We start from the raw sequence: 63,924 nt of genomic DNA, 5'->3' as shown, positions 1-63,924 counted from the left end.
AGAGGATCAGGCTTAGGGCCAGCCCCAGACATGGAGCAGACTGGTGGGCGTGAGTACCATTCCCGTGAGTGGGATTTTACTGGGGACATGGGTATAGACAGGGCAGCTAGGGGCGCAGGCCAGGCCTGCCCCCAGAGAGCCTAAGAGGGTGTCCTCTCCCCAGAGGGGACTCTGGATGCCTCAGGTACATCTGAGAAGGCACATCCTCCCTCTTCCTTCTGCCAGAACAAAGACCTGCAAACCCCAGGGTCTCAGGGTCGGCCTCCAAGAGACCATGTTCTGCAAGCAGGAAGCAGGTCAGGCCTATCTGGACCCCAGCTTCCAGGAGGATGAAGTGAGACGGTGCACTGCACACGAGGCCCACACAGCTTCACCTTTCCTGGGTGCCTCTGCGGTCCCTCCCCACAGCCTGGCTTGTCTTAGTGAAGGTCAATGCATCTGGTCATAGATGCCCTGGGAAGGCAGAAACTGCCCCTCCAGAGGCACCGAAGGGCTGTTCTGGGGGTCCCCTTCTGCTCTGTATTCCCACTCTCTTCCTTCCCTTCCTGGGCTCTCCCCTGTCCTCTGACTGCTCATGGCTGACGGCAAAGACTCAGGCATTTTCGAGTCAAGTACCCAGGGAAATAAGTTCTCTCAGAATGGCTTCCAGGACCTCCTTCCTGTGTTGTGACAAGTGTGGAGTCACCACTGGCCAGGCCCGGCTACGTCATCTGCAAAATGAGAACGTGGGGCCCCTTGTGCAAAATCGTGGGAATTTCAAGACCTCAAGCATAAGTCAAATCTCCAAAATTTACAAGCAGCCCGTGCAGCTCAATATCAAAAAAACAAACAACCCAATCCAAAAATGGGCAGAAGACCTAAATAGACATTTCTCCAAAGAAGATATACAGATTGCCAACAAACACATGAAAGAATGCTCAACATCATTAATCATTAGAGAAATGCAAATCAAAACTACAACGAGATATCATCTCACACCGGTCAGAATGGCCATCATCAAAAAATCTACAAACGATAAATGCTGGAGAGGGTGTAGAGAAAAGGGAACCCTCTTGCACTGTTGGTGGGAATGTAAATTGATACAGCCACTATGGAGAACAGTATGGACGTTCCTTAAAATATGAAAAATAGAACTACCATATGACCCGGCAATCCCACTCCTGGGCCTATACCCTGAGAAAACCATAATTCAAAAAGAGTCATGTACCACAATGTTCATTGAAGCTCTATTTACAATAGCCAGGACATGGAAGCAACCTAAGCGTCCATCAGCGGATGAACGGATAAGGAAGATGTGGCACATATATACAATGGAATATTGCTCAGCCATAAAAAGAAACAAAATTGAGTTATTTGTAGTGAGATGGATGGACCTAGAGTCTGTCATACAGAGTGAAGTAAGTCAGAAAGAGAAAAACAAATACCGTATGCTAACACATATATATGGAATCTAAAAAAAAAAAAATTGTCATGAAGAACCTAGGGACAAGACGGGAATAAAGACGCAGACCTACTAGAGAATGGACTTGAGGATATGGGGAGGAGGAAGGGTAAGCGGCGACAAAGTGAGAGAGTGGCATGGACATATATACACTACCAAATGTAAAATAGCTAGCTAGTGGGAAGCAGCCGCAGAGCACAGGGAGATCAACTCAGTGCTTCGTGACCACCGAGAGGGGTGGGATAGGGAGGGTGGGAGGGAGGGAGACGCAAGAGGGAAGAGATATGGGGATATATGTATATGTATAGCTGATTCACTTTGTTATAAAGCAGAAACTAACACACCGTTGTAAAGCAGTTATACTCCAATAACGATGTTAAAAAAAAGAATAAGTCATTACCAGGTACCAAGCCCTTCTGAGCACAGGGGCCTGTGTGACTGCACTGGTGACACACTCGTGACGCTGGCCCTGCCCCCAGCCCCCAAAATACAGTCATGGCAGGAAGAGCTCCAAGTACCTGCTTCAGGAGTTCCTCAGATGGCGGAAATTTTAATTCCCTGGGAAATACATGTACTTATCACTTTGATTTACTGGTTCTCTGAAGTCGTCTTTAAGAAATAAAGAAGGGCTCTAAACACACACAAACATACACAAGTGTAGCAGCGCTGACTATACCAACTCCCATTGCTTAGAAGGGCAACCAGGCCCCAGGAAAGCAAGGGACAAGGGGGCTCAGCAAGGCTGTGGGTGGGGGCACGTGGCAGGGCTGGGACTGGACTCACGGGCCAATGCTCTTTCCACCGCCCACAGCACCCACAGCCGTCCAACTCTGGGGGCATCTGGAGCTCGTGACAGGGCCCATGGCCTCCTCTCCAGCCCAGCACCCCCCTGCCCCCAGCCTGCTCAGGCCCAGTGGGGCCCACACAGCAGGCTGCTTCCTGGGCTGGAACAGCCTCCTGCAGCTGCCCAGCCCAGCCGGCCTGATCTCCAGAGTCCTTGCTCCTCAGGACAAGCTCCCCTGTGCTCGGAGACACCGAGCGTGGGGTGGAGAGCTGGGTACCCGGCCCTGTGAGCTGAAGAAGGGAGGCTCAGGGGACTTCCCTGGTAGTCCAGTGGTTAAGACTCTGAGCTTCCACTGCAGGGGGCGCAGGGTTGATCCCTGGTCGGGGAACTAAGATCCTGCATGCTACGCAGTGCAGCCCCCCCCAAAAAAAAAGAATAAGGAAGGGAAGCTCAGGATCGTCCCAGGCCCTCCCACAGAACGGGCACCAGAAGCTGAGCCAGGGAAGACAGGAGCACCCGGGCTCCAAAAGTGCCCTTCTCAGCTGTTCTACAAGGAACAGGAGATCTGGACAGTGTCCTCTGAAGACAAATGGGAACTCCTCCAGAAAGTGGATCTTCTGCTCTCCTGGGGTCAGGACAGATGGGACAGGTCCTGGGGAAGTTGGTTCTGATGACTGACATGACATAAAATGGTCCAGGGCACAGATCCTGAAGCCAGAGTCCATCAGGTCCTAGCTCTGCCCCTCACTTGCTGTTTACTTTTGGGGAAGAAGTTCTCAGTCTCTTTGTGCCTCCATTTTTCTCTCAGTAAATTTGTCCTTGGAAAGCACACACCTCGGGTGGCTGATCAAGGATGAGGGCTGATAAAGGAGTCAACCCTGGGAAAGAACTTAGGGCACTGGTGCTGGAGGGTGGACAGAGAATAACTGGGAGAGATAATGGGCCAAAGTGTTAGAGGGGCCACAGGCCAAGAAGGAGATTCTTGTACAGTTTTCTGGAGGAATGACCATGTGGTTGTGAGGCCTGGGGTAGCTCCTGTACTCAGCCGGCCTGCGGGACTCTTGGGGGCATGGCCAGGGCACCTCGGAAGGTAGCAACCGGGAAGGATGGCGCTGGTTGCGCACTCAGCCTTGGAGAAGGAAGGAGAGGTGGGCTTCTGTGCAACCTGGTTTCACAGTCCAGGTGTTGCCCCAGTGACCTCTTGGTCAAGCTGTGTCCTTTCCCCAAGTCAAGGGAGGAAAAGAAGGTGATTACTGTAGAAAATAATTAGCAATACACATGGTTACTGGGTGTCTGTAATCCTCCCTTTGCTTTCCTGCCTCTGCACCATTGCATTTCCTAAACCTTAGGACTGAGGTGTCTAATGGTCAAAGAGCAGACCCTCTTACCAGTCAATCACTTTTGAAGGCACTGACAAGGCCTGCAGACCTCCCAGCAGGGGCCAATTACATCTCCCGTCTCAAGGGCTGAGATGAAAAATATTCAATTAAAAAAAAACAACATTGTAAATTAACTATACTTCAATAAAATTTTTTAAAATAAAAATATACCTATATTCAATTTTTTTTGTTGTCAGTGTTCATTTAGGCATGTTCATGGCCTGGTCCATGGCATGGGAGGGACCTGAGAATGGAGACGATGTCCTGGACCTCTTGGCCCTGCTGCCTCACAACATGCCCTTCTGGAAAAAACAACCAGTCCTCTATTTTGCATGTGCAATCACGTACGTACACAGAAAAACACACACTCTCACAGACAGACACACATACACACACACACACACAGGCACATATAGGAGGCCTCCCGTAGTTAAGGATTTGGTCCCAGTAAGTGGGAGGAGACGAGACAAGTGAAATTAAATAATGGAGGAATTTGCTTTCAGAATATTTTATTTTTCAGAGTCCGGAAGCTTGAGCCAAGGCAGACACCTGTAGGATTCTTCCATGGGCCCACAATTTACCCCAAAATCCTGATTAGTGGGCCAACTATCCGACCAACTTTCGACAAAACTCTTCCGATCCTGTGACGCAGCCGCCTAAATCTCCCAACACTCTGCAGCTGTGAACCAGGAAGAACCAGGTTACTTGTGGAGAATGGACCCAGGGGTAACACAAGACCGCTCCCCACCTGGACACCCCTTTCCAGGACCACACCAGGAGACTTGGACCCCAGTTCTCCCTCTAGCTATGACTTTTGGAGCACAAGGTTGAATCCCTACACCCACAGACAGATGAGGAAACTGGGGTCCACAGATGGCAAGGGGATTCCCAGGGTCACAAGCCTATCCCAGCAAAGCTGGACGGGAGTAGGGGCTGAAAGCACATTACTCTAGTCAGTGCCTCTCAGAATTCAGCATAGTCGGAATCCCCTGGAGGCCTTGTGAAAATACAAATGGCTGGGCCCCAGCCCAGAGTCTGATTCAGGAGGTCTGAGTGGGGCCTGGGAATCTGCCTTTCTGTCAAGTTCCCGGGTGGGACCCCACTTAGAGAACCACTGCTCTAAGGGATGGCAGAGCCAGTCCTGGAGGCCTGGGGCTCGGGTGAGGGAGGGGCCAGGTAAGAGGGCCTTTCTCTGCCCTGGAAGGGGCAGCGGGTAATTGGTCCAAAGGGTGTTACACAGTCCAACCCCCCCAGAAACCCCTGCAGCTCAGAAGGGGCCACTCACCTCCTCACAGGTGATGTTCATTTGGCCCTTGACCTGGTCCAGAGTGACTGTCCCCACACACTGTTTTACCAGCTGGAAGGGGAGGCTCGGGTCAAACTGGAGCCAGCAGACCATAACCTCCCAGCCTCACACCAGGGGCTGGAAATGGTCCCCAAGGCCCTGTTCAGCTCCCAGGGAGCACCCAGCCCCCAGCCTCACCCCATTCTCCTTAAAGTCACAATTCTCCTGGGGCTGCTGCGATGTCCTGGGGCACACGGTCTCCTTCACTGTGAAGCTTACAGGCTTTGGGGTGTCCGGGTCAACATCCTGGTCAAGGATCAAAGTAAGGAGACTGGGCTCGGGCTCATGCTTCCTTCTCTGATCTGTCTCCCTGCCCCCACCTAGATGGCAGCCTCTCCAGCCCCTCCTGTGTGCCTGGCCCCTGGCATGGTGCTGGGTTCACAAGGGAAGGGGACAGAGCCCACTCCTGGCCTCGTGGGCACACAGAGAGCAGGAGGGGACGTCAGACCAGCTCTGATGAGAACACCTTCCCCATGGAGGGGCTGAGGCAAGTCAGGGACCACCTGCAGGGAAAGACCTTGTCACTGGAACCTCCAGGCTGAGCAGAGCCCTCCCTGGTAGAGAGAGAACGAGGAGCAGGGGGACTTTAGCAGGGAGGCCACATGGCAGAGCCAGTGACCCCCCTCTATCCCTGGAGCTCCCAGAAGGCCCTTAAGCCTGAACAGGGTGTACAGGGCGCCTGTTTCCACAGTAGAGATGCTAAGGCAGGAAGCTCTCATTGCTGGGAGGGGACCCAGCTCTGGGAAGGTTTCCTGGAAGAGGTGGGAGCCCACCTAGAGGGAGAAGTCCCTTCCTGACAGGAGGTACAGCCTGAGCAGAGGCGGTGACAGTGTGGCCATGGCTGGCGGGAGACAGCCCCCTCCCCAGGGTCCTCCTGACTCACGGCCTTGGGAGGCGGGTCCAGCTCCAGGAGGCGGTAGAGATTAGCTTCTGAGGACCGCTCGTTGAGACGATCCACAGCATGAAGCACAGCTTCCCTGTAGCTGAGGGTCTGGGCGCTGGCCGAGGGCACCACTAGTCCCAGCAGCAGTAGCCACAGTGACCACCGCCCCAGGGCGAGGCTGGCCCTCTGAGTCTCCATGGTCTCCAAGTCGGCCTCCTCCCAGCACGCAGGACCCTCCTTTATGCCCCTCCTGGGCCTGATGCAATGGCCCAACCACGCGTCTTCCTGACCTGCCCCATCCCTGATCTCCTCCCCGGCTGTGAGCTGGACTTGCCTCAGCCCCTGCTGTTGCCTCACGGGGATTGCTGGGCAGTGGGAGCAGGGAAGCCTCCTGTGGAAGGTGAAGAAATGGTTTCTCCATCTCCTTGACAACGTCTTGGCCTCTCCTGGGGCCCATGGGGAGTGTCATAGGCAGGGTTGCTCAAGAGCATTGAGTCCTCCAGGAGAGGGAAGACCAGGCTCTGTCTTACGTCCCCTCTGCCTCCACACTCTGGTCTCCTCAGGAATAGGGTAAAGGAGTGTATTCAGCACTCAATCTCCTCCTCTAGGCACTGTCTGGCACAGAGTAGTCATCAGTTAATGTTGATGAGTGGATGACTGTACCAGCTCCTTCTAGAGCCTTACACACCTAGCCCAAACCCTAGACAGACAGTCAACCCCACACCATCTTGTCTTTTGGGCCCAGCCCTCAGCCAGTCAGGGGCTTGGCTCCCTCTGTCTCCTGTCCTGGATTCATCCTCACTGTTTTCTTGGTTAAATAGTTCTCCACGGGTCCCCACCAGACATGGCCTGTCCCCCTGACCCCTCCTCAACCAAGCATGGGAGGGGTCATCTGCACTGGGACCCCAATTCAGTGCCGCCTCTCACACTCAAGGCCACTGCAGACTGGCCAGTCCTCACTGGATCCAAATTCACACTCAAGCCTTGTCTTCAACTATACAGACTCTAGAGACACGTCTGTCCTCCTGAAATGGCCCTTGACCGATTGTCCCCTGCTGCCACTCTCCTGGGTGCCCTCCTGCCTCCCCCGTGGCTCCTGCTCGGTCTCCTCCAAGGACCCTACTCCTAAGAGGCAGGGCTGGCACAGGTGCATCCGGGCTGCTTCTCCTCCCAGTCCTCACACATTCCTGGGGACACCCCTTCTCAAGATACCAGTTATCAGGGACACACATCACTGGTCTGTATCTCTGAGCTCAAGGACTCCCATGAGTGCCCCTGGTTGTCCACACTGAGCTGTTGGCTGCTGTTGGCTGGGTGCCGCCGCAGGAGCCCTGAGCTGAAAGCCTGGGAGCCCCACCTGCTCCTTCTTCCTCCTGAGGACACTCCCTCTGGCCTCCCACCAGCCCAGCCCAGCTCCTACCACCGTCTTCTCTCAAGTGTAGCCACAGCCTCCACACTCCACCTTCTCTGGTTCCAGGCTCTCCCCAGACCACTGTCCGTCCTCCACACCATTGTCTAGGGGCTCAGGCCAAGCACTGATTGGGCCATTTCCCCCGCTGCCTTGAGGCAGGGGCACCGGGGTCTGGGTCTGGATGCTCCCTGCTGTCCTCAGCCCCTGCCCTGCAGGCCTCAGGTGTCAGGCTGCCTCATCCACCACAGCCACCCAGAAAGCGCTGAGCCCCTGCTCTTCCCCATCTCTGCGCCTGGTCCCTCTGCTTGCCCTGCCCTTCCGCCTGGGGAAGGCTTTCCTGACCTCCATCCAGAAATGGCACCTCCTCCTCTTGGCTCCCACAGCCTCAGGAAGTCTCTTCTGATTTGACCCCAGGTGGCTCCCTGTCCAGTGCTGTGGATGAGACACCAGGCTGGGGGGTCAGTGTGGGAGTTGGTGAGAACACAGCCGGAAAGGTCATGGGCCAAAGCAATAGAGGGGCCACAGGCCAAGAAGGAGATTCTTGTACAGTTTTCTGGAGGAATGACCATGTGGTTGTGAGGCCTGGGGTAGCTCCTGGACTCAGCCGGCCTGTGGGACACATGGGGGCATGGCCAGGGCACCTCAGAAGGTGGCAACCGGGAAGGATGGCGCTGGTTGCGCACTCAGCCTTGGAGAAGGAAGGAGAGGTGGGCTTCTGTGCAACCTGGTTTCACAGTCCAGGTGTTGCCCCAGTGGCCTCTTGGTCAAGCTGTGTCCTTTCCCCAAGTCAAGGGAGGAAAAGAAGGTGATTACAGTAGCAAATAATTAGCAATACACATGGTTACTTGGTATTATGAAACCCTCCCTGTGCATTCCTGTCTCTGGGCCTTTCCATTTGCTCATCCTTCAGACTGAAGTCCCCTTCCCCATCCTCCCTGGATCCCGTGTAGGGTCCTCTGCCAGGTCCTCACACTGCACTTCCTGTAATGGGGGGCCTGCCTTTCATGCCTCCAGCATCTGGCTTTCCTGGTTTAGGAAAGCCTCATAGCCTATCAGAGCGGAGGTCTTCTCAGGAAAGACACCACAGCCCTTGTCCCCAGGCAGGTTGCCCCTGACTCCACATCTGGTCCTTGAGAAATCCTCATGTACCCTTCACCCCAACAAAGTCAGGTATGAGCCCTGACCCTACATCACCCACTCCTTTGCTCCTCTCAGCCATCCTTCCTGTCCAGACACTTTATGGGAAAGAGAACTGGACCTTAGGCTGCTGTGTCCCCAACTGTGGGGACACCCACTAGCTCTCTGATTTGACCAGCTGATGAGTAAAATGAGACCTACAGGCAATATCTTTCCAACAAGGCCCTCCCACCCTCTGAAAAAGGACAGACCTGGACGTGGATCAACGGCCCCGACTCAACCCACCACGCTCGCCCTTCTACAGGGACAAGGGGCTGGAATTCAGACCCCCCTCCTGCCCTCTGCAGTGAGCAGGGAAGGCAGCCATGGCTGCTGTGAGGGTGGGAATTTGGGTCAGGGATGAAGGTCAGGACCCTCTGCTCAGGGTCAGCTTCCTCCTTTCCCTTGTACCACTTCATGTGAAGCAAAGAGCTGGGGAGATTATGTCCTCCTGGAAAGCCCTCAGCTAGGCTGGGATTTCCCAGGCACGGGCCTTGGAGAAGGAGAGCAGCTAGCAGGAGGGCAGCACTACCCCACCTCAATCAAACGCCTAACCAGCTCCTCTCCGCAGCATCTGGGGCTGTGTGACAAGGTGAGCTGGGCCCAGGTGGAGGCTGAGTGCGAGGGTGCCTGAGCTTTGCAGAAGAGGATCAGGCTTAGGGCCAGCCCCAGACATGGAGCAGACTGGTGGGCGTGAGTACCATTCCCGTGAGTGGGATTTTACTGGGGACATGGGTATAGACAGGGCAGCTAGGGGCGCAGGCCAGGCCTGCCCCCAGAGAGCCTAAGAGGGTGTCCTCTCCCCAGAGGGGACTCTGGATGCCTCAGGTACATCTGAGAAGGCACATCCTCCCTCTTCCTTCTGCCAGAACAAAGACCTGCAAACCCCAGGGTCTCAGGGTCGGCCTCCAAGAGACCATGTTCTGCAAGCAGGAAGCAGGTCAGGCCTATCTGGACCCCAGCTTCCAGGAGGATGAAGTGAGACGGTGCACTGCACACGAGGCCCACACAGCTTCACCTTTCCTGGGTGCCTCTGCGGTCCCTCCCCACAGCCTGGCTTGTCTTAGTGAAGGTCAATGCATCTGGTCATAGATGCCCTGGGAAGGCAGAAACTGCCCCTCCAGAGGCACCGAAGGGCTGTTCTGGGGGTCCCCTTCTGCTCTGTATTCCCACTCTCTTCCTTCCCTTCCTGGGCTCTCCCCTGTCCTCTGACTGCTCATGGCTGACGGCAAAGACTCAGGCATTTTCGAGTCAAGTACCCAGGGAAATAAGTTCTCTCAGAATGGCTTCCAGGACCTCCTTCCTGTGTTGTGACAAGTGTGGAGTCACCACTGGCCAGGCCCGGCTACGTCATCTGCAAAATGAGAACGTGGGGCCCCTTGTGCAAAATCGTGGGAATTTCAAGACCTCAAGCATAAGTCAAATCTCCAAAATTTACAAGCAGCCCGTGCAGCTCAATATCAAAAAAACAAACAACCCAATCCAAAAATGGGCAGAAGACCTAAATAGACATTTCTCCAAAGAAGATATACAGATTGCCAACAAACACATGAAAGAATGCTCAACATCATTAATCATTAGAGAAATGCAAATCAAAACTACAACGAGATATCATCTCACACCGGTCAGAATGGCCATCATCAAAAAATCTACAAACGATAAATGCTGGAGAGGGTGTAGAGAAAAGGGAACCCTCTTGCACTGTTGGTGGGAATGTAAATTGATACAGCCACTATGGAGAACAGTATGGACGTTCCTTAAAATATGAAAAATAGAACTACCATATGACCCGGCAATCCCACTCCTGGGCCTATACCCTGAGAAAACCATAATTCAAAAAGAGTCATGTACCACAATGTTCATTGAAGCTCTATTTACAATAGCCAGGACATGGAAGCAACCTAAGCGTCCATCAGCGGATGAACGGATAAGGAAGATGTGGCACATATATACAATGGAATATTGCTCAGCCATAAAAAGAAACAAAATTGAGTTATTTGTAGTGAGATGGATGGACCTAGAGTCTGTCATACAGAGTGAAGTAAGTCAGAAAGAGAAAAACAAATACCGTATGCTAACACATATATATGGAATCTAAAAAAAAAAAAAATTGTCATGAAGAACCTAGGGACAAGACGGGAATAAAGACGCAGACCTACTAGAGAATGGACTTGAGGATATGGGGAGGAGGAAGGGTAAGCGGCGACAAAGTGAGAGAGTGGCATGGACATATATACACTACCAAATGTAAAATAGATAGCTAGTGGGAAGCAGCCGCAGAGCACAGGGAGATCAACTCAGTGCTTTGTGACCACCGAGAGGGGTGGGATAGGGAGGGTGGGAGGGAGGGAGACGCAAGAGGGAGGGGATATGGGGATATATGTATATGTATAGCTGATTCACTTTGTTATAAAGCAGAAACTAACACACCGTTGTAAAGCAGTTATACTCCAATAACGATGTTAAAAAAAAGAATAAGTCATTACCAGGTACCAAGCCCTTCTGAGCACAGGGGCCTGTGTGACTGCACTGGTGACACACTCGTGACGCTGGCCCTGCCCCCAGCCCCCAAAATACAGTCATGGCAGGAAGAGCTCCAAGTACCTGCTTCAGGAGTTCCTCAGATGGCGGAAATTTTAATTCCCTGGGAAATACATGTACTTATCACTTTGATTTACTGGTTCTCTGAAGTCGTCTTTAAGAAATAAAGAAGGGCTCTAAACACACGCAAACATACACAAGTGTAGCAGCGCTGACTATACCAACTCCCATTGCTTAGAAGGGCAACCAGGCCCCAGGAAAGCAAGGGACAAGGGGGCTCAGCAAGGCTGTGGGTGGGGGCACGTGGCAGGGCTGGGACTGGACTCACGGGCCAATGCTCTTTCCACCGCCCACAGCACCCACAGCCGTCCAACTCTGGGGGCATCTGGAGCTCGTGACAGGGCCCATGGCCTCCTCTCCAGCCCAGCACCCCCCTGCCCCCAGCCTGCTCAGGCCCAGTGGGGCCCACACAGCAGGCTGCTTCCTGGGCTGGAACAGCCTCCTGCAGCTGCCCAGCCCAGCCGGCCTGATCTCCAGAGTCCTTGCTCCTCAGGACAAGCTCCCCTGTGCTCGGAGACACCGAGCGTGGGGTGGAGAGCTGGGTACCCGGCCCTGTGAGCTGAAGAAGGGAGGCTCAGGGGACTTCCCTGGTAGTCCAGTGGTTAAGACTCTGAGCTTCCACTGCAGGGGGCGCAGGTTTGATCCCTGGTCGGGGAACTAAGATCCTGCATGCTACGCAGTGCAGCCCCCCCAAAAAAAAAAAAAGAATAAGGAAGGGAAGCTCAGGATCGTCCCAGGCCCTCCCACAGAACGGGCACCAGAAGCTGAGCCAGGGAAGACAGGAGCACCCGGGCTCCAAAAGTGCCCTTCTCAGCTGTTCTACAAGGAACAGGAGATCTGGACAGTGTCCTCTGAAGACAAATGGGAACTCCTCCAGAAAGTGGATCTTCTGCTCTCCTGGGGTCAGGACAGATGGGACAGGTCCTGGGGAAGTTGATTCTGATGACTGACATGCCATAAAATGGTCCAGGGCACAGATCCTGAAGCCAGAGTCCATCAGGTCCTAGCTCTGCCCCTCACTTGCTGTTTACTTTTGGGGAAGAAGTTCTCAGTCTCTTTGTGCCTCCATTTTTCTCTCAGTAAATTTGTCCTTGGAAAGCACACACCTCGGGTGGCTGATCAAGGATGAGGGCTGATAAAGGAGTCAACCCTGGGAAAGAACTTAGGGCACTGGTGCTGGAGGGTGGACAGAGAATAACTGGGAGAGATAATGGGCCAAAGTGTTAGAGGGGCCACAGGCCAAGAAGGAGATTCTTGTACAGTTTTCTGGAGGAATGACCATGTGGTTATGAGGCCTGGGGTAACTCCTGTACTCAGCCGGCCTGCGGGACTCTTGGGGGCATGGCCAGGGCACCTCGGAAGGTAGCAACCGGGAAGGATGGCGCTGGTTGCGCACTCAGCCTTGGAGAAGGAAGGAGAGGTGGGCTTCTGTGCAACCTGGTTTCACAGTCCAGGTGTTGCCCCAGTGACCTCTTGGTCAAGCTGTGTCCTTTCCCCAAGTCAAGGGAGGAAAAGAAGGTGATTACAGTAGCAAATAATTAGCAATACACATGGTTACTGGGTGTCTGTAATCCTCCCTTTGCTTTCCTGCCTCTGCACCATTGCATTTCCTAAACCTTAGGACTGAGGTGTCTAATGGTCAAAGAGCAGACCCTCTTACCAGTCAATCACTTTTGAAGGCACTGACAAGGCCTGCAGACCTCCCAGCAGGGGCCAATTACATCTCCCGTCTCAAGGGCTGAGATGAAAAATATTCAATTAAAAAAAAACAACATTGTAAATTAACTATACTTCAATAAAATTTTTTAAAATAAAAATATACCTATATTCAATTTTTTTTGTTGTCAGTGTTCATTTAGGCATGTTCATGGCCTGGTCCATGGCATGGGAGGGACCTGAGAATGGAGACGATGTCCTGGACCTCTTGGCCCTGCTGCCTCACAACATGCCCTTCTGGAAAAAACAACCAGTCCTCTATTTTGCATGTGCAATCACGTACGTACACAGAAAAACACACACTCTCACAGACAGACACACATACACACACACACACACAGGCACATATAGGAGGCCTGCCGTAGTTAAGGATTTGGTCCCAGTAAGTGGGAGGAGACGAGACAAGTGAAATTAAATAATGGAGGAATTTGCTTTCAGAATATTTTATTTTTCAGAGTCCGGAAGCTTGAGCCAAGGCAGACACCTGTAGGATTCTTCCATGGGCCCACAATTTACCCCCAAATCCCGATTAGTGGGCCAACTATCCGACCAACTTTCGGCAAAACTCTTCCGATCTGTGACGCAGCCACCTAAATATCCCAACACTCTGCAGCTGTGAACCAGGAAGAACCAGGTTACTTGTGGAGAATGGACCCAGGGGTAACACAAGACCGCTCCCCACCTGGACACCCCTTTCCAGGACCACACCAGGAGACTTGGACCCCAGTTTTCCCTCTAGCTATGACATTTGGAGCACAAGGTTGAATCCCTACACCCACAGACAGATGAGGAAACTGGGGTCCACAGATGGCAAGGGGATTCCCAGGGTCACAAGCCTATCCCAGCAAAGCTGGACGGGAGTAGGGGCTGAAAGCACATTACTCTAGTCAGTGCCTCTCAGAATTCAGCACAGTCGGAATCCCCTGGAGGCCTTGTGAAAATACAAATGGCTGGGCCCCAGCCCAGAGTCTGATTCAGGAGGTCTGAGTGGGGCCTGGGAATCTGCCTTTCTGTCAAGTTCCCGGGTGGGACCCCACTTAGAGAACCACTGCTCTAAGGGATGGCAGAGCCAGTCCTGGAGGCCTGGGGCTCGGGTGAGGGAGGGGCCAGGTAAGAGGGCCTTTCTCTGCCCTGGAAGGGGCAGCGGGTAATTGGTCCAAAGGGTGTTACACAGTCCAACCCCCCCAGAAACCCCTGCAGCTCAGAAGGGGCCACTCACCTCATCACAGGTGATGTTCATTTGGCCCTTGACCTGGTCCAGAGTGACTGTCCCCACACACTGTTTCACCAGCTGGAAGGGGAGGCTCGGGTCAAACTGGAGCCAGCAGACCATAACCTCCCAGCCTCACACCAGGGGCTGGAAATGGTCCCCAAGGCCCTGTTCAGCTCCCAGGGAGCACCCAGCCCCCAGCCTCACCCCATTCTCCTTAAAGTCACAATTCTCCTGGGGCTGCTGCGATGTCCTGGGGCACACGGTCTCCTTCACTCTGAAGCTTACAGGCTTTGGCGTGTCCGGGTCACCATCCTGGTCAAGAATAAAAGTAAGGAGACTGGGCTCGGGCTCATGCTTCCTTCTCTGATCTGTCTCCCTGCCCCCACCTAGATGGCAGCCTCTCCAGCCCCTCCTGTGTGCCTGGCCCCTGGCATGGTGCTGGGTGCACAAGGGAAGGGGACAGAGCCCACTCCTGGCCTCGTGGGCACACAGAGAGCAGGAGGGGACCTCAGACCAGCTCTGATGAGAACACCTTCCCCATGGAGGGGCTGAGGCAAGTCAGGGACCACCTGCAGGGAAAGACCTTGTCACTGGAACCTCCAGGCTGAGCAGAGCCCTCCCTGGTAGAGAGAGAACGAGGAGCAGGGGGACTTTAGCAGGGAGGCCACATGGCAGAGCCAGTGACCACCCTCTATCCCTGGAGCTCCCAGAAGGCCCTTAAGCCTGAACAGGGTGTACAGGGCGCCTGTTTCCACAGTAGAGATGCTAAGGCAGGAAGCTCTCACTGCTGGGAGGGGACCCAGCTCTGGGAAGGTTTCCTGGAAGAGGTGGGAGCCCACCTAGAGGGAGAAGTCCCTTCCTGACAGGAGGTACAGCCTGAGCAGAGGGGGTGACAGTGTGGCCAGGGCTGGCGGGAGACAGCCCCCTCCCCAGGGTCCTCCTGACTCACGGCCTTGGGAGGTGGGTCCAGCTCCAGGAGGCGGTAGAGATTAGCTTCTGAGGACCGCTCGTTGAGACGATCCACAGCATGAAGCACAGCTTCCCTGTAGCTGAGGGTCTGGGCGCTGGCCGAGGGCACCACTAGTCCCAGCAGCAGTAGCCACAGTGACCACCGCCCCAGGGCGAGGCTGGCCCTCTGAGTCTCCATGGTCCCCAAGTCGGCCTCCTCCCAGCATGCAGGACCCTCCTTTATGCCCCTCCTGGGCCTGATGCAATGGCCCAACCACGCGTCTTCCTGACCTGCCCCATCCCTGATCTCCTCCCCGGCTGTGAGCTGGACTTGCCTCAGCCCCTGCTGTTGCCTCACGGGATTGCTGGGCAGTGGGAGCGGGAGGCCTCCTGTGGAAGGTGAAGAAATGGTTTCTCCATCTCCCTGACAACGTCTTGGCCTCTCCTGGGGCCCATGGGGAGTGTCATAGGCAGGGTTGCTCAAGAGCATTGAGTCCTCCAGGAGAGGGAAGACCAGGCTCTGTCTTACGTCCCCTCTGCCTCCACACTCTGGTCTCCTCAGGAATAGGGTAAAGGAGTGTATTCAGCACTCAATCTCCTCCTCTAGGCACTGTCTGGCACAGAGTAGTCATCGGTTAATGTTGATGAGTGGATGACTGTACCAGCTCCTTCTAGAGCCTTACACACCTAGCCAAACCCTAGACAGACAGTCAACCCCACACCATCTTGTCTTTTGGGCCCAGCCCTCAGCCAGTCAGGGGCTTGGCTCCCTCTGTCTCCTGTCCTGGATTCATCCTCACTGTTTTCTCGGTTAAATAGTTCTCCACGGGTCCCCACCAGACATGGCCTGCCCCCCTGACCCCTCCTCAACCAAGCATGGGAGGGGTCATCTGCACTGGGACCCCAATTCAGTGCCGCCTCTCACACTCAAGGCCACTGCAGACTGGCCAGTCCTTACTGGATCGAAATTCACACTCAAGCCTTGTCTTCAACTATACAGACTCTAGAGACACGTCTGTCCTCCTGAAATGGCCCTTGACCGATTGTCCCCTGCTGCCACTCTCCTGGGTGCCCTCCTGCCTCCCCCGTGGCTCCTGCTCGGTCTCCTCCAAGGACCCTACTCCTAAGAGGCAGGGCTGGCACAGGTGCATCCGGGCTGCTTCTCCTCCCAGTCCTCACACATTCCTGGGGACACCCCTTCTCAAGATACCAGTTATCAGGGACACACATCACTGGTCTGTATCTCTGAGCTCAAGACTCCCATGAGTGCCCCTGGTTGTCCGCACTGAGCTGTTGGCTGCTGTTGGCTGGGTGCCGCCGCAGGAGCCCTGAGCTGAAAGCCTGGGAGCCCCACCTGCTCCTTCTTCCTCCTGAGGACACTCCCTCTGGCCTCCCACCAGCCCAGCCCAGCTCCTACCACCGTCTTCTCTCAAGTGTAGCCACAGCCTCCACACTCCACCTTCTCTGGTTCCAGGCTCTCCCCAGACCACTGTCCGCCCTCCACACCATTGTCTAGGGGCTCAGGCCAAGCACTGATTGGGCCATTTCCCCCGCTGCCTTGAGGCAGGGGCATCGGGGTCTGGGTCTGGATGCTCCCTGCTGTCCTCAGCCCCTGCCCTGCAGGCCTCAGGTGTCAGGCTGCCCCATCCACCGCAGCCACTCAGACAGCGCTGAGCCCCTGCTCTTCCCTATCTCTGCGCCTGGTCCCTCTGCTTGCCCTGCCCTTCCGCCTGGGGAAGGCTTTCCTGACCTCCATCCAGAAATGGCACCTCCTCCTCTTGGCTCCCACAGCCTCAGGAAGTCTCTTCTGATTTGACCCCAGGTGGCTCCCTGTCCAGTGCTGTGGATGAGACACCAGGCTGGGGGGTCAGTGTGGGAGTTGGTGAGAACACAGCCGGAAAGGTCATGGGCCAATGCAATAGAGGGGCCACAGGCCAAGAAGGAGATTCTTGTACAGTTTTCTGGAGGAATAACCATGTGGTTGTGAGGCCTGGGGTAGCTCCTGGACTCAGCCGGCCTGTGGGACTCTTGGGGCCATGGCCAAGGCACCTCAGAAGGTGGCAACCGGGAAGGATGGCGCTGGTTGCGCACTCAGCCTTGGAGAAGGAAGGAGAGGTGGGCTTCTGTGCAACCTGGTTTCACAGTCCAGGTGTTGCCCCAGTGGCCTCTTGGTCAAGCTGTGTCCTTTCCCCAAGTCAAGGGAGGAAAAGAAGGTGATTACAGTAGCAAATAATTAGCAATACACATGGTTACTGGGTGTCTGTAATCCTCCCTTTGCTTTCCTGCCTCTGCACCATTGCATTTCCTAAACCTTAGGACTGAGGTCCCCTTCCCCATCCTTCCATGGGTACAGGCAACCGGTTGTTCAAGGACAAGGTCTGATAAAGGAGTCAACCCTCGGAAAGACCTTGGGAGCAACTGGCCTATAACTGATGCTCCATTAAGAGCAGCTGTTAGTATCAAGAGGCCAAAAAGCCGTCCCCAGGGCTACCCAGGTCCTTAGACTCTGGAGTCAGGCCGATATGTGTTTGAATTCTTGGTTTGCCTCTCACTAGCTGTGACTTCCTTGCAAATACTCTGCTCTGGTGGAACTCTCAGCAGCAAGGGAGAGTGAATCCAGCTACAATGACCTAGAGAAACCCACGTGGCTCCATTTTCCTGCAGTTCTCTCTCCAGGCTCTTGCTTAGAGAGAGAGAGAGAGAAGCAGGGGGAGAGGGAAGCATGGGGTGGGGGGGTGGATAAAGGAGCAGCATTAAGAGTGGGAGGATCTCTGAGGCCACAGTAGCTGTGCCTTGAGATGGTCAGGCTGGGCCCTGGGCACTCTCCCCACGCCCCTTCCTAACCCAACAGAGGACACACCAGCCAAGAGATGGGAGCAGAGGCTCCTGCAGAGGCTGCTGCAAGAGTGTTGTCACCACCTTGTCCCCAATCTGGGGCTCCCACCTTTCCCAGCTCCCCTCTATTTCCCTGCCCAGTCTGGTTGAGCCAGCCATCCTTTCCCATCATGCTCTGCACTTAAAACCCCCAATTGGACAAAGCACAGCCTCACCTGTGTTTAGACACATCCTCATCCCAGCCCCAGAGCCCAGGACTTCCAGGCAAACAGAGCAGAGCGGTTAAGAGAAGGAGCGGGGCCAGGGCTGAGTGCCCTGGCTTCTGGTCCCCCGGTTGCGGCCTCTGCCCAACCTGTTGACCACCTATGTCAACTTAAACCAGACTTTCACCAGCTGCCCCTCCTTCTCTTTGTCTGTAAAATGGAAGATTTCTTACAGTTGCACAGAAGGCCCTCCTCTCCCCCATGGAGAAATTCCTCCCATCCGAAATTGGAGGTGAGGGTCAGAGACTCTGAACAGCAGGCCCTTGTTCATGCACAGGTGTAAACAGATGTCTCTGAGGCTGAGCAGCTGCAGTGGCACAGCCCACACATTTGTCTTTAACTTAGCTGATTCAGCCTTGAAGGATCAGGCATCTTCAGGAACCTGGGTGGACCAAAGTCCCCAGGAAGCTCTGACACAGACCCCACATCTGAGAGAGCCACATCTGGAACGTGACCAGCCACGTTTCCGTCTAGATGTTTACAACCTAAAAAAGACAGCCTGAAGCACCACCCTTGCCTGGAGAGAAGTGTTCAAAGATCTCATTAGGAGTGCATAGGGTCAGAGCCCCGTGGAGTGTGGCTTTTTCTACTACAAGACCAAAAAGGGCTAGGTTTTAATAGGCATTTCAAGTTTGGCACAGGGGTAGTCCTAGTACCAGGAGCATTAAGTTCGTTACTTTGCAAAAGGCAGCAATTTCACTTTGCTGGAGGGATTCAGTTTTGTGGATTCACCCTCATGGTGTCAAGAAACTTGAAAGTTGAAACTAGCCTCTGAGTATTGTTATTTTTCAGTCACTCCTGCACTGTTGATAACACACAAGGCAGAGGCATCAGATGGAAACCTTTGGCTTCCCAACCAACAAAACATCACCTACACATGAAAACACTGGACAATGTTGTCAGTGCATTGTGGGAAGCTCCTTCCACTCCATGTTGAAGTGATATATTATTGAATACAGATGCAATTAATTACAGATGTATTCTGTAAACCTTAGGCCAATCACATAAAAGTATTTAAACAGAAGTATAAATAGTAGGCCAAAAGCAGACATAAAGAAAAATCATTGGGCTTCCCTGGTGGTGCAGTGGTTGAGAATCTGCCTGCCAATGCGGGGGACACGGGTTCGAGCCCTGGTCTGGGAAGATCCCACATGCCGCGGAGCAACTGGGCCCGTGAGCCACAATTACTGAGCCTGCGCGTCTGGAGCCTGTGCTCTGCAACAAGAGAGGCTGCGATAGTGAGAGGTCCGCGCACCGCGATGAAGAGTGGCCCCCGCTTGCCACAACTAGAGAAAGCCCTTGCACAGAAACGAAGACCCAACACAGCCATAAATAAATAAATAAATTTTAAAAATAAAATAAAAAAAAGAATCATGAAAACAATTCAAAAGGGGAATTCCCTGGCAGTCTGATGGTTAGGGCCCCGGGTTTGATCCCTGGTCAGGGAACTAAAATCCCACAAAAAGAATCTTAAAAAATAAATAAATAATGTTTTTTTTTAAATCAAAAAAAGGCAGAAAAAGAGGGAAAAATAAGGTACTAATTTAATGTATAAGAGAGCTTTGAGATATGAGGTTATAATCCAGATGTGTCAGTGATTACATTATGTAAGTAGCCCTGTGTTAACCAGGTTTTCTACTTTCTGTTTCTGATGTTTTCACATCCCACATAGCCACAAACACCCCACACATCCCAGGGTTAGCAGATGCCTAGAGACAGCAGACTCTCTCCCTCAGCTCGCTTTTCACATGCAAACTGACCAGCACCCCACCCCACCCTCTCTGCTGCTGAGACTCTAACCCCCTGTCCTAATAGCCCCAGGGTCAGGCATCAACAACTTGGGCAGCCCCTACACCCCAGCCCCAGCTCACTGAAATTACTCAAGCTAGCCGATCCTAAACCTGGTCAGCCTCACCCTCAAGCCTCGTCCATTCCTTCCCTGGAGAACATCACACGGGCTTCCCTGCAGTGCCCCGCCCTGGCTCTCTGCTTGTCACTGTCCTCTCCTGTGGGCCAGCATGACCCGCTCCTCCCCCCCACCCCCACCCTGGGAACTGTGAGCAACAAACTCGCTCTGCACTGGCGATGGGCTCCCGATCTGGTGATCTGACCACAGCTGAATAAAACCCAAACCCTGGGGACATAGGAACCCCTGAGAGAGACAGAGACAGAGAGGGAGGAAGAGAGAAGGAGGGAAAGAGAAAGAGAGAAACAATTTAGGCAAAATGTCGGTGACCCTGGGAATAGAGAATATGAAAGTTTTAAGTACTATTTTTGATATTTTCCATAAGTTCGAAATTATTGCCAAATAAAATGTCTTTTTAAATTTTAAAGACACAACATTGAGGGAATTCTCTAGCGGTCCAGTGGTTAGGACTCCACGTTTCCACTGCAGGGGGCATGGGTTAGATCCCTTTCTGGGAACTAAGATCCAGCAAGCCGCTTGGTGCAGCCAAAAAAAAAAAAAAAAGATACAACATTGAGTAATAGGATAAGCATTATATTCTATTTGTAACTTGCTTCTACTCTTCAATCAAATTCTTCCCCCATACCTGCCCCCTCCCCTTGGGAATAATGAGTCAATAAAACACTATTTCTGTTTATGCTGCTTAAAGTATATTTTAATGAGTATAAATATAACTTTTGGAGATTAAAGTGAATACCTAAAATTTTCATTTACATAAATTACACACAAACACACTGCCACAAATGCCCATAGAACCACGCTGACACATACACCCCTACAATCACATATAAGCCTGTACACCCACACTCACAACACCCCTGCACAACCATATATACACATACACACTCCTGAACTACACACACACACACACACACACTTTATACACTCCTCTTACACACACATCCACACACATGCAAACTCAGTCCACCCTCATAAACTTCACACATACCCACACACACCCAGACACATCCCCCGAACACATTTCAGACACCTGGACACCTACACACAAACCCACAAACTCACACCCACACTTCTCCTATACAACCTCACATCACAAAAATTACACTCAAATACATAGCCACAAACACCCCACACATACCATATATATTACACATACACAAGCAAACACACCTGTGCCCACACCAACACCCTCATAAATACACTTCACAACACCTCACACATGACACACACCTTGACACCTTAACAACCAACAACCTCTTTCCACATACACACAAACACACACACAAACACACACACAAACTTTTTTAGAAAAAAAAATTCAGAAAGCTGTGGAAATGTTCCAGATTAAAGGAGGCTAATAGGAAGTCACAAATTCCTGATACACCTGACCCTAGGCTGAATCCTATACCGGAGGTGACAAAATGCTGTAAACTAAAGCACATTATTTTATCAACTGACACAATGGAACTGGGCCAGCATATAGGAAAAAATGTTGTATCCATGTAAATATACATAGTTGATAACTGCTCTGTAGTTATATAGGAGGCTACCCTTAGTCTCAAGAAATACAAATGGAGTTATCTAAGGGTAAACAGCCAGCTCTATCACCTCAGCTTTAAATAACTTCTCTGTGTCTCCATTTCCTTGTCTAACACAAAACAATTCTATGTAAAAGCTAGTTCTCAGCTAGGACAATTCCTTTGTCCTAGCACAAAACAATTCTATGTAATAGCTAGTTCTCAGTTTTACTGACAAAAATTTATGGCGCCAGTGTTCTGGAGAGGTGTGATTTTAGTCTTAACAAAATCTCACTCAACAGAGATGAAATCCAGTCGAAACAGGAGGTACCCCAGGGGAACCCCAGCTCCTAGTCCTCTGCCTGACAAGACACCAGGGCAGGGAAATCCCCAGGCACTGCCTTCAAAGTCACATGAGGCCTCCCACTTACCCTGCAATACCCACAGATGGCCAGCGGGGGTGGTCTCAGAGCAGCTCCAGCAAGTGCCCACTGTCCCCAGACAGAAGCAGCATTTATTTCCCTGCCAGGGTGGCTGCCCTGATACCAGGAAAACCACTTTCCCAGGACCGACTTATCCATTAGGCACAGTAGGCACACTGCCTAGGGACCATGATACTTTTGGGGCCCACAAAATATTTTTAAATAATTTTTTTTTACAATGAGAAGAACGAATATATAATGAATATATAATACAGAGCGCAGGAGGTCGCATGTCTTGTCCGGTTCACTGGCCCATTAACTCTCATGTACCTTCTGTTGCTCTGTGTTCTGCACTGGTCCTTGGAGTCATTAGGAGGGACTCAGACAGACCCAGGAAACCTCAAAATGGACTCAATGGCCTTTGAGGATGTGGCTGTGAACTTCACCCTGGAGGAGTGGGTTTTACTGGATTCCTCACAGAGGAAACTCTACAGAGATGTGATGCGGGAAAAATTCCGGAACCTGGTCTCAGTAGAAAGAAAACAGGAAGATCATGATATTGAAGATCAGTACAAAAACCAGGGGAGAAAATTAAGAAGTCCTATGGTAAAGAGACTCTCTGAAAGTAAAGACAGTAGTTCCTGTGGAGAAAACTTCACCCTTATTCCAACTCTCAATCTGAAGAAGAAAACTCCTGGTTTAAAACCATGGGAATGCAGTGCATCTGCAAAAGTCTTCATGCATCATTCATCCTTTAATAGACACATGAAATGTCACATTGAAGACAAACCAAGAGAGTATCAAAAGTACCGTGAGAAGGTATATAAATGTAAAGAATGTGGAAAAGCATTCATTTCTCCTAGTTCTCTTAGAACACATGAAAGAAGTCACACTGGGGAGAAACGCTATGAATGTGAACCATGTGGAAAAGTCTTTCAATATCAAAAATCCTTCCAACTACACAAAAGAACTCACACAGGGGAGAAACCCTATGAATGTAAGGAATGTGGGAAAGCCTTCACGTGGGAAACAACTTTTTGAAAACACATGGTAACACACACTGGAGATTTACCTTATAAATGTCAGAAATGTGAGAAAGCATTCATTTATCCCAGTTGTCTTCAAATGCATGAAAGCAGTCACAATGGAGAGAAACCCTATCAATGTAAACAATGTGGAAAAGCCTTTAAAAGTCCTGAAACTATTCAAATACATGAAAGAATTCACAGAGGAGAGAAACTCTGTGAATGTAAGCAGTGTGGTAAAGCCTTCAATCATTTCAGTTTCTTACAGCTACACAAAAGACATCACACCAAAGAGACACCATATGAGCATAAAACATGTTCTAAAGTATTGAATACTGCCCGGTCTCTTCAAAGTCATGAAAGAATCCACACCAGAGAAAAACTATGAATGTAAGGAATGTGGGAAAGCCTTCACATGGAAAATAACCCTTCAGAAACACATGATAACACACACTGGAGATGGACCTTATAAATATAAAGAATGTGAGAGAGTATTCATTAATCCCAGTTCTCTTAAAATACATGAAAGGATTCACACTGGAGAGAAACAATATCAATGTGAACAATGTGGTAAAAGTTATAGGTATCCAGTGGTTTTGAAAATACATCAAAGGACCCATACTTAAGAAAAACCCTATGAATGTAAAAATGAAGGGAAAACCTTCACTTCCACATATGTTCAAGTGCATGAAAGAATTCACAATGGACAGAAACCCTATCAATGACAGGAATGTGGGAAATCCTTCATTTGTCTCTCAGTCCTTCAAAGACCTGAGACTGCACACTGGACAGAAATCATATAAAATGTGATGAATGTGGGAATGGCTCTTCTGATCTTAGTAGTTTATGAAACCATAAAAGGATTTACTAGATAAAACGTTGTTTGTGAACAGCCTGGGAAACACTTCAATTGGCCAATATCATTAATATGTAAAAACTCCCATGGAGAAGATAAATGTAAGTAACATGAGATAACTTGATGGAAAGTAATCTATGCCTAATGTTCCAGAAAACCTTCAATATGAAAGAGTTGTTTTTTTGGTTTTTTTGCAGTACGCAGGCATCTCACTGTTGTAGCTTCTCCCGTTGCGGAGCACAGGCTCCGGACGCGCAGGCTCAGTGGCCATGGCTCACAGGCCTAGACGCTCCACAGCATGTGGGATCTTCCCAGACTGGGGCATGAACCCGTGTCCCCTGCATCAGCAGGCGGACTCTCAACCACTGCGCCACCAGGGAAGCCCGAAAGAGTTGTTCTTACTTTTATTTATTATTATTTTTTTTTGCCGAGCTGCACAGTATGCAGGGGATCTTAGTTCCCCAACCAGGGATCAAACCCGTGCCCCATGCAGTGGAAGCATGGAGTCTTAACCACTGGACTGCCAATGAAGTCCAGAAAGAGTTGTTTTAAAAGTTCATAGGACTTTGTGGTGGTGCAGTGGTTAAGAATCTGCCTGCCAATACTACATGGTACACAGGTTCGAGCCCTGGTCCTAGAAGATCCCACATGCCTCAGAGCAACTAAGCCTATGAGCCACAACTACTGAGCCTGCGTTCTAGAGCCCACGAGCCACAACTACTGAGCCTGTGTGCCACAACTACTGAAGATCATGTGCCTAGAGCCTGTGCGCCGCAACAAGGGAAACTGCCAAAATGAGAAGCCCATGCACTGCACGAAAAGTAGCCCTGGCTCGTGGCAACTAGAGAAAGCCCGTGCACAGCAGCGAAGACACAATGCAACCAAAAACAAAAAAAAAAAATTTATAAATATGCTGTTGTTTACTCAGGATCTTTCTTCAAGGGTATCCTTCAATGGTGGATTTCTACTAATTTCACAAATGAATATTAATGTGAATTAATTCTGTAAATTGTCTTTCAACAATAGTATATAACATTTAAAGGTAGTGATTTCTCCTTTAATCAGATAGTTTTGTTCTATTTACTTTTGAAGCCTGTTGGATCCATGGATGAATTTAAGTGTATTTCTAGTATGCAGTGAGGCTTAAATTTTTTTAATGTTCTATTAATTCTCTGTTAATGGGCCATTGAAAAATGGCAGTTTGGTATTTGTTGGCATTTTCCTAGTAGTTTTGTGTGGCAGTTCCTGGATATATAATCTATTGTATATATTGTACCCTTTTTACTGAGAAAGATCCTCTTTGGTGGTGGTGCATATAGGAGCCTTTTCCCATTTTCCATTCTATTAAACACTTGGAATAAATTTCATGTATGACTAGGATGTCAAAGAGTATAGTGTTATGTAAATTATGATTTTTCCTATTTGCTTTTTGTGTTTCCTTCTGACTGGTATTTGTTGAATAGACTGTGAGACTTGTGATAATACAAAAAATCTGGAGTTGGAGATATCTTGCCTGTGAGTCATATTAGGACCTAGACTTTCCAGAATCTATCCCCTCTGTGGTTCCATGTTAGCATTCACCAACAACTCACCTGTGTGTGATTTTAAAGCAGATGCAGAGAAGACATTCTTCAGATCATGGAGCCTGCACACTGGGAGAGAGGCAGATACATAGGAGCTTCAAGGACACCATCTCCCAGCTTATTTTCCAGATTCTGTGTCCTTGTAGTCAAGAGTGTCCTCAACACCACCAACAAATGTTAGATTTCCATTTTTATAGACATGTAGTCTCCCCTGACATCTTCACAGCTTACACATCAAATATCCATCAGAGTTTGAATTTTTTCTGTAAGGCCTCTTGTGTCCACTTTGAAAGTTATTTCAGTATTTTATGGTTGGAAATATTCTCTGACTCCACTCCTCTCTGGATTATATCTAGTGTCTAATATGTGTAGGAAACACTTTATGTTGTTAATAATACTAGTAAGTATGTGTTCCTGACTCACCCCGACATTCACAATGGTGCCGCTAATAAGAATGGCATGGGAGTTTGTTTCTCTGCTGCACTGTTCAGTGGCATTGGTGATCCATTGTTTCCAAGTGACAATAAGCACCTCCTTCTGTCAAGGTGGCTGTGGGTGTTTCCTGTTGCTTGTAGCTGAATATAATCCCCCGATATGTTTTTTATTGTATTTTATTTTACATGATTAAAACTGTTTGAGTTTTTTGTGAAACAGTAGTTTTTGTAGTCTTTTCAAATATTTTACCAACTCTTTTTGAAGCTTTCATTAGCTAACAAATGTTGTTTTTCATTTCCTCAAAGAATATATTAAAGTACCCATTTTATGTACGAATATTCACGAAAAATATATATATATAATGCAGCCTTGATTATATCCATCTTTACATGAATGCAGTTATAAAATGTAATTTTTAATACTTTTCTGTGGATGAATGGGTCCACGAAGGTGAAAGTGCCTAGGGCCCATGAAAGTGACAATGTAGCCCTCTGTCTCCCCTGCCAGCTTCCTGTCCTGCTCTGGCTGAGGTGACACAGAGGCAGAGTGACACACAGGAGAACAGGGGGCTGCAAGTAGGACCCCAGGGACCAGGGCAGCCCTGACCCTCGGGCTGAGGCTAGAGAGACCATGGGGGCTGAGGGACGAGACTTTTGGGCTCTGACTGGCAGGGGCATTGCCGAGTCAGAGCACAGGCAGTCTGGAGGGTACCCCGCCCTACTGTGCCAGCTGCTACCTTCTAATGGCCACATGGGAAAGGCTAGTGCACAAGGGCCAGTTCGGTGCCCTCAGGGAAGTCCACTGTGTGCATGGGCTGCATTTAACTCATCTCCTCCTGCTCTGATGGGGATTCCAAGTGTCTCTCTGGGTCCCTGCACTGACAGACGAGTCGGCACTGTGCCCTGAGACTAACACACTCTAACTATTGTCTCCTGACTCTCTCACCCTCTGAGATTCACATTTGGCCCCTATGAGGTCCTTGAACTTCCTTCTCTACCTAAATGACAGACCAACCCCTTAAAGGAGGTAATGTTGTTCCCAATTACAGATAGAGAGACAGAGGCCCAGAAAGATCAATTCTCCTGCTCAGGGCCACACGGGCAGGAGAGCAATTCCTTTCAGACATCTAGACCCCTCAGAATTCTCTCCCTCTGCCCCACTGAGGCTGACCTGGAGTCCCCTGTCCCGTCTCGGGAGCCCCCAAACTAACTCCTGAGACCTCACTGGTGGGGCTCAAGGGCAGGGTCCACAAGGACCTTGCCTGATTACAGCCCAGATTCCCTCCTTGGCACAGCAGGGGTCTGGGGGATGGAGAAGCCCCTCCTTGTCCTCACTCATTCCCTCCCTCTTCCTTACCTCTTGCTCTCCTCCACTCGCTGTGTTTGGCTTCTGTGCTGCCCCCCACTGAAGTTAGTGGCCTTCACATCTGCACAAACAATAGGAAAATATTAGGAGTCATCTCCCTGGGCCTCGTGGGCTCCTGTCCTACTCTGGCCACTTTGTAAAATCCTCAATGCCCCTTGGCTTACAGCACCACGCCCACCCCACTCCCCTCCTGCACCACCACCCTGGACGCCTCGGGCTCTTCTCTCTTCTCTCCACATCAGGCCCCGCACCTGACCCACCTGGGCCGAGTGGGTGAACTCTGCACAGCTCCACCACCATCACAGGCCACGTTCCCTAGAAGCAGGGCCTCAGCTGGGAAGTGAGAGGCATCTGATTTATTGAGGAGTGTTGTCCGGAGGAGGGAGGCGGAGGGGAGCAGGATAGGGCAGAGGAAGGAGCTGAGCAGGGACGTGCTCTACCCTGAGACGAGCTTCAGCCTCACCCACAAACGCCTGGAACCCCTGCTTTAGGACTGACTGAGGCGGGGGCTGGGCTTTGATGTCCCCTCATAGTCAGTCCCCATCCACAGGCTGAGGGCAGAGGGGACACAACCCCCCAGGCATCTCCTGGGAGGCTGTGAAGGCAGCTGTGAAGGGGGCACCTGTGAGCCATTAGCATCCATATTGCACATTTCAAACAGATGGGGGACGGGGTGGGGTGGGGGGGCAGCCGCCCAGTGAGGGGGATCTGGGCAGGGCGCTCACAGCACCTGTTGCCCAGTGCCCCACCCAGGGAAACTGGCATTTCATGCCCCTGGCATTTCAGAACCAATGTGGTCAAAACTGAACAGTCACCTCCCCCACACTCATCTCATATCTACACGACTCTGACCAGCCCATGATCACATTCTCAGAACCCACCCCTCGCATTGTTCAACCTGTCAGGGAGTAAACCTGCCTCATCCCCTCTGCAGTGACTCCATCCCAGTCAGCCCCACACTCTCTCAGCTTCTGTGACAACCCTCCTTCTATTCTCCCTTCCCTCCTCTCCCCTTGGCCATTGCCCTGGGGCGACACGTCCTTGCGGCTCCCTGATGATTCACCCCTCGTGAATGCACACACACACACACACACACACACACACACACGCACGCACACGCACGCACGCACACATACACACACACACACACTGAAGCCAGGGTGTTGGCTAACGTGGACAAGGATCTGCTCTCCCCACTAAAATCATCCGGCTCGTTATTGCTTTTCCAGACCTGGGTCTGTCCATCTCTCCAGTCCCACCCTGACCCACCCCCTTGCATGCCTCCCTTGAGCACTGAACTGAGTGTCACTTCTCACTCTACCATGCCAGTCCCTCTGCTTGTCCTAAGCAGTTTTCTCCCCAGAGCACCCTCTTTCCCCCTTGCTGGGCTCAGGTCCCCTCCATTGCACACCCATCACACTGTAGCCATCACATGCAAATGGAACTCACCATCCAGAGTTTTACTCTCAGGGAGGACTGACAATGCTCTATGCCATTCATGAAAGTCTGTTACCTGTTTTCTCAGGGGTAAGAGGTCTAATGGTCAAACAGCAGACTCTCTCACCAGTCAGTCACTGTAGAAGGCACTGACAAGGCCTCTATGCCTCCCTGCCTGTTTTGTCTCCTTCTCAAAGGTTGCAATGGAAAAAATGTTTGTGTCATCTCCTTTCTGCTATCAGTGGTCATGTATGCATGTTGAGGGCCTGATCCCAGGCAAGGGACATATGGCCAACTCCGATGTAAAATATGAAAGGGCAAGACAGGGCTGAGGCTATAGGTGGGTTGCCATGGAAGCAGGATGGGCAGTCACGGGAGGAAATTGGAAACAGATGTGATCAGCACAGGCCCATATCATCCTGATGAGTGATCTGTCTCTCAGGTTGGGCAGTGATGTACCAGCTATGACAAAACTGATGGGTAACATTTGCTGATTTCCATGGTGGAAATACTTTCACCAAGGCCAATTTCAAGCTACCAAGAGTTTAACAACCAGCTCAGAAAAATCCTGACCACTTAACAGTTGGCAATGGCAAGACTGTATCCTCTGGCACAGACACAACACAGCTCCCTGGGTGTCCTCTGTAAAGTTTCCTCCCCCAACTTGCATTGATGTAGAGTGAGAAGCATGAGGTTCCTCTAACCTGCCTGAGATCAGCCCCACCTGCTCACCAAGCAGAGACAAGCCTGACAGGTAGCAAAGTAAATGCTCTGTGAGATCCTGTCCTCTGTCCCTCTCAGAGAGGGGAATCTGTGTCTTGGTACGGTTGGCCCACAAGCAGACCTAAGACAAGCATTTAGTGGAAGTAGTTTGTTTGGGAGGTGATTCCAGAAAGCACCAGCACGAGTGTAGAGAAGGGAGACAGGGCAGGACCTGAGTCAGAAGAGGACGTGTCAATGAACAGGTCACAGAAGTGGGCGACAGGGGCTTAAGCCAGCTGGGGACCTCAGGAGGAGGTGTGACATGTCTGGGAGTGGACCCCCCAAGAAGTGAGGAAGAGGAGGTATTTTTCTACCAAGTCCCCCCAATAATTGGTTGAGGCTGCTCCCTGGGTTCAAACTCCCCAATGTTTCCAGTCTGCCCCAGAGCAAAGGTCAGCTAGAGAATGGGGAGTGGGCAAGACATGGACAGTGTCTGAAACACCCAGGCAAACAGATATGTGACCTGTGTGTCACTCTTTGTATCTCTCACACTCATGCAGAGCTCTTCACCCCAATGAGCAGGATGCTTCTTTTTAATGGTAAAAAAACATTTATATACCTTTGATCCCTAAACACAAGCTCACAGGGACTTCCCAGGTGGTCCAGTGGTTAAGAAGCCGCCTTCCAATGCAGGGCACGTGGCTTCGATCCCTGGTTGAGGAACTAAGAGCCCACCTGCCGTGGGGCAACTAAACCCGCGTGCCGCAACTAGAGAGAAGCCCACGACAAAGAGCCTGAGCACCACAACGATGACCCAGTGCAGCCAAAAATAAAAATAAACACAAGCTCACAACTGAAATCTGGGACCCAGCTGAAGAAACAGTGATGTGTCTCAATGCCAAAGGAAAAGCAAGGAGGGGTGGGCTTTCCAGAGTTAAGATTGTCAAGGGCAAGTGAAACGCTATGGGCATTGTACCTGTAGGCTTAACCCTGAGACTGAACTGCGTCTCTGTGAGTGTTTAACAAAAGCCTGGCCCCTCCAGACTGTCACCTCCATGTGAGCAGGGACAGCATCCCCACCAGCACTACACACAGAGCAGGTCTCCTTAAGTCCCTACTGGGTGTTGGAGGAGGAGGGCAGAGGTGTGTGAAGGGCATGGGAGGGACCCGAGAATGGACCTCTTGGCCCTGGCCTCTCCCCATGCCCTCCTGGAAGGAACAGGGGCCTCACCCATGACTGTGTTTACAGGAGTGATCTCTCTCTCTCTCTCTCTCTCTCTCTCTCTCTCTCTCTCTCTCTCTCTCACACACACACACACACACACACACACAAAAGAGGCTACCCGGAGCTAAGGACTCGGTCCTGGTAAGTGGGAGGAGGGGAGACAAATGAAATTGACCCCTGGAGTAAGTTGCTTTCACAAGAATTTATTTCTCAGAGTCTAGAAGTCTGAACCAGGGCAGGCAGACCCTTAGGTCTTTTCCCTGGGCTCACAATTCACCCAATTAATCTGATTATTGGGACGATAATTGGGCCATACTTCTTCCAACCTCTTAGTATATTCCTACCCAGGCTTCTCAGTCCTCTGACACTCTGGGGCTATGCAACAGGAAGAAACAAGTTACTATGGAAAATGGGCCCAGGGTAAGACCAGAATCCTCCCCATGTGGACATCCCCACTAACTGGGTGACTTCAGGAGACTTTGGGCCCCAGCTCACTTTCTGGCTGTGACCTTTGGAGCATGTGGTTGAAACCCTACATCCACAGACAGACGAGGAAACTGGGGTCCACAGATGGCAAGGGGTTTCCCAGGGTCACAAGCCCATCCCAGCAAAGCTGGACGGGAGTAGGGGCTGAAAGCACATTACTCTAGTCAGTGCCTCTCAGAATTCAGCACAGTCGGAATCCCCTGGAGGCCTTGTGAAAATACAAATGGCTGGGCCCCAGCCCAGAGTCTGATTCAGGAGGTCTGAGTGTGGCCTGGGAATCTGCCTTTCTGTCAAGTTCCCGGGTGGGACCCCACTTAGAGAACCACTGCTCTAAGGGATGGCAGAGCCAGTCCTGGAGGCCTGGGGCTCGGGTGAGGGAGGGGCCAGGTAGGAGGGCCTTTCTCTGCCCTGGAAGGGGCAGTGGGTATTTGGTCCAAAGGATGTTCCTCAACGCACCCTGTTATTAGCTCCACAACACAGAACGGGCCACTCACCACAGTGCAAGTGATATCGAAGTTGTCCCTGATCTGAGCCAGGGTGACTGTCCCCACACACTCTTTCACCAGCTGTAAGGGGGAGGTTCGAGCTCAAACTGGAACCCCCGGACCATTGCCTCCCAGCCTCAGCCCAGGGGCTAGAAATCTTCCCCAAAGCCCCCTATTCAGCTCCCTGGGAAGCATCCACCAGCACTCTAAGCCCCCAGCCTCACCCCATTCTCCTTGAAGTCACACTGCTCCGGGGGCTGCTGGGTTGTCCTGGGGCACACGGTCTCCTTCACCGTGAAGCTCACAGGCTTTGGGGTGTCCAGGTTCTCATCCTGGTCAAGGATCAAAGTGGGGTGACTGGGCTCAAGCTCATGCTTCCTTCTCTGATCTGTCTCCCTGCCCCTCACCTAGACGGCAGCCTCTTCAGCCCCTCCTGTGTGCCTGGCCCTGGGTTTGGTGCTGGGTGCACAGGGGAAGGGGACAGAGCCCACTCCTGGACTCATGGGCACACAGAGAGCAGGAGGGGACCTCAGACCAGCTCTGATGAGAACACCTTCCCCACGGAGGGGCTGAGGCAAGTCAGGGACCACCTGCAGGGAAAGACCTTGTCACTGGAATCCCCAAGCTGAGCAGAGCCCTCCCTGGTAGGAAGACAATGAGGAACAGATGGGACTTAAAGCAGGGAAGTCATATCACAGACCGAGTAACCATCCCCCCTACCCTGGAGCTCCCAGAAAGCCCTGGAGCCCAGGGCACCTGTTCCCACAGGAGAGATGCTAAGGCAGGAAGCTCTCATGCTGGGAGGGGACCCAGCTCTGGGAAGGTTTCCTGGAAGAGGTGGGAGCCCACCTAGAGGGAGAAGTCCCTTCCTGACAGGAGGTACAGCCTGAGCAGAGGCGGTGACAGTGTGGCCATGGCTGGCGGGAGACAGCCCCCTCCCCAGGGTCCTCCTGACTCACGGCCTTGGGAGGTGGGTCCAGCTCCAGGAGGCGGTAGAGATTAGCTTCTGAGGACCGCTCGTTGAGCTGATCCAAAGCACGAATCACGCCTCGTTGTAGCTGAGGGTCTGGGCGCTGGCCGAGGGCACCACTAGTCCCAGCAGCAGTAGCCACAGTGACCACCGCCCCAGGGCGAGGCTGGCCCTCTGAGTCTCCATGGTCCCCAAGTCGGCCTCCTCCCAGCACGCAGGACCCTCCTTTATGCCCCTCCTGGGCCTGATGCAATGGCCCAACCACGCGTCTTCCTGACCTGCCCCATCCCTGATCTCCTCCCCGGCTGTGAGCTGGACTTGCCTCAGCCCCTGCTGTTGCCTCACGGGATTGCTGGGCAGTGGGAGCGGGAAGCCTCCTGTGGAAGGTGAAGAAATGGTTTCTCCATCTCCCTGACAACGTCTTGGTCTCTCCTAGGGCCCATGGGGAGTGTCATAGGCAGGGTTGCTCAAGAGCATTGAGTCCTCCAGGAGAGGGAAGACCAGGCTCTGTCTTACGTGCCCTCTGCCTCCACACTCTGGCCTCCTCAGGAATAGGGTAAAGGAGTGTATTCAGCACTCAATCTCCTCCTCTAGGCACTGTCTGGCACAGAGTAGCCATCAGTTAATGTCGATGAGTGGATGACTGTACCAGCTTCTTCTAGAGCCTTACACACCTAGCCAAACCCTAGGCAGACAGTCAACCCCACACCATCTTGTCTTTTGGGCCCAGCCCTCAGCCAGTCAGGGGCTTGGCTCCATTTGTCCCCTCTCCTGGATTCTTCTCCACTGACTTTCTCACTCTAAAAATGTCCCATCCTAAGTCCCTGCCAGCCGTGGCCTATTGCCCTGGCCCCTCCCAACCAAGCCTCAAGAATAGTCATGTAGAATTTTAAAAGTTCAATCTGGGATTCCTTATGAAAAGTTCCAGCAAAGCAGACTTAAAGGAGGCTATATGGTCAGTCACTTTTTCTTGCTGTACTCATATAAATAATCAAGCCAAGTTTATTGAAACTAGACTTAATTTGCAAGCAAATTAGTCGTAAGTTGGTTATCTTTGATAAAAATGGGGGTAATTTTAGACAGAAAAATTATGTTTCAGTAGAAAATTTAATATGTACTTGAGGATATTAAATACTAGTTCTGTTAATTGTCATTGAGGTTTTGTTGTCTACCTATAAACTGGTCTGCATACTGATTTCTCCTCATCTCCTCTAATATCTGGCTACAACTCTCCAAACTAATGTTTCAAATTTTTCTCCCATCCTCCTGACTTGGAATCATTGAGAACTAAAACTGCCCTTTTCCTGAAGCTATGCAGGCTAAAATAGGACACTTAATATAAATTTCAGAGAAATCACCATAACAGCTCATGTATGGACAATCTTCATGTCTGTTGCTGCGTGGGCCACTCAGAAGCATCACCAGAGATTCAAACTGTGACCCGGGAAAATCTATTAGATTGCCACTGTCTGCCCTCACTCCATTTGAAGAGGATTTAAGCCCAACACCTAGAAATCTGGCTGCCTTCAGAAGTCAGAAATTGGGATTACAATCTGCTCCAGTCACACACCTTTGTTTTTTTTTTAATTTTTTTTGTTTTGATTGTTTCCATAGAAATGCCTCTCATTAAATACCTGATTGCTTGTACTCTGTAGGCCTAACTTGGGGAACCCACCTGCATCACTGCTTCTGAAAATGAGGCACAACCTTTTAACTAAACTGATCTATTCTCAGGACTAAGAGACTGGTTTGATGAGATATGGAGCAACCTACCAACTCTGGACAGGCTCAGACCTATTTCACAGGATGGTGCCAAATATTAACATTTTCCACAATATTATGCAAATCCTTGAACAAATTCCTAGGACCCTCAAGATCACTGACCTATTATCATGGCTGAAACCTTCAAGTTTGGGACAATGGCTCTAAACTGTATTTCAGACTATTGCCTGTATAATTATTATAAGATTTGCTACTACAGTCACTGAGGAGAACAGTATGGAGGTCCCTTAAAAAAAAAAAAAAAAACTACCATACGACCCAGCAATCCCACTACTGGGCATATACCCAGAGAAAACCATACTTCAAAAAGATACATGTGGGCTTCCCTGGTGGTGCAGTGGTTAAGAATCTGCCTGCCAATGCAGGCGGCACGGGTTCGAGCCCTGGTCCGGGAAGATCCCACATGTCGTGGAGCAACTAAGCCCGTGTGCCACAACTACTTAGCCTGCACTCTAGAGCCCACAAGCCACAACTACTGAGTACACGTGCCACAACTATTGAGGCCCGCATGCCTAGAGCCTGTGCTCTGCAACAAGAGAGGCCACCGCAATGAGAAGCCCACGCATCACAACGAAGAGCAGACCCCGCTTGCTGCAACTAGAGAAAGCCTGCGGGCAGCAACGAAGACCCAACACAGTCAAAAATAAATAAATAAATAAATAAATAAATAATTTTAAAAAAGATACATGTACCACAATGTTCATTGCAGCACTATTTACAATAGGCAGGACATGGAAGCAACCTAAATGTCCATTGACAGATGAATGGATAAAGAAGATGTGGCACATATATACAGTGGAATATTACTGAGCCATAAGACGGAACGAAATTGAGTTATTTGTAGTGAGGTGGATGGACCTAGAGTCTGTCATACAGAGTGAAGTAAGTCAGAAAGAGAAAAACAAATAGCATATGATAACGCACATATATGGAATCTAAAAAAAAAAACGGTACTGATGAACTTAGTGGCAGGGCAGGAATAAAGACGCAGACGTAGAGAACAGACTTGAGGACACAGTGCGGGAAGGGGAGGCTGGGACATAGTGAGAGAGTAGCATTGACATATATATAATACTAAATGTAAAACAGATAGCTAGTGGGAAGCTGCTGCACAGCACAGGGAGATTAGCTCAGTGCTTTGTGACGACCTACCAGGGTGCGATAGGGAGGGTGGGAGGGAGACTCAAAAGGGAGGGGATATGGGGATGTATGTATACATATAGCTGATTCACTTCGTTGTAGAGCAGAAACTAACACACAATTGTAAAGCAATTATACTCCAATAGAGATGTATTTTAAAAAAAAAGATTTACTACTGTAATCCTATTTAGATGTGTTTCTGGGTTATAACCTCTGACTTTTAGCATATCAACTACCCAGGTAGTTAAGGTCCTCACCATCAACTCTGATGCCCAGGCATCACTTGGTGGATTGCAGTGTAAACGCTGACAGTTGATTGTTTTTTTCTTTCTCTCTTTTCTTTTCTTTTTTGTAATGCAAGTGCCTGATTTAAGCTTTGACAGCCAGGCATCCACTTCAAAGGTGGCTATCTTGAATAAACATGTTGTCAGCTGCGTGACTAGATTAAAAAAGCCAGGCCACCTCCCCCTACTGAGGGTCCTTTGTTTCAGATTTCTTTAACTGATCATTTGGGCCACTTGTTTTTTCTCTTCCTGTGCTTTAAATTCCTGCTCTTATGTTTTAAATTCACCAATAAAAAGTGAGCCGTTAGAAACCCTAGGCCCCCATCCTCAACTGCAATAAAAGCAGGACCCCAGGCCCATATTCTCTTTCTCTCTCTACCCTAGATGTCTTTGAGTGGCTCCAGTCATGCCACATAATTTCCCAGTCCCATAAATAATGAAACTTGTTTTTTTCAAAGTTCTCTGATGGCGATTGGTGAAGGGCATCGTGCAGTCATAATCAGAACCCCAAGGGCTGGTCCTGTCACAACACTGGCTGTTGATAGTCTGAGACCTGCACACAACACTGACCCTTGAGAGTCCTGCTGAGAGTACTCAGCCAAGGGCTGCCTTCCTGGAGACAGCCGGGCTCAGGCAGAAGGCCATAGTTCCCCCTTCAGGAGCCTTGGCCGAAGAGGTGCTCTCACGAGGCCCAGCTCAGTCCTAGGCCCAATTCATTTCTCGAATGTCTGACCCTCCCAGAAGGCCCACTGCCCACCCCTCAAATGGAGCTCCCACATCTTATGCTAGCAAACCTGCCAGCTCCCACAACTGCTACAGCCAACCACTTCCTTTTCCACCCTGCCTCCCTCCACAGCCCCTTGGAGAGCCAGGGCCGCATCCCAGCCCTCTGCCTGTGCACAGCCCTCACCATGTCCAGCTGTCCATCTCAGGGGCCATACCCACCAGCCAGCCACAGGGTCCCTGTGCAGCCAGCTCTCTCACAGTGAGTTCTGCCCATTGGATCTTCTGGGGTCCTTATCTGTAAGCCAGCTGACCTCCATGGGGCCTGCCTCAGTTTACTAGAGATGTACTAATAATACGGACCCTCCCAAAGCGAAGGTTTGGAGTCTCAACCAGAACTTTCTCTGATGAAGGAAATATTCTGTATCTGTGCTATCTAGTATGGCAGCTATTAAACACACATGGCTACTGAGCGCTTGAAATGTGACTTGTGCAACTGAGGAAGTGACATCTTAATTCAATTTTCATTAATTTAAGTGGCCACATGTGTATAAGACAGTGGTAAAGATCCTTTTTTCTTTGGTCTCTTTGCAAAATTTTTCTCCTCCTTTATAGCTCCATATTCCAAGGTGTTTGCGGCAAGAGGATCGCCTTTAACAACCCCGAAAATCTTAGGCCTTGCCCACTCAGCTCAGGACCAAAAGGAACCTCTTAGGATTTGCAGAAATTGACTGTTGTCCTGTCCACACTGACTTGAGAGGGAATAGAGCTCTCAAAGGGAGGCCTTTGTCCCAGAACCATGTTCTTCCTCGCAAGTACCGCTGACCTTCGCTCCACCCCTGCTGCGACAGGAAGGGAGAATCATAGTGCTATTGCCATTTCACAGATGAATAAACTGAGGCCAGCCCAGACCAGGATAAAGCAACTTGCCCAAGATACCAAACTACTCAGAGACAGATGTAAGGCTGAGGCTCCAACCTCTCCCAGCTTCAGCTCACCCTCTCATCCCCCTCTTCCCCTTGCAGATGATGGGAGGACAGCCAGAAACCATCTTGAAAAGGGTAAGTTCTCATGCTTACCATACATCCCAGAAATTCCACTCCTAGGTATTTACCATCAAGAAATGAAAACATTCCTCCACACAAAAATTTGTACAAGAATGTGCAAAGCAACTTGATAGTAGTCAAAACCCAGGAACAACCCAGATGTCCATCAGCAAGTCCATCAAATTGCAGGACATCCACACGATGGAATGCTACTTGCCAGTAAAAAAGAACCAACTGGTGATATGCGCATCACGAATGAACCTCATAAACATTATGCTAGACATTATGATAAGTGAAAGAAGTCAGATGCAAAAGATCACATATTGCATGATTCTATTTATATGAAACCTCCAGAAAAGGAAAAACTATCGTGATAGGAAATAGATCAGTGGCTGCCAGGGGCCAGGGTTAGGAAGACAAGGTAGACTGCAAAGGGCCGTGAGGGACCATTTGGGATAATGAAAATATTCTACATCCTGATTGTGGTGATGGTTGCACGATTGTGCTTTTTTTTTTTTTTTTTTTTTTTTTTTTTTGGGGTACGCGGGCCTCTCGCTGGTGTGGCCTCTCCCGTTGTGGAGCACAGGCTCCGGACGCGCAGGCCCAGCGGCCATGGGTCACGGGCCCAGCCGCTCCGCGGCATGTGGGATCCTCCCGGACCGGGGCACGAACCCGCGTCCCCTGCATCGGCAGGCGGACTCTCAACCACTGTGCCACCAGGGAAGCCCTTTTTTTTTTTCTTTTTTTTTTTTTTTTACGATTGTGCATTTTTGTCAAAGCTGAAATAATTACATTAAAACTGTGAGTTTTATGGTAGATAATTTATATCTCAGTTTCAAAAGTTTTAGAGCAGGGGGGGAAGCGCCGGCAATGTGTGGGCAATTGTTCGGTCTCCCCAGCTCTCCGTGGCCGCAGAGCCCACGCTCACATGAACTGGCCCTTGAGCCACTGAAGATGACAGAAAGGGGTGAAGGCAAGGAAGAGCAGTAGCCCTGCAGCTGCCCCCTCCCTGCCAACTCAGGAAGGCTCTGAGTGTGCCCAGGGAAGGGAGGCCCCAGCCACGCTTAGGAGACCACCAACCTGGGCCTGGGGCAAGCCCCTAGCCCACTCTGTTTCCATTACCTCTGTGAAGTGAATGTGAGGGCTGCATGGATTAAGTGGGTACTTCTCAGAGCATGTTCCATGGACTAGGGGTGGTCGCGCAAGATTCCCAAGAAAAGGGTCCCATGGTCAAAGAAGTATGTGAACCCTCCCTTGCTGTTTCCCGGAGACTTACAATACACGTTAGCTTACTAAAGGCTGTGAGAGTCCTGCAGGAAAGCAACATGTTTCACTCTGATTAACCCCAATTTCCTCAATTGTGCCCCTTTTTTCACAGAACACACAAACATCCCAGAAGGCCCAGGGCATGCCTTGGAGCCTGGATTTTAGGCTCAAAGGATTGGAATGGGTCCAGCCCCAAGTCCTCTAGGGCAGGTATTGCTCAGGGCTAGAAAGGTCTAGGTCCTGGAAACTGTCAGTGAAAATAATCAATAAGCAATCTATAATAAGAATAGAAGAGAGTTTTATTTGAGCCAAACTGAGGACTATAGCCCAGAAACCATCTTCTCAGATTGCTCTGAGAAACTGCTCCTGAGAACCGTGGCTCTCAGCACAGTTTTATATCTTCTCAGAACAAAGAACATTAAACATGTCAGGGATACATCTCTTCAAGGTTTCAAAAAAAAAAGCAGACCAGCATGTCCACAGCGAGTCAGTATGTCCTTGGCACCTGGGAAGGGAGCCTTATCATCAAAGGAGGAGTACCAGCACTGGTGTCCCAGGAAGGGAAGCATTTAAGCTTTCCCCCATCCCCCACCCCAAGACACACGGCATGCGGGATCTCAGTTCCCTGACCAGGGATTGAACCCGGGCTGTGGCAGTGAAAGCCTGGAATCCTAACCACTAGGCCACCAGGGAACTTTAATAAACCCTAAGCTCTATTTTTAACATGGGCATTTTTTTTTTTTTCCGGTACGCGGGCCTCTCACTGTTGTGGCGTCTCCCGCCGCGGAGGACGCGCAGGCCCCCCCGCCATGGCTCACGGGCCCAGCCGCTCCGCGGCATGTGGGATCTTCCCAGACCGGGGCACGAACCCGTGTCCCCTGCATCGGCAGGCGGACTCTCAACCACTGCGCCACCAGGGAAGCCCAACATGGGCATTCTTTACTTCTGGTCAATGTGCCCTTTACTTTAATAATTAAAACAGATATACAATGTATGTTTGATAGGCCACAAACAGGCTGTCTCAGTTACCATAAAATTCAAGTTAACTCGTGTATAAGCCAGAATGACTCTCCCATACCTCAATATGTGAAAATTTCTTTTATCAAAACCATGAGCCCTTCCTCTATCTGCCACCCCCCAACAAGGCACCTTGCCTAATGGGGGCCTTTGTCAACCGGTCATCAGCAGGATGGCACAAGAGGCTCTAACTCATCCAGGACAGGAGGGAGCCCCAGGAACAATTTCACCTCCCAGAGGCCCAGGGATTGAGAAAGACTGGGACAGGGCAATGTTACCACAAGTCCACCTTCCTGGTCTCCAGCCCCTTCCAGCCCCTGGCACAAAGTCTTTCCTCTCCTCCCAGGAAATCTGTGAGGTGAATAGCACCCAGGTGCAAGCTGTAAGGAGGGCCCACAGCTGCTAGCCAGGACCTCTGACTACCAGAGGGAGTCAGACTCACTTCTCAGAAGTTTATTTCAAACTTCTCAGAAGTTTATTTCAAACTTCTGAGAAGTGTTTACACTACTTGCTTTGTTCTCTCTTGCTAATGCCTCTGTGTGGTACACTGATCAGGAGTCATTCCTCCCATTTCCTGGAGGGGTGCAACCGAGACCAACAGTGATCAAGAGGCTGACACATAAGATAAAGGGCCAGCTGAGACTAGCAACACAGGTTTGGGGCTCCCGGCCCTGAGCTCGTCCCACCCTGAAAAAGGCTCTAGAGGGACTTCCCTAGTGGTGCAGTGGTTAAGAATCCATCTGCCAATGCAGGGGACACGGTTCAAGCCCTGGTCAGAGAAGATCCCACATGTCATGGAGCAGCTAAGCCTGCGAGCCATAACTACTGAGCCCGCGCGCCTGGAGCCCGAGAGCCACAACTACTGAGCCCGTGAGCCACAACTACTGAAGCCCAGGCGCCTAGCGCCCGTGCTCCGCAACAAGAGATGCCTCCGCGATGAGAAGCCCACGCACCGCAATGAAGTAGCCCCTGCTCTCTGCAGCTGGAGAAAGCCCATGCACAGCAACGAAGACCCAAGGCAGCCAAAAAAAAGGCTCTAGAAGCAGAGCCCCAGAGACTGGGGTGCATTCACTTTTTCACACGTGGCAAGTCCCTCTAGCTGCCTTTTCTACCAACAACACTCCTCAATTCGGTCCCCAAGAATATTCTCCTGGGAAACAAGTGCCCTCTGGTGGCCTCTTTGAGTGCTACACCAATGTCCACCGGGGAAGAGCGGCAGAAAAAGTCAACCTTTTCAGAAGAGAAAAGGGACCACAAGGACCTGCCTCACCACCCCAAGCCATAAGTTCAGTTCATCTTCCTTGCGGGGAGAGGAGGGGAGAGGAATGCTGGTGTCTCGAGGCCCTTTCTAACCCCACTGCCTTCAGGATAACATTCACATCCTTAGTTTTCATTTACACCACAAACATTTCTCCTTCTGGCTACGAGCCAGGCTCTATGCTGCTGCTACTTGGAACAAGAGGCCGCCATGCCCCAGAAGAACTTCAAGGCTGTTCTCCCTCCCTGTGCCTGCTTCCCACCCTTGAGTGGCCAAATGGCTTCCTCTGTCATGACCTCTCCAAATAATTTTTAAAAAATTTTTTTATTGGAGTATAGTTGATTTACAATGTTGTTAAAGCATTTTTTTTTTTTTTTTAGGAGCAACTGGACAGAGGTGGAAAATCTGGAGTACGGTGTCCTGAAATCCAAGTGCAGAAAATATTTCTAGAAGGGAGTAGTGAACTGTATCCAGTGCTATAACAGATGGCTGCTGAGCAGAGTAAGACAGGCATGCGAATTGGTACTAGGTTCAGCAAAATGAAGGTCCCTGGAGAATTTGCCAGATGCCATTTCCACGGAGTCGGCAGGGTGAATGTCTGGTTGGAGTGGGTTCAAGAGAAAATGGGAGGTTGGGAGATTTGGATTGACATGTATACACTAATATGTATAAAAGAGATAACTAATAAAAAAATACTTTTCCAAAAAAAAAGAGAGAAAATGGGAGGAGAGAAGTTAGAGACAACTTTTTTGCGTTTTATTATGAAGGAAAGGACTATAGCTGGAGGGGAAAGTGGGGTCAAGGGAAAGTTATTTTGTTACTAACAGGAAACATTTCACTGAAATATACTATTCATATAGAAAAGTGAACAAATCAGGAGCCTGCAGCTCAGTGAATTTCCACAAGGTGAGCACATTCATGTAAAAAGTCCTCCTCTTCCCTCTTGAGTCTGGGAACATATGTATATGTATAACTGATTCACTTTGTATAACTGATTCACTTTGTTATAAAGCAGAAACTAACACACCATTGTAAAGCAATTATACCCCAATAAAGATGTTAAAAAAAAAAAAAAGTCCTCCTCATGGCCTTTTCTAGTCACCACCACCCCAGAGATCACCAGGACCCTAATTTCTATTACCAAGGTTAAAAAGCAGGACTTTGTTTAACTTTATGCTGCGGAGTCAAACAGTATATCCTCTTCCATGTCTAGCTTACGCTCAACATCGATTGTGAGATCGATCCATGGTGTAGTTTTTTTTGTTTTCTTAAATTTATTTATTTTATTTATTTATTTTTGGCTGCGTTGGGTCTTCGTTGCCTTGCGAGGGCTTTCTCTAGAGTGGAGGCTACTCTTCGTTGCGGTGCCCGGGCTTCTCATTGGGGTGGCTTCTCTTGTTGCGGAGCACGGGCTCTAGGTGCGTGGGCTTCAGTAGTTGTGGCACGTGGGCTCAGTAGTTGTGGCTTGCGGGCTCTAGAGCGCAAGCTCAGTAGTTGTGGTGCACGGGCTTAGTTGCTCTGCGGCATGTGGGATCTTCGCGGACCAGGCCTCAAACCCATGTCCCCTGCACTGGCAGGCAGATTCTTAACCACTGCGCCACCAGGGAAGTCCCAATGGTGTAGTTTTTACTTTCATTGCTGTATGAAAGAACCTCCAGATACCCATTCTATGGTTGATAGGCATTTGGGTTGCTCTCTGCTGGAGCTAAAACGAATAACATGGCTATGAACATTTGTTTAAGTGCTTGTTGGTGCACTTTGAACTGTACTATACCTTCTGTGCCATCTCTTGCCATCCCAGAGCCTTCCTGTGGCTTCTTCCTCACCTCCCACCTCTACCACTCACTCAACATGATGAAGACCTCTGCGTGGCCCCCTTCAGTGACTCCCTTCAGTCACCAGGATTGAACCATAGACTGGCCACTCCTGCCTTGCGGTGGCTTCTCCAGCCCCACCTTCCTGGGCCTCTCCTGCTGCATCCAGGCTTCAGTGCTGGTGCCCTCCAGAGCCAGCCTCCTAAAACACTCCCTGCACACGCTCAGTGGACATTATCATCCTTATGCTAATGAACTCCAAATCTCTCTCCCGAGTGCCAACCCCAGACAGTAGACAAGCCCAAAACTGAGCTCATCAGATTCCTCCAAGAACTGTGCCTCTTATTGTTGAAATAATGCCACCACCCACCCAGGTGCTTAAGTCCTTTCCTAGAAATCATTCTAGACTCCTCCCGTTCCCTCCCCCACCTCAATGACTCAGCTATCAAAACCCAGTGAGCTCCATCTCCTTCCTCAGCTCCTAAGGTCACTCACACCCCTCTTCCCATTGTTGAGCCCTCACCCCGCTTCCCACCGCCTCGGTTCAGGATCTTGCCATTCCCCACCGGAACTATTTGGACAGCCCCTTCCTTGTTCCCCAGGCTTCCCCACTCTCCCCCACTGACCCACCCTGCAGCAATTTTCATCCACCCTCCACACCCTCCACTGTCTACAGGATGAGGCCAATCCCTTCAGCATGCTCAATCTTTCAAGAATTGTCCCCTTCCTCCCACTTGTGTCCTCACAGCCATTCCCACGAGCCCATTCTGCAGAAGTAGTATCCTCACCTCCTGGCTTCTGAGGCCTCTTTCCTCTCCTTAAAAATCACCCCACCTCACCCCACCCCAAATCACCCTTTTCCAACAACCTACACCCTCAAGCTTCAGTAGCTTTAATCTCCTTTGGGAAGTCCCCCCTCCCTTCCCACTCCAGCTTTCTGAGTCTCCATCTCCACCCCTCCTCCTAGCTCCACCAGCCTGCCCCAGACAGCATCCATTATCATGATAATGCTTTCATCACTGTAAGCATTCCTCTGTGAGACTGTATTTGGCAGATGTAAGCCTGCTGAGGGTAGGGATTGTGGCATTTTATTTCTAGCACAAGGTTTGTCCCAGTAGGCAATGAATAAACATTTGTTGAGTGAATGAACGCAAGAACAGGGATGTTGAGCCAAGTAATAAACTACACAAAACAAGAGGAATGGGAAGGAGTTTTTCTGAGATTTTTTTTGGGGGCCGCTCTGCGAGCAGCTTGAGGAATCTTAGTTCCTGACCAGGGATTGAACTCAGGCCACGGCAGTGAAACCGCCGAGTCCTAACCACTGGACTGCCTGAGAATTCCCACATTATTTTTTCATACAGCTTTTAAGATGAAAGGAGTCCTGCTGACACCATTATTAGCTTACTGAGCCTATCGGCCACTGCTTTTCAAAGTGTAGGTCACAGGCCATCATAACACATTTATTTTAGGGATTCATAGCTAGGATTTTTTAAAAATTTCAAATTTTTTCATAGCTAGGATTTTTAAGTCACAAAAATAAAAGAGAAAACAGTGTATTACAGGTAGTACTGAGTAAATGATGTATTGAAAACTTTTTGATATGTGTGTTCCAGGTCATGGGTCCAAAACGTATGGGAGCCCCTGCTTTAAGCAGTTGGGGGGTTACAGGAAAGGGCTTCAAACAGAGGGTGAGAGGAGATCAGATTTGCATTTAGAAAGAGCATTTACGGGTCAAGGGCTTGGGAGTCCAGCCAGATCAGGTCAGCAGCGGGGGGAAGAACAGGCAGGTGAAGGTGCCGGTGCCTTTTCCTGCCAAGGGCACTAGGCAGGGTCACAAGTCCGGTTAGGAAGGAAAGAGAAGTAAGTGGACTTGAAGTAAGTAGAGTTGTGAGTTGCCGGCGGGCCATTCTAGGTGAATTCAGATGTGGGGCAGGAATTCAGGTGAGATATTCCTATCAGTAACGGGAATTTGGGAGTTCTCTGCCGTAACGCAGGAGGCCAAAAAAGTACTGGGGGTGGGTTTCACTGTTCAGGAAGCACCCACGAAAGAATGGGCAGGGGTGGGGGTGCGGTTTCTGCTAGAAAAGTTTGTTATCCCAGAGCAGACATTTAACCATGAGACAAGATTTAGCCTGTGCTCAGAATACCATCCTACAGAGCTTGTTACCCAGCACAAACCAGGATAAACACAAATTATGTATTAGAATAATGTGTGGGATCTCTGGAATTCAGTGGCCTTAAAAGTCATTCAGTTAAGTGGTTCCCAAACCTGTGTTTCAGAACAATTCATAGAGCTTTCTGATTATACAGATTCCAGGCAGGGCCCTACACCAAGCCTATGAAGTCAAAATATCCAAGGGAGACCAGAGAATCTCTATTTTCAAACAAGCTCCCCAAACTGGTAGCAATAAAAAAAAAAAAGAGGAAATTTATCTGTTAATATGGAACCAACTCCAAGATATATGAAGTGGAAAAAAGCGAGATTCAGGACAGTGTTTATAACATGTTGTTGCCGTCTATGAAAAATGAAAAGTATGTGTGGCGGAATATGTACATGCACTTGTTAGCACAGACACAGGCTCTAGGAGACACACACACACAAAGCTGGCCAGTGATGACCAACGGGGAGGAAACAGGGTAGACAGGGATGGGAGGGAGATTTTGTCTAGGCCTTTTTTGGTATCATTTGAATTTGTCCCATGTAAATGGATTGCGAACTCAGTAAATAAATAACTAAGTAAAAGTCAAAACTCCCCAGATAACTGTAATGTAGAACTAGGATCTGGGAACCCTCGATGCTAGGTACTCCTCACCCCCACAGCAATAAGACCCTGGTGATACAGACTTGTGGACTGCTAATTCCACCTTGGAAAGCTTTGTTAGTTCTGACTTTCCTTTTCAGTGTTAATCTGAAACCTCCAGGGAGGCTCACACTGCCTCAGGTAACCATGCAGAATAAATCCAATCTGGCTAACAGCACAGGTGGGTGAAAGAAGAATGGGCACATGTAAAATATTAAATCAGCCAGGGTTATCTTTTTCAAATATAAATGTAAACCTTTCAATTATTTCCCATTGCCCTTGAGATAAATTTGCAGAATGTGGTCTACAAGCCCCTGCAGAGTCTGTGCCCTCTGCAACAACCCCTCCCCCTCGTTCTCTGCCACAAGGTGGGGAGGGGGGGACTCCTCCCAGCCTCAGAGATTTTGCTTAGGTTCTGTCCCTCTGCCCAGAACACGCTTTCTTCCACCTCCTAAGGACTTATCCTCCCGGACACTTCCTCAGAGATTCCCTGACGGTACCACACCAGATTAAATTCCCTTCTTAAACACTCTCAAAGCAGTCACACTTTTTCTTCGCAGCATGTATTCGATCTATTATGTGCTGAGGGTTTCCCTGAATCAGGCACTAGAGTAGAGAAAACGAAAGGGGGGGGGTCCCTATCCTTTTGCGTTTATTATCTTTTTTTGGGGGGCATTAAATTATCACAGAAACCAGTGTAAACATGTGGTGCCTGGAATGTGGATGGTAACAGGGGAATGTGTCAGTGACAGTATCTGACGGTAGAGCTTTCTTAAAAGGGTGGGTGTTAGCTGAGTGAAGAAGAGTATTCCAGGCAAATCTCCAAGGAAGCATTAACCCTGTCTGTTTGGATCTGGCAAATTGGTAGGCTCACAGTAGAGACTGAATGAACGAGTGAACAAAAATCGACTTGCCCCAAAGCAGAGCTAGATTAGAATTCAGACCTCTCAATTCACAGCGCAGGTCTCTTCCCTTCCCCCCAGAGCTGCTCCAGGACTTTGGAGAGCATTCCTGAGTGAATGGGGAAAAGGGTTTGGTTAAATTATTCCTTTTCTTTTGCTTTTATTTCACAATCCATGGACGCAAACCTTAAAAAAAAAAAAAGTCATCCTCAACACTTCATCAACCTTTTAAAAAAAAAAATTATATATTTATTTATTTATTTGGCTGCACCGGGTCTTAGTTGCAACAAACTGGGATCTTTGTTGCTGTGTGCGGGATCTTTAGTTTCGGCATGTGAACTCTTAGTTGCGGCACGTGGGATGCAGTTCCCTGACCAGGGATCGAACCCAGGCCCCCTGCATTGGGAGCGTGGAGTCTTAGCCACTGGACCGCCAGGGAAGTCCCCAACAACATTTAGAAAGGAAAAACAAAAAAGGTTCTCTAACATTTCGGACACAGTTTTCATTCCAATACTTGGATTGCTGGTGGAAATGCTTCAGTATGTCAACCTACTTGGGCAAATCCCATTCAGGAAATGTCTGCTCGGGCAAGGACTTTCCATTCCTTTAACCATGAAACAAATATTGACTGTATAATTATAGTGTATGTCCATACAAAAAGTTCAAAATGTTGACCATTGTTTCTTTGAAGATGGTAGAATTATGGATGATTTTTTAAAATTATAACTATCTGTATTTTCTAAGGCTATAATTATTTTGTATTATTTGCATAATACAAACCTTTGAAAGCAAAAGCTTTTTATTTATTTTTTTAGTTGAAGCATAGTTGATTTACAATGTTATGTTAGTTTCAGATGTACAGCACAGTGATTTAGTTATACATATATACATTCTTTTTCATATTCTTTTCCCTTACAGGTTATTACAAAATATTGAGTATAGTTTCCTGTGCTATACAGTAGGTCCTTGTTCATTATCTATTTTACATATAGTAGTGTATATATGTTAATCCCATCCTCCTAATTTATCCCTCCACCCCAGCAAAAGCTTTTTAAAGAAATATTTAATGAATTTAACGGTAGGCCCAAAACAGAGGTAGTGGTCATAATCTCAACCAGACACCTAAAATAAATATACAATCTAAATAATCAAGAGTATTTGCTCTAAACATGCTATCTAAAGACAAGTCCTCTTAAGGACTGATTGCTGTACCTCTGCCTCTCTCATAAAATCATTCATTCTAGGAGTTGCCACTGGTACAGAGGATATAACAACAAATCTGGTCATCTATAAAATGGGGACAATTCCTGTCTCACAGAACTGTTTAAGAATTAAACGAATTAGGGCTTCCCTGGTGGCAGAGTGGTTAACAATCTGTCTGCCAATGCAGGGGACATGGGTTCGAGCCCTGGTCCAGGAAGATCCCACATGCCTCGAAGCAACTAAGCACATGTGCCACAACTACTGAGCCTGCGCTCTAGAGCCCGTGAGCCACAACTACTGAGCCCATGTGCCACAACTACTGAGCCTGCGCCCTAGAGCAACGAGAAGCCACCGCAGTGAGAAGCCCGTGCACCACAACGAAGAGTAGCCCCCGCTCCCCACAACGAGAAAGCCCACGCGCAGCAACGAAGACCCAACGCAGCCAAAAATAAATAAATTTTTAAAAAAAGAATCAAACGAATTAATAGATAAAGCCCTTGGAACACGGGGACCTAAGCACTACATAAGCATTAGCTATTATTATATTTACGGTATTGCTATCCCAATGAGGTAAGAAAGGGTGGGAGAGAAGGAAATGATTCTGAGAAAAGTATTATACAAGAGCTAAAATGGAGGTGAGCAAACAATGCCGAGGCCCACAGTCCAGGCCGTAGGGTTAAGTCTTGTGGTCAGCGGCTCATGGCCAGAACTACCTGTTGGACAGGAGTCAGCGGTCCAGAGTTGGGCCCTGGTGTTCAGGAGGCAGCGCCCAGTCCTTGGGTCATTCACTTCCCTCTCTCGCGATAAAATTAGGGCCTGGAGGCCCAGGGTGGGAGAAGGGCCCGGACCGCCTTCTCCACCCTCCACATTTCCTCAGTTTGCGGAGCGCGGGACGGGCGGCCGACATAGCTTTGGCCTAACGGGGGTAAGTAGTGACTGGACTGCCGCTGGCTGTGCGAACTACGCTTCCCACCATGCAATGGGTCAAGAGGGGCTTCCGGTCTCCCCCGGCGCCTCGCAGGTTCAGCTGGGAGTTTTCATTGACCTCCGAGCCACTCTGGCTCAGAGGAGCTCAGGTCCCCTCTAGGCCCCTCCCCTTTCTGAGGAGGGGTGACCTCGCGGAGTCCCGCGAGCTGCTTCCTTCTTCCCCTCTCATTGGTCCAGCCTAGCTGCCATTCCTGTGCGAGGAGGAGAACTGGTTACTGATTGGTGGATTCCGTTTGGCGCCAACTAGGAAAGGGAGGGCGGGGCATTGGCAGGCCCTAGTGAGCAGCTATTACCGCGAAAGGCCACCTCGGCAGCGACAGCGCGGGAGGGAGGTGAAGGTCGGCCTGGTTTTCAGCACTCCCGGGCTGGGCAAGAGAGTGAAAGAAGAGTGAAGAGAGTGTGAGACCGGGCCGTGGCCTCGCGGTCTAGCCGCTCTCCCTCCTAGACCTGCCCCGCTTGTTTGGATTTAATCTTCAGGTTGCCGGCGCCCGCCCGCCGGCCTCGCGGAGTGAGGGGAAGCGCTCGCGCCTGTGTCTGGCGCCTGCCGAGTCCGGACACCCGCCCGTCCTCTTCGCTTGCCCGCGGCAGCCGCATCCCTGAACCGTGGGGTCGTGTTTGTGTTTGACCCGCGGGCGCCGGCAGTGGGGCGCGCGGCCGAGGCCAGTGCCGGCGGGGCGGGGCGGGCGCGGCAGAGGCGGAGGAAGAGGGAGCAGAATCCCTGGGAGGCAGGGCGCCGCCATGGAACTGGGCCCGGAGCCCCCGCACCGCCGCCGCCTGCTCTTCGCCTGCAGCCCCCCTCCCGCACCGCAGCCCGTCGTGAAGGCGCTGTTCAGCACGCCAGCCGCCGGGGGCCTGTCGCCTGTCACCAGCCTGACGGTCACCATGGACCAGCTGCAGGGACTGGGCAGGTGAGGAGGGACCGAAGAGCGGTGCCTCAGGCCGCTGGCCTCCCAGACGGCTTTCGGGTAGATCGGGCCGGGAAACCGGCCGGGAGAAGAGCGAGACCTGCCTGTCCGCCGCTTGGGGGCGGCCCCACCGGCGGGGGCCCGCCATGTGCACCCGCGCCCCCCCCCCAGGCCGAATGTTGGGCGGGAGAGGCCGTTCGGACCCTCTAGGGCCGCCCTCAGCCCCGAGCCGGGCCCGGTAGGGGGTGGGTCTGCCCCGACTCCCCACCTTCGCCACCCCTTTCGGATTGCCCTGTGCTCTTCTGTCCCTATTCCAGGAAGCTCTTTGAAATCTCCCTCCACGCGGGAAGAGCAGGCCCTCCTAGGCGCTCACTTCCACCCTTTGCTGAGCCACCTCGTAGGAGCTTAGTATCCTGTGAGCTTTGTTTCCTTTTCAGCAAAGGGACGTGGCATTTTCTTTCCTGGCGTTTGCAAAATCGTCGCAATCCCTCGCTCCGTGCACCTTCCTGATGTCCACCCCGATGCTTTCCTAAGACCAGGTCTTTTTATTCAACTTTCCATGCCACAAATTTCCCTGCTGTTTTCCTTATTGCAAAAAATGCATCCCACCGTTTTTCTGGTGAAACTGCTTTCTCTTCAATCTTGGACGTCACATTTTCTAAATAAGCACATGTCTTTTCCAATCTCTGAAAAGCAGGAACTTGTCCTATTCACCCCTGCTCCTAGCTCAGTACCTAGAACACATGCTCTCATTTCAGGAAATACTCCAATAGTCTTCTTTGTCGTCCTGTCCTATAGTGTGACCCAGACCATGCTAACCCACTCTTTTCTCATCTCCTTTTATGCTCAAGTGCTAACTGGGTGTTCTGGGTGGCCAAGTGTTCTGTGGTGTGGTCTGAAAGTAATGATGGTTGATGGCAGCATGGCAACTTGCCATGTCATGGCCTGTCTCCTGTATGTAACCTTTTAATTATGTCCTAGAGCTATAGAGAGTGTTACTTTTCTTGGTTTCAGTGAGTATGAACAGCCCCTGGAGGTGAGGAATAGCTGTCTGCAGAGAATGGGCTCCTCCGAATCAACTGATTCAGGTATTCTTTTAGTCTTAAACATTTTTATCATGTGTCTGCCGTGTGGGAAGCAATACTTGGAATTTGCTGAAATGTGCGCTTTCACCTAGAAACTTAGTTTGGTGAGTTGAGATAGTAAACAGAAAAGTCCGGCATTGAGTTACAAACACCCTTAACAACAGTACAAAGGAGCCCCTGTGGCAGTTTATGAAGAGAAGAAACGTGTCAAGTGGCCACAGGGAGGTGGTTTGTGCTTGGTGTTGAGGATGAGTAATAGTGTGAAATTAACCATACCACTCTACAGGGCATTCAGGAAATCTTATTGGTTAAAATGCTGAGTCAATTATTGGATATATAATGAAATTATTTCAGTGAGCCTGCTATGGAGAAACTGTGCCAGTGCATTTTATTGTAATCCATAAGTTCATGTTACTGCAAGGTATATTTGCACAGATGCTTTAGGTTAGGGAACTGCAAGAGCAAAAGTCTTAAAATGTAGGCTTCTTAAGAACCAGGGATAGGATTGTGGCAGTTTGGCAAGGGAGAATGTCAGGAGCAGTAACACCTAACTTCCTGTACGATTATTTAGACATCGTGGAGGAAAGGTGTGCGCTAGGCAGGCCCTGGTGGCTCTGGGCCATGCTGAGCAGTGTCTCCTCTATTCTGCTGCCGTTGGTGAGTTGAGCACCTCACTTTATGTTATTTTGTTGAAGGCAATAAATACTTGCCTTGCTTGTCAGAGAACATAATTGTATTTTCCAACCCACTGAGTTGTGCATATGATCTGACAGGATATAAGATATTTGAAACCAAAACTATTCCAGAAAACAGGTACCTATTCTTTCCGTGGTTGGAACTCACAGAAAGTTAGCCTGGGTAACCTCTATCTGAATAACGAAGCAATCATGAGGTTTGGTTTAGGAACTTTTTTTTATTTTGATTGAAGTATAGTTGATTTACAATGTTGTGTTAGTTTCTGGTGTATAGCAAAGTGATTTAGTTATACATATATATAGTTCTTTTTCATTATAGGTTATTACAAGATATTGAATATATATCGTTCCCTGTGCTATACAGTAGGACCTTGGTGTTTATCTATTTTATATGTAGTAGTTTGTATCTGCTAATCCCAAACTCCTAATTTATCCCCTCCACCTCCTCCTTTCCCCCTTTGGTAACATAAATTTGTTTTCTACATCTGTGAGTCTGTTTCTGTTTTGTAAATAAGTCACGAGGTTTGGTTTAATTCACTCTCCTCAAATCCTGTTTTCCATGATGCTATTTGCAAGTAGGAAAGGATGAGTAGATATACTATGAAAATATTTAGACTTTTACAAAAGTTTTGGCAATCATGGAGACTCAACTTCAATTCTGTCAAAAGTCCAAGCCATGAGCCTTTGTTGATGGCCTTAAAGAAACAGTACTAGTAGTTTTATTTATTTATTTCAATGACAAAGTGGTGCATCATGTGTTAAATCCTGAGAGGTGTTTTGTTTGTTTGACTTTCCCACAGGCTTCTGTCTGGATTCTCCTGGGCCCTTGGATAGTAAAGAAAAGTACGTATTCACTGCTTTTAAATATTTGTGTTTAGAAAAACTTTATTTATTTATTTTTTTTGTGGTACGCGGGCCTCTCACTGTTGTGGCCTCTCCCGTTGCGGAGCACAGGCTCTGGAAGCTCAGGCCCAGTGGCCATGGCTCACGGGCCCAACCACTCCGTGGCATGTGGGATCCTCCCGGACCGGGGCCCGACCCCGTGTCCCTTGCATCGGCAGGCAGCCTCTCAACCACTGTGCCACCAGAGAAGCCCTAGAACGTGTATATTTTAAGAGAAGACCTGGGCTTGCTTTTTTCACTAGAAGCCCAGCGGTGGAGATGCTTATGAGAACAGGACAGCTTCAGAAATCTATTTTTCCATCTTGCCTAAAATGGGAATGTTTGACTCTCCCCTCACCCCACCAAACTATAGGTTTGCATCTGCTAATATGTATACCTCTTTACTTGCTTTATTCTCATTATTTACTTTCTGATTTCATTACAGCCTTGAAAATCCCATGAGGAGAATAAATTCTCTGCCTGTAAGTTAGTTCCCTTGTTTATTTTGAGCCAATACCTATTATCTGCCCCTTAGCTACCAGTATAACCTTGATAGTAGACCTTAATTTATACAGACTGCTTTTCCTTACTTTGTCTCATAAACATTCAAAACACTCTACCTAAAGCAACTTCAATAATGGCTACCTCTTGAGGGCTTTTTCTTCCATCTCTAACTATTAGAGTTTTATCCAACCAGGAAGGGGGTTCTTTTTATGTAAGTGATGTTATTTTGGGGTTGATTTGGTACCTAAGTCCTTGCTGAGAGGGCTGTAGACGTTGTGAAGTTAGGTGTAAATCCATGTAGTGGGAACTTCTATCTTGTGTTCTCTCAAGGTGGAGCCCTAGGCACATTTACTGGTTACCCACTGCAGTGTATGAGGGGCTAGGTCTCCCCAACCCACCACCACCATATGTTTTTTCTTTTAGAACTGAGTTTCCATTGAATTTTCATTTATGTACCCTAATTCCTCTTTTCACTTTAATAGCAGAAGCTCTTGGGGTGTAGCCCAGCTCTGAAGAGGAGCCATTCTGATTCTCTTGACCATGATGTCTTTCAGCTAATTGACCAGGATGAGAACAAGGAAAACGTGAGTGTGGCGTTAATCTACTCACCTGGGGGCACAGGTCAAACCCACAAGTGTTCATGGCTTATGGAGAAGTAGCTGGGCTGGCTGCTTCCTGGGAGACTAAACCTTCACCAAAGTCATGATGGTCTTTGGAGTCAGAAAAACTTAGATTTGAATCCTACTGCTTGCTGGCTGTGACCTTGGCTTTTTTTTAGCCTTCTTTGTTTCTTTGTGAAATAGGAGTAACAGTCCCTTGTAGGATTATTGTGGGAATTAAATAAGGATAATGTAGATAAAGCATTTCAAATGGTTCCTGGCAGGTAGGAGTTGCTCAGAAGGTAGCTCTGAGTAGGAATTATATCCATGAACACTTTATCTGGAAGGGTCTGGCCAGGCCTTCCTTGCCTCTTTGTGCTGACCCTGGGATGAGTTAGAAGTTTAGGGAAATGCTTCTTGACAGTATTTGAAAGAACAGAGCCAACAAGTCCCAGGGGATCTCAGAGTAACTGAAATGGTAGCTTAGAAGGTGAGTTGGGGTGGTGCAGCCAAAAGTCCAAGAACGTCCTGGCCTGGCTTTTCTCACACCTGGCGGGGCCCCTTGCACAGAGTAGGCACCAAAAGAGTTCAGTGAATCAGCTCAGCTTTCCCAGTCTTCTTTCTCACTGTATTTCCATATCTGTTTATTTCCATATCATACTTCTTATAATCTTCCAGACTTAATACTTCCAGAACCTACTGCTTCCATGAACTCTCCCAGTGATTCCTTTGGCAACTTGCAAGATGTCCTGAGGGAGATACAGAAATGAGTTCCTGCCTTGAGTGCTTAGAACACTACGTCTCCCTCTGTGTAGTACATTTAACCAAACAGTCTAATGCTATTGTACTCATGCCTGGTCTCTCTCCCCACAACCCCAGGTTGGCTTCTCCCAGGGTTGCCTGCTTAGAGCTTCATTCTGGAGGGGAAACAGCATAGGTTAAAGAGCTCTTGCTCTGGAGTTGTCCAGTCGGGTTATGAAGCCAGATCTTCGGCACATCACTTAACCTATGGGCCTAGTTTCATCATCTCTAAAGTGGGGATGATCGGATGGATAAATGAGCTAATGCACTGAAAGCACTGTATGGGCATGTAAATACTCTGTGATGTTAGCTGTGCTTAACAAGTTCTTCAGTGGATATTTTAGGGTAGGGGAATTATTAGTGCTATTAAACTTTAAGTAAATGAAATCATACAGTATGTATTCTATCACTTCTGGCTTTCACTCAACATTATGTGAGATTCATCCAAGTGGTTGAATAAACCAGAACGGTTTTTGGTTTTTTTTTTCTCGTTTTATTGAGAAATAATTGACATTTATCACTGTAAAGTTAAGGCATACAGTATGATGGCTTGATTTACATGTATTGTGAAATGATTACCACAGTAGGTTCAACTAACATCCATCTTCTCATATAGATACAATAAAAGGAAAAGAAAGGAAAAGGGGAAACTTTTCTCCTTGTGATGAGGACTCCTAGGATTTACTCTCTTATCATCCAGAAGTGTTAGCTATAGTCATTATGTTGTCGTTAGTTTTTTTCCCCATTGCTTTTAGTATGGAAAGCAGTAACTTTGTTTTCCACTTAATTATCTCCTATTGGTAGGAAGAAGATGGAAAATATAAAGCCCTCTTTTAAGTTTAGACTGAAAAGTTTTTATTCCTATTCAATTATATTGAAATGAAATTGCTTTCGATTTTAGAAAGTTTTTTTTATTTGCGATACGCGGGCCTCTCACTGTTGTGGCTTCTCCCGTTGCGGAGCAACAGGCTCTGGACGCGCAGGCTCAGCGGCCATGGCTCACGGGCGCAGCCGCTCCGCGGCATGTGGGATCTTCCCAGCCCGGGGCATGAACCTGTGTCCCCCGCATCGGCAGGCAGACTCTCAACCACTGTGCCACCAGGGAAGCCCTAGAAAGTTTTTTTTTTTAATTGAAGTATAGTTGATAGACAGTTGTTGATTTAGTTTTTAACTTATAGTGTTTTGTGTACCTGGCAGATACGCATGTGTTTATTAGGAAATAAAGTGTTTGCGGTAAGAGAAAAAAGTGCTGTATTAGAAGTTAGCTTTTGACAGAATCTTTGAAATTCTTAATTACACAGATCCAGTATTGGAATTAGATCAGAAATGGGTTTGGAGGCAGGTGATCAATACCCACTCCCTTGCTTGTTTCCTGAAGCTATAGTTGAGACCCTAGAGCTGGTTTTCATAGACAGTGGATGATGTCTCAATTTATACCGTCTTGCAGGAAGCCTTTGAGTTTAAGAAGCCAGTAAGACCTGCATCTCGAGGTTGCCTGCATGCTCATGGACTGCAGGAGGGTAAAGATCTCTTCACACAGAGGCAGAACTCTGCCCCAGCTCGGATGGTATGTGCTCTGGCTTTCATAGTCCTGGGAGTTTCTGATGGGAAGAGATGAAAGCACCCTCTTTAACCTAGAGTTGAAGCAGTAGCTCTTGCTGTCTTTACCTTGACTTTGTTTTTTGAAACTAGACTCACATTTTTCGTGTTTCTGCTGTGTCTGGAGAGCAGACAGGCAGAAGCAGAAGTGAGAGGTGATATGTTTGAAATATTGGACTTGAGCAAGGAATATTTGACCTTGTCAATTATGGGAATTCTGCAGGCGTCCTGGGTCATTCTTCTGAATGTATGTATGGTGGGATTGTATGTCTTACTTCAAACTTGTCTTTTACGATGCGTCCTGAATGCTGAGAGGTACTTCCCAGACTGATTTTGTTTGAAGAGAGCACTTGTCTTCTTCCAAACTTGGTTTATTAAGAACTATTATGTATACCAGTGAACCCATTGCCTATCAGGCTACTTGACAGTATTTGGGGCCACTTGTCCCACAGTTATTTACTTGCCAGAGACTGTCATTACTTCCTAATTTCCTGCTGATGATCTGACAGATAGCTATGGACTAGAGAGGCCCAGCTTGACAAAATGACCACATTTGGTTTCCAGGTTTTCCTGGGAACTTGCATCTGAAAATACAGCTTTCCAGTCTGGCTTAAGGTCTGAGGTTCAGGTTCAGCTAGTATCACTACTCTGTCTAGCATTTGCACAAAGCAATTTATGTTCTCCTGTCTTTAATCTTCATAAGCCTGTGAAGTAGCTGGAATTACCCCACTTTACAGATTGGGAAAGTATGGTCAGGGAGGTTGGGTGATTTGCCAAAGGACACAGATAAATGAAGACCAGAATTAAACAGTCTGCTGATTCCCAAGTACACAGTAACCCTCTGAGAGCTGGGTATCCAAAACTAAATATCTCTAGTGTACACCTGAAGAACACAGCACCAGGGTTTCCTGTAATCACTTGGCCATCCCTAATTGTAGGTGCTGAGGGTACAAACTGAAAGAAAGCCAGTGCTAAGCGCAATGGTTTGGCTTTTGATCATGTCAGAGGGTATTTCTTTCTTTCTTTCTTTTAAAAATATTTATTTATTCATTTGGCTGCATTGGGTCTTAGTTGAGGCATGTAGTATCTTTGTTGTGGCATGTGGGATCTTTTGTTGCGGTACATGGGGCTTCTCTCTAGTTGTGGCATGCGGGCTCAGTATTTGCAGCACACAGACTCTCTAGTTGTGGCACGTGGGCTCTCTAGTTGTGGTAAACGGGCTCCAGAGTGTGCGAGCTCAGTAGTTGTAGCACGCGAGCTCTCTAGTTATGGCACGCGGGCTCTAGAGCGTACGGGGTTAGTTGCCCTGTGGCATGTGGGATCTTAGTTCCCGGACCAGGGATTGGGCCTGAGTCCCCTGCATTAGAAGGCGGATTCTTAACCACTGGACCACCAGGGAAGTCCCAGAGGGTAGTTCTTTTGTATCCTTGCTTTTAGTCTTTAAGCACCATCTATATTTCCTCATAATGGCTCCTTGGTGTAGGAATCATGGAGGAAGAATTAGGTCCTGTCCAGAGATTGTCATTTTCTATAGCATATCTGCACCTGGGAACGCCAGAAGCTGGGTTACAGAAATTGGTATTATACCATAGGGTGAGCCTTCAGTGGGTGCTGCCCCATGATAGAGTTACCTGCTCCTAGGCTCTGCTGGCTGAAAAACTGCCAGTGTGCCCAGGGTGTGCTCAGGTACCCTTGTGGAGGATGAGAGGCAACCCAGAACTTGTTTTATATTGTGAAGCAAAGCTAGTGCCTGAACCAGAGTAGGCCAGCTGCAGAGAGGACCCCTAGGTGAGGTATCTACTCAGAAAACCAGAGGGATGCTTGAGGATTAATGCATTCATACCCCAAAGAGATTCGTTGCTATGGGAGAGAAAAAAATCTATCTCTGAACTTTTTTCCTGGCTTTGGGAAGTGCCTGGAAAAGAAATAATTCATTATCATCAATGTATTTATTAGCAGTGTTTATCTCTAGATGGTAGATTTTTGAGTGGTTTTTATAAATTTTCTATACTAAATATATATTCATTTTATAATGGGGGTTTTACCTGAAAAACAAGATAGTGTTGCTTAATGAGATATACTCTATATTTTGACTCCAGGAATGGTCTCTCTTAGGGAGAGTATAGTGGGGAGAAAAGCTTGGGCTTTGTGGTCAAACAGGTGAGCTGTGTGACCTTGGTAACCTCTCTTAAGCATTGGTTTCCTGATTCGTTAAATAAAAAGAACAGGATTAACTACCCTTAGTGTATTGTGAGGCTTAAATGGGATTATACATAAAAGGTTATATCCTAGTGTCTAGCACAAGTAATTCCTCAGTTAAAAGTGAGCAACTGTCATTTAAATTCCAGTTCCAAGTCTAGGATGGACTTTCTTTGTTGAGGCATGCGGGATCTTTTGTTGCAGCTCGCAGGCTTCTCTCTAGTTGCAGCACATGGGCTCCAGAGCACGTGGGCTCTGTAGTTGGCGACACGTGGGCTCTCTAGTTGTGGCGTTCTGGCTTAGTTGCCCCATGGCATGTGGGATCTTAGTTCCCCAACCAGGGATCGAACCTGTGTCCCCTGCATTGGAAGGTGGATTCTTAACCACTGGACCACCAGAGAAGTCCCTAGGATGGACTTTCTAGAACTTTCTTGACTTTATATCCCTCTGTCAGAACTGGAGTTACAGAAGCATTCTCTAGTCCATTCTGTGGTTTCCATAGAGACTTGGTATCTTCTCACCCTTCCTCATTTTAGCAGATTATCACTTTGTCACAACCCCCATGCTGATCCCTGTTCACCAATTATGATCCTCAGAAAAAACAAACCTTGCCCTTCACAAGAGGCTAGCCCCAGATCTCACTGTAAGGTGAATTGCTCCTGGGGAGTGTTCTTTGTGAAGGCTACTTGGCCTGACTCTACTCAGAACTGTGTGTGGACATCAATTCATTTATAATCTTAGGTTTCATTTTCCTTTGATTAGAGCTGCTAAAACTTCTTACAAAAAATATAATATGTTTTCCTCATAAAAACTAGTGACCCATCCAAGGAAGTCAAAGCTAATTATTTATTAACAAGCCATGAATTCTGTCTTGTAGCTTTCCTCAAATGAAAGAGATGGCAGTGAACCAGGGCATTTCACTCCTTTTTTTATGCCCCACTCCCCTGTGACTGCCACTTTGTCTGATGAGGATGATGGCTTCATGGATCTTCTCGATGGAGAGAATCTGAAGGTACTATGTGTGTGTGTTTTCCCATCCATTTTACTGACTACCCTGGAGAGAAGTCATCTGAAAAGGAACAGTGATCCCCCAACTGGCGGATATTTTTATTCATTTGTTGGGAATTTATTGAGACTCTGCTTCTAGCCTGATTAAATCCTATGGAGGAGTTCAAAAGAAGACACTGATGTGATTCTTCTTACCCTGAAGGAGCTGACAATCCATTTTTCTGGCAAGAGATATGAATCAGGAACAGTGGAAGAATAGCTGCCACGTGGCGTAAAGCTGAGGAGAACAGGGTGCCTCCTCACGGTCCCTCAGGGGCATACCTTTAGCTATGCTCAGATAACGGGACTGTTAAGTGTTACTCTTTTCTGACCTTAAAATGTTGGGGACGGGGAAGGGGGTGAACATTAGAATGCTTCCTATCCAGGTCTTTCTGGTATTCTGCAGGAAGAATTCTAAAGCATTTAAATTAATGTTGTCTCTGCTGGACCTTTGTGACGCAGTTTTTCTTTGTTTAGAATGATGAAGAGACCCCGTCCTGCATGGCAAGCCTCTGGACAGCTCCCCTTGTCATGAGAAGAACTACAAACCTGGTAAGTCCCAGTGTGTCTAGAGGGAGCCACAGGAATCAAAATTGTTTCTTTTGAGATTCTGTGGTTGGGTCTATGGGCCTTTCCCTTGACTGGTCGCTAGTGTTTCCTGGTGTTAATGCACGCTGTTTTTTCAAGTTTGTTTGGAGTTGTTTTTGTTTTTGTTTTTGTCCTCATTGAAGTGTGAGGAAGTCTGGGTAATATAAAATGCATGCAGTTCTTGTTTTTATAATTTCTAGTTCATCTCAACTGTTCTTGGTCAGTTAATGTCTTTTCTATACAACTCTGACCTCTCTATTAACTTCTTTAAGATCACTGGATAGTGCTGGAAAATATCTGCTAAACTGAATTTAAGAGACTCAGTTATTCTCAAACTCTGTCAGATTTGGTATCAGCTTAGATTTTAACTGACAGCTTCGTGGGTGAGCAGTTTGTATCTGACAAGGAATTTGATCTCAGGCAGCAGGAATAGAAAGACTTCTGCTACAGGTACCATCTGTACCCACCCAGCCGATGGCTCTGTAGCAGATAGCGCTATCCTTCCTTAGGAGTGTTGACTAGAGAACCCTGGCCCAGAACAGAAAAAGGAGATGTTAGCCCTGCCCTGTTCTGATGGGGAAGGAGAGGACACACTGGACTACCGTATTGTTTTACTTTCCACAGCTGAGAGAATGTGGAGAGACTGGAGCACATTCAGAGAACACCCAGTAGAAGGAGGAGACTCAGACTGTGATAGATATTATGGACTGGTTGAATAAGTTAGGACAGAAAGGCTTCATTTGAAGAGGAATTAATTAGTCTTTTTTTTTTTGGCCTCGCTGCACGGCTCGCAAGATCTTAGTTCCCCAACCAGGGATTGAAAGCGCCGAATCCTAACCACTAGACTGCCAGGGAATTCCCTGAAAAAACCTTCTCAATCTGAAGCCTTTAGTCTGAAGACTGTTTACTTTTTTGTTGTTGTTTGTTTATTACTTTTTTATATCATTCTCATTTATTTACATTCCTTAGCATCAGCACACTTGGCAAACAACAGTAACTCACAAAATCTCTCTCTCTCTCTCTGTCTCTGTCTCTCTCTCTCTATCTACATATATATATATATATATATTTTTTTTTAAATACCCACCTATCTATATAGACTGTAGGCTTCTGTTTCCATCAGGGACACTTTCAAACAGTCAGACGCAAGGCTGTGCCTGTACAGGAACATATCCTCATTTATGCAAACACCTAGGGAAAGTGAGATAGTATCACAATACAAATACAGTTACACACCCTTAGGTATACATATAAATTGATAAGTATATGTGTGTGTATATATATATATATATATATTTTGTGTGTGTGTGTGGTACGCGGGCCTCTCACTGTTGTGGCCTTTTCCGTCACGGAGCACAGGCTCCGGACGTGCAGGCTCAGCGGCCATGGCTCACAGGCCCAGCTGCTCTGCGTCATGTGGGATCTTCCCGGACCGGGGCATGAACCCGTGTCCCCTGCATTGGCAGGTGGACTCTCAACCACTGTGCCACCAGGGAAGCCCTGATAAGTATATTTTTAAGTATCAGTGTCCCTGAACTATAAATATGGAACAAATGAACTATAGTCTTGAAGCCACTTACACATTATAGTAGATTAATGTGCAAAGCTCTGAGGGAATAGGCTACCCCAGTACAAATGTTATGATGAAATTTACTAGGTCCTTTTGAAAGACAAAATTATATACAGTGTGAGAATGCTTAGGAAATGGCTATCAGTTTTATAAGTTGGATTTAAAAATCATGAATAGTATGTGTGGGCCCTTCACAGTGGGGGGTTTCCTTTCACAAACATAGTAGACTCACAATTGCCAGGGGCTGAGTTGGAACTGGGGTTTCTGCCCTTGAGGAGTTTACAGTTCCTCTGAGATCCTATTGAAAGCAGTAAGCCCTCTTCCCAAAAATGCTTCCAGCTCTCTTAGGTAAAAAACAAAAACAAGACAAAACTGACCTTGCTTTTCTGAACAACATACTGTTAAAATAAACTTCAGAAAAATAAGGGGAAAATCCTTGGTCTCTAGGAGAGCCAGTGTGGGAGTGACACACTTGCTGGGTGACTATCAGGAACATTTCAAAGAAGAGGCAACACTGAAATTTTAGTATCAGCTTGAAAGGGAGTGGTTTACAGGGTATGAAAGGGCATTCAGCACAGAAGGAAAAGCCCTGCCAAGGAACACTGAGTTGTGAACGGGCTGAGATGAGTTTAGAGAGCTGAAGTCAGACTGTCTTTACCCCTAGTCAGGTGGGCTGCCCTCAGACTCTGAGAAATTAGTCTTTAAAAGATCAAGTACTATAGCACATCTTCGTGTATTTCCTTTGGCTTTGTAAGTCTTGAGTTAAAATGCTCTGGTACAGGGATTCCCTGGTGGCGCAGTGGTTGAGAATCCACCTGCCGATGCAGGGGACATGGGTTCGTGCCCTGGTCTGGGAAGATCCCACATGCCGCGGAGCGGCTGGGCCCATGAGCCATGGCCGCTGAGCCTGCGTGTCCAGAGCCTGTGCTCCGCAACGGGAGATGCCAAAACAGTGAGAGGCCTGCGTACCACAAAAAAAAAAAAAAAAAAAAAAGCTTTGGTACAATCCAGAAAGAAAACAAACAAGTAGAGAGAAGGACTTTTGAAAACAGTTTTGAAGGCACCCCTGCCCCCTGCAAACTTAGGCTCAACTCTATTTTACCACCTTAACTGGCTCTGATTTATAGTATAATCCAGCTACCGCACACCCTTCTGGATTAAGGTGGGCTGTTAAAGCCTGTTCAAGCTGTTCCAGCAAAGTGCAAGTAATAAACTAGAAGGGAAGAGGAAGCCAAAAATGTGTCCCTGGCTGGAAGGTAACAGTTATTTGACGCTTAGGACCCTGTGCAGACAGTAGGCTTTTGAGGGCATGGATAGTCTTCCTCATTTCCATATAATGTCAGCTTTAGAACATGTTCATTGAACACCAGGGACTTGGTGTCTACAATGTGCCAGGCACTAGATAAATGGACAGTGTCTGTTTCTTAATTTAGGATGGATCAATCTTCAACCATCCCAGGAAGTCCTTGATCTATTCTCTTTACCATTCAAGTGAGTGTATGTTAATGAAATACATTAAATGGGTCTCTTTCCCCCCCCACCCCCACCAAGGGCAATCGTTGCAAGCTGTTTGACTCCCCTTCCACGTGTAGCTCCACCATCCCGTCAACGTTGAAAAGACCAGACCGATCGCAAGAGGAGTCCCCACGTGGAAATAGGAAGCGGAGGAAGAGCGTGGCTGGGGCCAGTCCCGAAGAGGCAGCTAGTCCAAAGAAGCCCCAGGAGGTTAGTTATGCAGGTTCTTTTTTGCTCAAGGACTGTGATATTGTATCTTTCAGTTCTAAAATGTCCATTTGATTCTTTTTCTTTGCTGAGACTTGCTGTTCTTGTTTCTCATTTGTTTCAATCATGTTCATAATTGCCTGTTGAAGCATTTTTATAATGGCTACTTTAAAATCCTTGTCAGGCAATTCCAACGTCTGTTTCTGGTGTGGCTTTCTGTTGAGGCTTTCTGTTGATTATTGTTTCCTATTCAAGCTGAGATTTTCCTGGTTCTTGGTATGACAAGGGATTTTTCAGTTATATCTATATTCTTTGGATATTATGAGGCTATGTAACTCTTCTGTTTTAGCAGTCAGTCTTCTGGTACTGCAGGAAGGTGGGGATGGAAGTTCAGGTTCCCTTGATATGCCACCTAGGGTGGGGCAAGCCTCATGTTTGCTGGGCAGGATTGGGAGTTCAGGCTCCCTTCTAGGCCTCCTCAGACACCATCCCAGTGGAGTAGAGATTGGGACACTTAAGTACAGCTGGGCAGGGGTGGAAGTCTAAGCTCCCTACTTGTTGGGCCATGGAGTAGGGCCATAAATTTTTTTCCTTGATGTTAGTTTTAATTTTTCTTGTGTCCTGTTCTATGTAGATATATAAATTTCCCACTACTTTAGGTTTGTCTCACAACTTTGATTGTAGTGTTTTTCATTGTCAATTAGTTCTAGGTATTTTAGTTCTTTTATTTCCTTGTGATGAGAACTCTTAGGATTTATTCTCAACAACTTTCATATATACCATACAGCAGGCTTAACTGTAGTCATCATGTTGTACATTACATCCCTGGTACTTATTTATATTATAACTGGAAGTTTGTACGTTTTGACCACCTTCATCCAATCCCCCTCCCCCACTGCCTGCCTCTGGTAACCACAAATCTGATCTCTTTTTCTATGAGTTTGGTTTTTGTTTTGGTGGTTGTGGTGATGGTTTGTATTGTGTTTTTTAAGTTTTTTCATTCCCTATATAAGTGATGTCATATAGTTATTTGTCTTTCTCTGTCTGACTTACTTCAGTTTCACTTGGCATAATG

At 48.7% G+C, this 63,924-nt stretch overlaps 3 protein-coding genes across 13 annotated transcripts in view; 1 reads left to right on the top strand and 2 right to left on the bottom strand.

The window, feature by feature from the left end:
• Positions 1-4,073: 4,073 nt before the first annotated feature.
• LOC117313920 (cathelicidin-6-like) lies at positions 4,074-7,083 on the bottom strand. The gene is made up of 4 exons (XM_033864859.2): positions 5,833-7,083; positions 5,088-5,195; positions 4,890-4,961; positions 4,074-4,283 (listed from the first exon to the last, which is right to left on the bottom strand). Exons 1-4 carry the CDS (start codon positions 6,028-6,030, stop codon positions 4,182-4,184), a joined length of 480 nt encoding a protein of 159 aa, XP_033720750.1. The 5' UTR covers positions 6,031-7,083; the 3' UTR covers positions 4,074-4,181.
• A 6,060-nt stretch (positions 7,084-13,143) lies between these two features.
• LOC101329344 (cathelicidin-6) lies at positions 13,144-25,328 on the bottom strand. Its single transcript, XM_033864853.2, has 4 exons — positions 14,899-25,328; positions 14,154-14,261; positions 13,956-14,027; positions 13,144-13,349 (listed from the first exon to the last, which is right to left on the bottom strand). Exons 1-4 carry the CDS (start codon positions 15,385-15,387, stop codon positions 13,278-13,280), a joined length of 741 nt encoding a protein of 246 aa, XP_033720744.1. The 5' UTR covers positions 15,388-25,328; the 3' UTR covers positions 13,144-13,277.
• Positions 25,329-48,933: 23,605 nt separating this feature from the next.
• Positions 48,934-63,924, top strand: part of CDC25A (cell division cycle 25A) — a 45,845-nt gene continuing 30,854 nt past the window's right edge. For 4 of the 11 annotated variants that reach the window (XR_004528530.2, XR_012334614.1, XR_012334615.1 and 1 more), the window contains exons 1-9: positions 48,935-49,561; positions 50,573-50,646; positions 52,139-52,181; positions 52,666-52,702; positions 53,207-53,308; positions 55,572-55,691; positions 58,800-58,934; positions 59,447-59,521; positions 62,679-62,852. Coding sequence is in view for 8 of the 11 variants with exons in the window: in XM_019946939.3 (XP_019802498.1) it covers positions 49,392-49,561; positions 50,573-50,646; positions 52,139-52,181; positions 52,666-52,702; positions 53,207-53,308; positions 55,572-55,691; positions 58,800-58,934; positions 59,447-59,521; positions 62,679-62,852 (930 nt within the window). In the remaining 3 variants the exon portion in view is untranslated. Of the gene's footprint in view, positions 49,562-50,572; positions 50,647-51,214; positions 51,301-52,138; positions 52,182-52,665; positions 52,703-53,206; positions 53,309-55,571; positions 55,692-58,799; positions 58,935-59,446; positions 59,522-62,678; positions 62,853-63,924 lie in introns of all 11 variants that reach the window. The other 7 variants (XM_019946941.3, XM_019946940.3, XM_019946935.3 and 4 more) reach the window with 7 other exon arrangements.

The sequence above is a fragment of the Tursiops truncatus genome, chromosome 10 (genome assembly GCF_011762595.2).
Source record: "Tursiops truncatus isolate mTurTru1 chromosome 10, mTurTru1.mat.Y, whole genome shotgun sequence".
NCBI classification, from domain to species: domain Eukaryota; kingdom Metazoa; phylum Chordata; class Mammalia; order Artiodactyla; family Delphinidae; genus Tursiops; species Tursiops truncatus.
Note: the sequence above shows the minus strand (reverse complement) of the source record. Positions and strands in the feature narration are given on the sequence as shown.

Excerpts from the sequence above, each read along its gene's own strand:
- LOC117313920 (XM_033864859.2), bottom strand. The coding sequence starts at position 6,030 with ATGGAGACTCAGAGGGCCAGCCTCGCCCTGGGGCGGTGGTCACTGTGG. Across the intron at positions 4,962-5,087 it reads GTGACTTTAAGGAGAATGGG|CTGGTAAAACAGTGTGTGGG; the intron begins GTGAGGCTGGGG and ends CTCCCCTTCCAG. Across the intron at positions 4,284-4,889 it reads TGAACATCACCTGTGAGGAG|CTGCAGAGTGTTGGGAGATT; the intron begins GTGAGTGGCCCC and ends CCTGGTTCACAG.
- LOC101329344 (XM_033864853.2), bottom strand. The coding sequence starts at position 15,387 with ATGCTCTTGAGCAACCCTGCCTATGACACTCCCCATGGGCCCCAGGAG. Across the intron at positions 14,262-14,898 it reads TGGACCCACCTCCCAAGGCC|GATGGTGACCCGGACACGCC; the intron begins GTGAGTCAGGAG and ends ATTCTTGACCAG. Across the intron at positions 13,350-13,955 it reads TGAACATCACCTGTGATGAG|CTGCAGAGTGTTGGGATATT; the intron begins GTGAGTGGCCCC and ends CCTGGTTCACAG.